This window comes from Hevea brasiliensis, chromosome 1 (assembly GCF_030052815.1).
Source record: "Hevea brasiliensis isolate MT/VB/25A 57/8 chromosome 1, ASM3005281v1, whole genome shotgun sequence".
Lineage (NCBI taxonomy): Eukaryota > Viridiplantae > Streptophyta > Magnoliopsida > Malpighiales > Euphorbiaceae > Hevea > Hevea brasiliensis.
Window position 1 is genome coordinate 110,742,928 of NC_079493.1, and position 72,089 is coordinate 110,815,016.

The 72,089-nt window shown below is 33.4% G+C and overlaps 4 protein-coding genes across 11 annotated transcripts; 3 read left to right on the forward strand and 1 right to left on the reverse strand.

The window, feature by feature from the left end:
- The first annotated feature begins 31,368 nt into the window (after nucleotides 1-31,368).
- LOC110653452 (glucose-1-phosphate adenylyltransferase large subunit 1) lies at nucleotides 31,369-37,929 on the forward strand. 3 transcript variants are annotated; one of them, XM_021809101.2, is made up of 15 exons: nucleotides 31,371-31,678; nucleotides 31,939-32,285; nucleotides 32,418-32,540; nucleotides 32,870-33,040; nucleotides 33,561-33,653; nucleotides 33,792-33,875; nucleotides 33,964-34,019; nucleotides 34,130-34,223; nucleotides 35,749-35,934; nucleotides 36,205-36,285; nucleotides 36,649-36,735; nucleotides 36,849-36,953; nucleotides 37,041-37,147; nucleotides 37,324-37,384; nucleotides 37,472-37,929. In XM_021809101.2, the coding sequence occupies exons 2-15, from the start codon at nucleotides 32,052-32,054 to the stop codon at nucleotides 37,571-37,573; spliced, it is 1,584 nt and encodes a 527-aa protein (XP_021664793.2). In that variant the 5' UTR covers nucleotides 31,371-31,678; nucleotides 31,939-32,051; the 3' UTR covers nucleotides 37,574-37,929. The 3 variants fall into 3 exon arrangements, with proteins under 3 accessions (XP_021664794.2, XP_021664793.2, XP_021664792.2); XM_021809100.2 differs by having other exon boundaries at nucleotides 31,990-32,285; XM_021809102.2 differs by lacking the exon at nucleotides 36,205-36,285 and having other exon boundaries at nucleotides 31,369-31,678; nucleotides 31,990-32,285.
- Nucleotides 37,930-38,377: 448 nt separating this feature from the next.
- LOC110653455 (SNF1-related protein kinase regulatory subunit gamma-1-like) lies at nucleotides 38,378-40,755 on the forward strand. 2 transcript variants are annotated; one of them, XM_058147234.1, is made up of 7 exons: nucleotides 38,378-38,729; nucleotides 38,815-38,990; nucleotides 39,078-39,185; nucleotides 39,281-39,463; nucleotides 39,763-39,845; nucleotides 39,954-40,145; nucleotides 40,231-40,755. In XM_058147234.1, exons 1-7 carry the CDS (start codon nucleotides 38,471-38,473, stop codon nucleotides 40,598-40,600), a joined length of 1,371 nt encoding a protein of 456 aa, XP_058003217.1. In that variant the 5' UTR covers nucleotides 38,378-38,470; the 3' UTR covers nucleotides 40,601-40,755. The 2 variants fall into 2 exon arrangements, with proteins under 2 accessions (XP_058003217.1, XP_021664796.2); XM_021809104.2 differs by having other exon boundaries at nucleotides 38,459-38,729; nucleotides 39,302-39,463.
- Nucleotides 40,153-47,132, reverse strand: LOC110653453 (uncharacterized). 2 transcript variants are annotated; one of them, XR_002494568.2, is made up of 5 exons: nucleotides 46,758-47,132; nucleotides 44,316-45,746; nucleotides 44,094-44,119; nucleotides 41,724-42,679; nucleotides 40,153-40,358 (listed from the first exon to the last, which is right to left on the reverse strand). XR_002494568.2 is itself a non-coding variant. In XM_021809103.2 (4 exons), exons 2-4 carry the CDS (start codon nucleotides 45,646-45,648, stop codon nucleotides 41,900-41,902), a joined length of 2,139 nt encoding a protein of 712 aa, XP_021664795.2. In that variant the 5' UTR covers nucleotides 45,649-45,746; nucleotides 46,758-47,132; the 3' UTR covers nucleotides 41,506-41,899. The 2 variants fall into 2 exon arrangements, 1 of the variants encoding a protein (XP_021664795.2); XM_021809103.2 differs by lacking the exon at nucleotides 40,153-40,358 and having other exon boundaries at nucleotides 41,506-42,679.
- Nucleotides 47,133-54,990: 7,858 nt separating this feature from the next.
- LOC110653456 (protein RER1A) lies at nucleotides 54,991-59,177 on the forward strand. Of its 4 annotated transcripts, none has more exons than XM_021809106.2 (5): nucleotides 54,991-55,312; nucleotides 55,428-55,559; nucleotides 55,959-56,336; nucleotides 58,573-58,753; nucleotides 58,912-59,177. In XM_021809106.2, exons 3-5 carry the CDS (start codon nucleotides 55,987-55,989, stop codon nucleotides 58,963-58,965), a joined length of 585 nt encoding a protein of 194 aa, XP_021664798.1. In that variant the 5' UTR covers nucleotides 54,991-55,312; nucleotides 55,428-55,559; nucleotides 55,959-55,986; the 3' UTR covers nucleotides 58,966-59,177. The 4 variants fall into 4 exon arrangements, with proteins under 4 accessions (XP_021664798.1, XP_058003233.1, XP_021664797.1 ...); XM_058147250.1 differs by having other exon boundaries at nucleotides 54,991-55,221; XM_021809105.2 differs by lacking the exon at nucleotides 55,428-55,559.
- The last annotated feature ends 12,912 nt before the right edge of the window (nucleotides 59,178-72,089 follow it).

The window sequence follows — 72,089 nt, forward strand, 5'->3', positions numbered from 1 at the left end:
ATTTGGTTCTGGCAGTTTTTGGTCACCAAATTGGGGTGGCCAAATGACTTGGTTTCTGGCAGAATTTGGGTTTGTGTTCTTCAAGAAAGTTTTAGGTCTATATCTCATCTAACCACTGGTAAAATTTCAGGTCATTTGGACTTGCCTAGCTCGAGTTATGACCAAATGAACAAACACTGTTCATTTGGTCAGTTTGTGCAGAGGCAGCCTGCGATTTTCCGACTTCGGCCACTTTGTTCACTAGGTTTTAGTCACTTTTTGGGCAGGCTTCCTCAATGAGAATTGTGTCATTTAGTGCCTATTTTCATTCCCAATTGGTCCCATACCAATTGGACTTGTAAAATTCTATTTTTGGTCCCTCAAAGTTGACTTTTGGTCATGGTGCATACCCAATCCGAATTTGACTTTGATTCAAACACTTCTAACACACTTTATTAGGTCACAAATGACCATTTCTTTCCTTAAACTATGTCAAAGACATCATTTAGCACTTCTTCACATTTTTTGTCTCTAAACCCTAAGTATCCAAACCCTAACCACACTAAATTGTTGCATTTGATTGATTCCATGCATACATACATGTTTCTTCATCTCAAACAAGCTCACATATGTATTTAAATCTATCAAACCATGCAAATATACCCCTATACACATGCTGGCCGAATTTCACTCATGGTCCCTCACAAATTTTTCTTTTATTTAAAATTTATTTACAAGTTCAATAAGTTAAAAATGTAGAAATCAAACTAAAATCATCAAGTTTGCTTACTAACCTTTTTTTGTTGAATTTCTCCCTCTTCAAAACTCCTTCCTTTCTTTTTCTTTTTGTTGTCAAGCTCCTTATCTAGGTCTAACTACAATATTTAATGTTGGAGAGTAAGGTTTTTATGGTGGAATTGAAGGTTTATGAAGCTTGACTTAAGAGCTCTAATGGAGTTTGAGAGAGAGAGAAAACGTCTTGGAAGGGAAGAAGAAGACAATGAAAATTTTTTTTTCCTTTCTTTTATTTATTTTGTCTTATGGAAGACCCCAAAAATTCATTTAATTAATTTATTAATTATATGACTTATGGCATCATGCATGATATCATGCATGATGCCATCTTCCTACACCTTTTGAACTTTTTCATTTTCTCTTCTTTTTTTTCTATTAGTTCTTTAATTTAATTCTCGATCTCGAAGTTTTCTTTTCTCCTATTTTATTTAACAGTTAGGTCAGGAGTCAGCTTTCGGGGTCAATTGACCAAATTGCCCTTCGCCGGTTCAACCCGGTTTGCAAATAATTCCATATTTCTTCCGGCTCCCCAACCTAATTATTTGACTGACTTAACAGTTCTTTTTCATGATTTTCTCTTTTCCACTGTGTTTATAAGGGTCCTAAGGGCAGCGGCGTCACATTTTACGGTTCGAAATTTGAGTTTAAAATAACTTCGCAGTCATTCCCGAGAAGGTCATCCATCGCTGTGACTCTCGGCTCGTTTAACTTCTTATGTTCTGTTTTTCTTGTTTATACTTAACTAATTGGACATTACTAATTATTTGTGTTTATGGCTTCTCTAGTTGTCTTAAGTATGGTTCTAATCCCCTTAATTGTCCGGACCGACACCGGTCACCGGAATAATGAAATATACCAGGCTATACAAATGGGGTGTTACATCGCCGCCCTAACATCAGTATATTACTTTCCAAGCTTAACTGCATTCTGACCTGGTTCCCGTCGCTTCGACTCAATTGTATTCCGACCTGGTTCCTGTTACTCCAAAGTAAGCATTAGTCTTTCGGCCGACAGCTTTCAGCTTTGCAATACTTGAGGATTCTGGAGTCATTCCATCCGTCTCCTTAACTCCCCTCAGGTAAGCATCTAAATTATCATTTTGTCGAATACCCTTGTTTATTTTCTCTAGCTTTCTTTTAAAATTTCTTCTATGTCCAGTTGCATTAAAATCTCAAAATAGATTGTCCATTCAAACTGTTATTTTCTATGTCTTCGTTTATTTTTCATTTCCTTCAAGAGTAGACATTCAATTCATAGGCAGCTTGTAAATACCCAAAAGAACGTAAGCAGGAATGTTTCGATGTGAGAATTTTCAATCAAATAAAAATGACAAAAAGGATAGGTGTAAAAATAGGTCGAATAGTACATCAAACAAATAAGTAATGAGTTCGGGCTATGAAATGAGCCCAGGAGATAACATAACAGAGTGGAAACCAAGACAAGATCAGGCCCCGAACTAATAACCAAAAGAGATCGGATATTGCCAACCAAAGAGTTCTGATAAGGCGATCACATAGGAGATCGGTGAGAAGTTTGGTTTTGTATTCAACCTCTAGTTATAAGGCTCTGTGGGTTAGGAGAAGCTTTGCACCAGTTTCTTGCGCCCCAGCTTGGCCAGAATCTTTAGTTCAAAGTCCTTACGATATGCGATCCTAACGAATATTTCAAGAGATCGGGGGAGAATTCTTACCCGATTCTCAATCCAAATTTAAATGTATAGAGATTGGAGGAGAGTTCTTGTCTGAGATCCTTTACTTAAAACTTCAAACCGAATACTTTAAGAGATCGAAGGAGAGTTCTTACCTGATTCTCAACTAAAATTTTCAACAAAATGTGTGGAGATTGGAGGAGAGTTCTTATTCAAGATCCTCCACTTAAAACTTCAAACTGAATACTTTAAGAGATCGGGGGAGAGTCCTTACCCAATTCTTAGTCAAAAATTTTAATAGGCAGAGATCGAAGGAGAGTTCTTATCCAAAATTTTCCACTTAAACTTTAAATCAAATACTCTAAGAGATCGCAGGAGAGTTCTTACCTGATTCTCAACCAAAATTTTTAACAAAATATGTGGAGATCGGAGGAGAGTTCTTATCCGATTCTCAGCCAAATTTTAATAAAATGTGTAGAGATTGGGAGAAAGTCCTTACCCGAATTCTCTTAACTAAAGCCCGAATTAAGATATCATAATATACAAAGTAACCCCCAAACAAAGATCCGCTACCTGATGCCTACTCACTAAAGGTCATCTCATGCACTCATGTTCTTGAGCAGCCCTGAATAGTGAAATATCAAACATTCCTTTTATCCATACAAAGGATTAACATTGTCATCTCGACCCCCTAATTATCAATTTTAATTTATAAAGAGCATAATATTAAATCTGCTTACCCTCATTAAGGGACGAGGTGGGGTGCCTAACACCTTCCCCAACCGTATACGGACCCCGAACTTAGAATCTCTGTTTTCGAAGTGGTTTCCTTTTTAAATTTTATTACAAATGGTTTTCTTTAATTTCCCTCAAAATTAAAGTGGCGACTCCTCACTTTTCCCACTTCGGTGAGTATTCGTTCAGGCGACCGCAAAAACCCTTGCGACAGTCGTGTCTAAGTGGGTACCAACACATAGCATGCATTAAGAACACGGAATATTAAATCAAAGAACAAAACTCAAATCCAATAAGTAAAACTCAATATTGATCCATAATAACGATTACAAGCACTACTCTTCTAATTCCAGAATAAAGGAATTACTCACTCATGGTGAGTTTAACAAATATAATGAAAATAAAATGAAAGAACATAAAAAGTCAGCTTAAAGAAATAGAACAAAAGAACCGAAGAGGATTTTTTGCAGCTTTGGACTTTTGGAACTTCGGCTGAGGATTTCCCTTTTGTGCTGATGCTCTCTTTTTCAAGATGGCTGTGAAGAGTATGTATGTGAAAAAGATGAAAGAATCTCCCTTTTATATTTTCTACTGCTCCTATTTATATTGAACGATCTAGGATTAGGTTTTTAGAGTCTCTAGGGCATCAGGAGTCTCTTCTCTCTACAAAAACTAGAGCTGGAACCCTAATCAGGAAACTAGTTATCGGTTGATACATGCCCGTGTGTCACTACACGGCCCAAGGCCATGTAAATTATTTGAGCTTGAATGGTTGCATCTTGTGTCGGGGCAAGAGTTTACACAGGCTTCAGGTAGTTACACGGGTCCAATTACATGGTCCGTGTACTGTTACTCTTTTAGGAACTCTTCGAGCTTTGCCAGGCAGAATCTTACACGAGTCTCGGGGAGTTACACGGGTCGTGTTACATGGCCCGTGTACTATGTTTCTTCTCTGACTTCTTTGGTTTTCTCCTGGTAGAAGGTTACATGGGTCTGCGATTGTGGTTTCATGACCTGTGTACTTTGTATCAGCAACAATCTTCTTTTCTTAAGTCTTTCCAAGTTTCCTTCTTTACTCCTATGCCTTGGAACTTCTTCAAAACACCTGAAAACATGCAAAAACATAGAATTTAGTGTAGGGTGATGAATTTTGCAAATGTTGATGAATTTAGAGATTATGCATGAAATTATCTATCTAAATGCTATAAAAAATTGTACAAATGTGCTTAACAACATCTATATAATACAAGTGTATCAAGTATGTATCCCCATGGCAGATCTCCACATGCTTGCTAGCTCTAGTTCACATCACCATGTACTCGACAAAAACTGAGACACTGAACTAAGGCACTCTTACACTACTCAAGGAATAACGTAGAATTTAGAAATAAGGAATTACAGAAGAAGATAAAATAGGATCCTATACTCTGCCTGTGACAACTTTAGGTATACACTTTCCCATGTATCTAGAGCCTAAGCTTTAATATCAACTTTGTCATGATCCGATCCCACGTGCTAGACAGGCACAGGACCTGGGCCAGCATAAAGCCCCTGAGGCCTGTAGTAAGTCTTACTGTTTCCAAATTCATAACCAAGGGTAAAAACTGAGGCCCAACATGCAAATAAAATAAAATAATATATTTTTATTTGAGCCAACCTAACCCGATAACCATTAGAAACTAAAGCTAGGGGAGCCCAGCTCAACCCTGATGCCATCATTTACTAACTATTTAAATATCTTAAACATTTTTCATTTATTAATAACAAAAACTTAAATTAACTCAGTCCCTGACAATATTAATGCTACTGCTAGCACCTGCAGAGTTCTAAATTACAAATTAAGAAAATAATAATACAAATAAGTAGCCACTAATAAACTTGCAAGAAAAGGGAGCAGGTTATTCTGAAAAAGAAATTCTCCTGTAACCTGAAAAAATAGGGTGAACATGCATCTCTAAGGATGAAATGCAACATATTCCAACATATTCAATCAAATTCAAATAATATTTGCACAAAGAATAATTTGGAGCACTTACACACCCATATGTCACATCAATATATGAATCTGTATGGGAGCTGATCCCCTATACAGCTCTCTTAATCTAATGCCTGCCAGTAAGATCAACTTGAGTTGAACTTTCTTTTAATAATCCAAATGTGGGGGTCGACGAGATCAACTCAAAGCCGTATTCACCCTGACTTATTACAAAAAGGACCAGGCCCCAAGTGAAACTAACTCAAGCCGATCTGCCTGTCCTACCCATATCCAGTACCATACCCCACACATGCCAATACACACACACAACTCCAAATTACCCTAAAGCAAAACTCACATCAATTTCATCAAATAATAATGCAACACAAAGTGTGTCTGTAATAGCTATATACGTATAATTATAAGTGAATACATGATAAGCATGTCTTGTATGTATAATAATATTAAAATTATAAATAAAACTCACAGATCACCGGAGACTACTGTGGCGGTTAGGCGGAGGAAGATGGCTGACTCTGATTACCTAAACAATTATATTATGAATTTATTAGTGCTAACTCAAATCAAGAATTTAAAGAGGCAAAGATACCCTAATTTATGCCGGAAATTCAGCAGAGTTTTTCCCATACCTAGGACCTACTCAACCTGCAAAGTGGCTCAAATAACACTTCTAATATCACAAGCCTCAAGTCCACATTTTAATAAAACCACATGGCCCCTCCTGGGCCCTCCAAACCAGACCAAACTTAAGCATTCAGATAATTCAGCTATAATATTTAAAACTAACATTCTGCAAAAATCATTCAAATTATCTCTAAAAATTCTAAAATTATGTCACGCGGTCCTTAACAATATTATAAGGCTATTGCAAAATCGAGTTGTCAGCAAAACAAAACCTTTCTTCCTTGTGACATAATTTTAATGAACCAAACCTGAATAAGTCAAAACTCGATTCAGCTCTGTTCAGTTATATCCCTAGGTGTGGAAGGCATTTTAATAAAAATTACTTTTTACTGTGGGTAAATAACATTTAAGGTAATTTTTTAATGTATGCCATTATTAAAGCTTCTTTTATAAATGAATAATATAATTTTTTTAGCTTAAAAAAATATAATATATATTTTAAAAATATATATAATTTATTTTTTGATACATTTATCATTTTTTTAATTATTTATAAAAAATAAAGTTTCTTTATTAACTATACTTTAATTAATATAAAGGTAATTTTTATTTTATTAATTTAATAAAAAATATTTTTTTCTTTTATATTACTTGTAGATTTTATTTGTTATAAGCATATTAGCCATTATCTATTTAATTTAAAAGAAATATATATATATATTAAAAAATATAAAAAAATTATCTAAAACTGAGTTACATAAATAAAAATATAATTATAAAATACTTATAAATTTAATAAATAAATCAAATCAAAATAAGAAAAACCCTTGTGAAAATTGGCGGCAAGTCGCAGATAATCATGCCGGTAAAGCGTCTACAACGGGGCTGGCCTCGTAAATGTCTTCCACTCGTATGAAAGCCCTAAAAGTTTTTTATAAGAAAATCCCACCTCTCTAGGTGGCCCTATACACTCTGTTTGGAAAGGGGGAAAGGGGAGAGGAAAGAAAATAAGCAGGAGAAAATAGTTTTGATATGACCCTTTCTCTTGTTTGGATAAAGGTGAGAAAATAATAGAGGGAAGGAAAGTTGAGGTTATTTTCCTCTGTGTTTTTTCTCTCCAAATCGGAGAGAAAATAAGCATTCAGAGGAGAAAGTGAGTGTCTGCATATTAAATTACTTAACTACCATTCCATTTCTATATCTTCTTTTTCTGCCTGACAATGGCAAATGAAAACCTCTACCAAAAATTCCTTTTCATCTACCACTGAAAAATGATTGAAGATATTTCCTTCAGTATCGATTTGCCTTCGTTATAAATTGTTCCTCCAGCAAAAAAGTGAAGATTCTAAACATTGGAGAAAAATTAGTGTCTCTGCTTTTTTGTTCTTTTTCTTCTTTCTTGATGAGTGGCTATCTACCAAATCAAAAACCCTAGGTACATTTGATTATCTGCTTCTCTAGATCTTCAACCGATTCTCAATTCTTGAGTTAACTCTCTAATCTAATAAATCACCGTATGACAAGTTGCAGCAATAAGCATTTTGAAGTACTGGAGTACTGTGGTTGAGTCGAGGTTCAATGTTGGGCTTCTTTAACGACTTTCAAGCGATCGAGAGCTGGGCCTTCCAATACGGTACGCTTCATATTTAATTTTTTTTTCCCTGGTTATTAGGAAAGTGAGCGATTTGAGAGGAAAATTTTTGGATCTTATGCTCTGTGTGTGTGTTTTAGTATACGGAGACTAACTGAAATGGTTTTCTGGTTTTTATGAGGATAGAATAATATTTGAATTTCGTTATTTTGATTTATTTACCTTTCATGCATTATGTTCATTGGCGAGGCTTGAGTTTTTTTTTTTTTTTTAAATTGGATAGGAGAGACTAAAATACGTATTATTGCTTTGTTTCCTTTTCTGTTTGGATGGCGCAAAATCATGCAGAAAATTGAGAAAAGTAAATTTGTTTTTAGAGTTCTATTGTCCAGCGTAAATTGATTGAGATAAAATTATCTGTTCATGTGAAGGTTTACATATTTATCTATTATTTTTGAAATTCAATTTATGATTATGAGAACTTTCACTTCCCATACATTCTCAGCTTAACAAAAAAATCTACCTATGACCTGATGGTGTTGTTCCTATTTTATATATTATAGTTAATAATTTCAAATTGGTCACAATCATAAAAAGTTGAATATATTGTTGTATGCATAATTTGATGGACAAAAAGTATACAATTTCAATTTTTCTTTGTTGTCCATTAAGTTGTATGCTTCTATATCCATAAAAGAGGGAAAAAGGAGAAAGATGAATGCATTATGTAATATTCAAGCTTAAGGCATTTGATAAGTCTCAAGAGGGAAAACCAGTTCTCTTAATGGAATGGCTATTGAACATCACCTGTCAGCTTTATTGATGTATAAATGATTTTTTTCTTTTGATAGCTCCTACTATGTTTGTGCTATTTATTTAAAGAAATTGCCTAGGAAATATGCTGCAATGATATAATCACACTTATTTCCTTGATGTTGTATATTTTTCAAGTCTGATTTTTTGTACCTGTTTCTTGACTCTCTTAGATGTTGTGAGATTATTTTTATTACTAGACACTTCTAACTGTGGCATATGTTTTGGCACCTTAATTTAAACATACTTGGGTCTATTTGTTTTTTTATGTTCAATAATTGTTGAGAAAATGGACTATGAAACAATGCACCATCAAAGGAAACACCTTCCAGTAAAATTAATTAATTGTTGATTTGTTGTTTGACCTAGCTAACGGCTGGTTCTAGGCCTTAGAACTAAGGGTTTGAGATTGACTGCCGGTCGGGGGGGGGGGGGGTTGTGAGAAATTTGATCCAATCTAAATGTTGATTTTCCTTTTTAAAGAAAAAAAAATGCCAGTTTGAAGTTTATACCACCATGGATCAGTCTGGTTGAAATGAGAGGGAAAACCAGTTCCTATCTAGTTTGGGCCTATGGAGATCACATTCTTGAACTAGATCGTGGCTGGGTGTAATTGTTGTTAATATTATGGAATTATGTTCATGAGGGTGGAACTTTGTTAGAAACAAATAATAATCTTTTACAATATACATATATATAATGAAAGAAATAAACTAGGTTCTATTGGACTGGTAGAAGGCCATAAGCATGCTAACTGGTTGAGGGACAAAAAATAGAGGAACATTTGCAAAGAAAATCTGAAGTGCTCAACCACAACTTAACAAAGAGTTAGATTAAGATTAATTAATTTCTCTTATCTTCATTTATTTTATATGCGTGTGTTTATATATATATATATATATATATATATATATATATATATATATATATATATTTATATTTATTTATTTATTTATTTATTTATTTATTTATTTATTTATTTATGACTTTGTACTATTTTTTGTAATTTAGAAATTTGCTACACTTGCATGCTTTCTTTAGACATTTGCGGATTCTTCCTGAAGTGTTGATTAGTGCATTTGGAAATCTAATACCAGTGCCAACCGTGTTGAAGTCTATCAATTCTTGAATCACATATTGAATTTGAGGTACACAATTTCTACTTTATAATGCTTTTAAATTCATGCTACTCATTAGATATGGTATTACTTTCATTATGTTGGCTTAAATTTCATATTTAAGGTTGCCTTAAGAAATCATTAAACAAAGCAATTACGTAAAACTAAACCTTTATAAAATCTAACACAAAAAAGTATAAGTACATATAGATGTGTTTGCAATTAAATAGTTTACTTTATCTTATTATGCCATATTTTGATGCATTTATTTTTTATTATTTAGGAGTAGTATATTAACAATTTAATTTGTAGATGGATAGGGAACATAGTGGAGAAAATTGCCTAGAAGATAATGTAGATGATGGAAGTGATGACATGTCAATATCCAATACAAATGATGGTTTAGAGTTTGAAAATATGCGGAAACATGTTATGGACACTTGGCAACGACAACGAGTGGAGGCTATAGTTCAGTTATTATGTTATATCGTTAATCTCTTATGGTTATTGAACATCCAAGCAATGATTATTGCTAAACCCTTAAGCAGTATAAATGCGGAAAGAGATGCATTACGACATAAGTTAATGCGTGAGCTCATTGCAAATGAAGTCATTTGTCGTGATATTCTTCGCATGGGTCCAGTCGCATTTGTTGAATTTTGTGGAAAGCTCAGAGCTACTGGTTTACTTAAGGACTTTAGACGTGCTACGGTGGAAGAACAAGTAGCTAAGTTCTTGCAAATTTTAGGCCAGAACTTTAGAAATCGCGCATTGGGATTTTTTTTCCATCGATCAGGTGAGACAATAAGCCGTCATTTTCATAATGTCTTGAGAGCAGTAGTGGCACTTAAAGCCGAGTTCCTTAACCAACCAACTGGAGCTGATGTTCCCCCTCAAATTTTGAATAATAATAGATTCTATCCATACTTCAAGCTAAGCAAAATTCAGGTCAAATGAATATATATTACATATTTTATTTAGTTACTGTAACTTCTAAGAAGATCTAGGTGCATGTACTTGTCTATACAGGATTGTGTTGGTGCATTAGATGGAACATATATTCGAGTTAAAATGCCAAGAGAACTTACCCCTAGATTTCGAGGGAGAAAATAATGGCCTACACAAAATGTGTTAGCAACATGTTCTTTTGATATGAAATTCACTTATGTGTTACCTGGTTGGGAAGGAACTACCTTTGACTCAAGAATCCTAAAAAATGCATTGGATAGAGAGGATAAACTTTTAATTCCACAAGGTAAGTATAATTGAATATGGAAAGCTTTTGCATTTAAGTGTGTTATTGGACAAAAATTCATTAATTTCCCCCTTTGGTAGGAAAATTTTATCTCGTGGATGCTGGATTACCATTGAGGAGTGGATTAATTGCACCAAGTCGAGGTGTTCGTTACCATTTGAACGAATACTCCATACGCGGACCTCAAAATGCTAAAGAAATGTTTAACCATCGTCATGCATCACTCCGTAATGTCATTAAAAGAGCTTTTAGTGTTTTAGAGAAAAGGTTTCCAATTATAGCTAGTGGCACTGAACCCCATTACTCATATGAAACAATGACTGAAATTGTCTTGGCATGTTGTATAATACACAACTTCTTAATGGGTGTTGATCCAGATGAAAATTTAATTGCCGAAGTTGATCATGAGCTTATGCATGCTGAGGCTGATCACCATGTGGGTGTGACACCCCTTACCCGACTACAGTGTAGCCGAGCAAGTTATGCCACTCAGTGTGCCGGAGCACTCTATTTTATCTTAATTCATTTTTATCATTGTTTTGAAAATAATTTGTGAAATATAATTCATTTATTGAAATTGTAATTTATTTGAGGTTCAGAAAATTTTAAAGAAAATCCGTGATCTGGCTAAAAATGGAAAAAGTTCTTGAACTGTGAAAAACACTTCCTATATTCTTATTCATTCATCTCAACTCCATTTATCAAAATCTCAATATTTTTCAGTTCACATTCATTTCTCAATCATTCATTTCATGTGATAATCATATATATATCACAGATAAACATTCACTTTTTCATTTACAAACACAATTCTCATTATTTACATGAGCATCAAATTACATTTCATAAGTTCATTTACACATGAGAAAATAAGATTAATTACAAAATACCAAAATGACACCTAGTGTCCTACCAATGCACTGTAGCCTGTGAGGTGACACGGACACTATGCAGAACTGCAGGATGGACTTACCCAATCTGTGGTCTACTGGCTCTCGATCAGTATCTTCAGTACCTACGCGTTGCAAAAGCGACACGCTAAGCATAAAGCTTAGTGGTGCAAATAATAAAATAGAAAGAAATAATATGCAATAAAAATCATAATTTCTTAGCCATTGTGTTCATAAGAACTGAATAATTACCAACTTAATGTTTAGTCGAGCGCTAATTACGTTTTATGATATTAACTTCTTCATGTATTTTGTTTATTTATTTTCTTCATGATCTTGAGTTTCTTTGTATTCTATCGTAATCATTTCTGATATTTAATTTTCGTATTTTCTTTAACAATCAGTTCAATTACAGTTATACTTTTCCATGCCCAAGTAACCTATACAAATTTATCGGATCGATAAACGGGTAAACTAGCACCGGGTACTGTACCTCGGTCCACACCATCGGTCACAATGTGTCTCGGTGTGCAAGCAGAATGGCTAATAAGCCATATAAGCAATAAGGCATAAAGCCAAGTAAAACATCATAATCGTATAGCCATAGGCTATCACATCCTGAGAATGGCAATGAAGCCATACATCATACGCAGTACTGCTATCAGAACCCTAATGGCATGCCAACCTATCCAAACCAATCACATTAGGCCTACTAGGGCATTTGATACTTTTGAATTCTTCAATTTTTGAATTTCAAGTTTTTATGTCACTATTCACTTCAATAGTCAACAAAAAGTTGACTTTTGCATAGAACATAGGTGCATTGGTTTTAACACTCCCAATGTACCACATTTTGCATTTAAAACTTATTGGTTTTGGTCACTTTCTCAAAGCTTAGGTCATTTTGGCAAAATTGCCAATTTTCGGTTTTGGTGTCACTATTCACCTCATTGGTCAACAAAAATGTTGACTTTTGGATAGAAAATAGGTGTATTGGTTTTAACACCCCAAACATACCACATTTTATATTTAAAACTTGTTGGTATTGGTTGCCAATACCATTTCTAAGCTTAATGCTAATTCAGATTTGGTGCTTCATCTTTATTGTTCCATTTGATATTTCTACAGTGGGAATTTGAGGAAATGGTAAACATGAAAGTTGTTCCTTATTTTGTCTAGTTGAATTTCCTTTTTTGAATCACTCCATTTGGAGTTTTGTAGCTCAAGTTATGGCCAAAATAAGTTTACTGTTCACGTGCTTATTCATCTTTGAGATTTTGGGTCTGGCAGATTTTTGGTCCAACTTTGGTCAGTAATTTGATCAAGTTAAGTTCATAATTTGGTCTAACTTTCTTCATATGAAATGTTCTACTATGCCTTAGGTTTCCATCGGTTCAAGAATCGCCTAAATCCGAGTTTTCTAGAGAGAGTTATAGTCCTCCAAACATTACTGCTCAAATCAAAATCTGCAGAATTGCAGGTTTGAACAGTGACTGTGACTGCCATTTGGGTTAGGTTATGGTCATAATTTGGGGTAGGTTTCTTCATGAAAGTTGTTTGTCTATGTCTTAACTTGTTGCTGTAAAAATTTCAGGTCAATTAACCAAATCTACAGTGAGTTATGGCCAAATGAACAGTTACTATTCATTTGGTCAATTCTGCAGGGGCTGTTGCAGGGTGTCCGGATTGGGGCCAAGTTTTGGTCCTCTTGATTTGGTCTTTTGGGCATGGTTTCTTCAGCAAAAATGTGCCATTATAAGCCTAGTTTCACGTCCAATTGTCCAAACACCAATTGAACCAACACAGCCCAAGTTATGGCAGTGCAAGTGGACTGAATTTTTAGTCACTCTACTGCTGTCCTAGGGCAGCTTACACCTTCACTTTGCCTTACTATTTTTTTGTCCAAATTGTGGTCAACTTACCTATAATGGTCACTAATTGACCATTAAAATGTTGTCTAACAATTTCATAAACCAAGTTTACATTTTGCTCACAAAACCCTAATTCAAATTCATATTTTATACAATTTACCTTAGTTAGCTTTTAATTCATTATTCTTATGTTCATAAACTTCCAACATGATTCTAATTCACTTCAAGCTCATCAAAAACACTCCCTCCTATTCCATAGCTAGGGCAGCCGAAATTCATGTACACATACATATAATTCTTGCTCATTTTAGTTACACTTCTTACTCAATTCAAGTTACAAATCATGAAAATAAGGAGTTTTTAAGTATCTAAGGCACTAACCTTTTTGAAACCAACCTTGAGCTTGTTATTCTTCAATATTTCCCCTAGAATCATAATAATCATAATCAATTATAACTTCACTTTCCTAAATTAAATATCCAATAAAAATTCAACAGCATTTCCCCTTAAATTAGACTAAACTCCTATCATAAATCTTAAATCCACAACCACCCATTAATACCCAATCTGGCAGCTTGTGCATTCAAATTTATATATAATGCTCTAACCGTTAGATAAATCCCAAATTTTAACCATATATTCTAGACATCCCTATACAATATCAGTAAAAATGTTAGCATCAAATAATCTCTATATCATGAGATATCAGAACATTCATTCAACCCTTCAAAATCTGAATTGTTGCAGAAATCAGTCTTACTCAGACAGCTCATGCAAAACAATTTATATCTCATAAACCACAAGTATAAAATTCACCAAATTTTAACCCAGCAGCCTCAACATCCCAAATATCATTTGTACCAAATTTCATAATTTTATAAGCATCCTAACTATTTATTTTTCTCAAATTTCAGTAGCCAAAATTCAGAATTCAACCTACAAACAGCCTGTGTTCAACAATATATTTCTCCAAATCCAACCGTTAAACAATCACCAAATTTTAACCATAACTTCCACACATACATACCTCAAACATATCCAAAAATCAGCCATAGATGTTGAGCCAAACTCACCTGGACGGAAGAGAAACATGCTGCCCTGCTGAACCCCTTTTTCTGCTACTGTTCATCTCCTTCTCCTTCTTCCTTTCTTTCTTTCTTTTCCTTTTCTCTCTCTTTCTCTCTTATTCCAGCCCGTATGAAGAAGGAAACTGCTGGTTTCCTTTGTTTTTTATCTCATTTTAAGTCATTTTTATCTCTTTTTATTGGTTTGTCAAATGGTGATTGGAGGGGGGGCTTTTAAATGACATCACCATATGTCATAATTAAGCATTTTCCTTCATTTTCTTTTCTTCTTTTCTCTACTCATTTTCAATTCAATTTTTAGCAATATTTATTCATATTTTAGATCATTATAATTATTTACTTAACTGGACAAGTCGGCCAAAAATCACCTCTGAAGGCGAAATGACCAAAATGCCCTCCGTTTGGCTTAACGGGCCAAAATTGTCTGTACCGATTGAAAAATTTTTCTAAATATTTTTTTGGCATTTTAATGCCATAGGAATCTCAATGACCCTTCTCTAGAGTCTCAAAAATTATTTTATAATTTTTCCCCCGGGTCTAGGGCTCCTCGTTGCGAGAACCGCAACTTCCCTCTGATTACCCATCGCTTGGGCACCGGCTCACTTGACTTAGTTGTATTTTATTTCTAAAATTTTTACTAAATTTTTCTTATTAATATTTGAGTTAATTATGGTTCCTGACTTTAGTTTAAATATTTTTCCGGACGTTCTAGCTGTCCGGACCGACACCGGTCACCGAAACAGTAGAATGTACGGAGTGCTACCGGGAGGGTGTTACAGTGGGCACTAGTGGTTTAGCAACGGATGCAGATTATAGAATAGGAGTTATGTTAAGGGAACAAATAGCTCGCAAATGTGGAATGACTATTATAATAACTTGTAATCACAATTACTAGCAATGTGTAACTAGTATGTATGATCTCTTAACATTAATAAGTAAATATTTATTGTTAAGATATTTATTGTTATTATATATACATGTGTGGAATACAATTTACATTCCATGTTTAATATCTTATATTCAGCAAAAATATGTTATGTAATTTTCTTGCAAATAAAAAATTCCAAGGAGGAAAAAGATTCCAAACTAGGAAAGTTCAATGCATGGAAGAGACCATGTAGTATGGACAAATGAAATGGACAATGTGTTGATAAATGCTATGTTGGAAGAAGGTCATAAAGGGAATCGACCTGAAGGAACATGGAATACTAGAGCTTTTGACAATATGCTACAAGTGTTAAGGGCAGCATTTCGCCCTGTAATTCAAAAATTAAACATTAAGAATCGAATGAAGACCTTGAAGAGAACCTTTGCTGAGTGTAAGGATTTATTTCATGGTCTTAGTGGCTTTGCTTGGAATCCTGTAACAAAATTGTTTGAAGCTACTTTTGATATTTGGGAGCAATTAATTCAGGTAAAGGTTATAATATTTTTAAGAATATATTGAGTTAAAGTTTAGTAGTGTAATTTATATGCTTTTGCATTAATTTAGATTTGTTTAAGTAATTATTTCCTTAATAAAATGGTTTTTTTTTAATTTAGGAAAAATCGGAAGCACGCAAGTGGATGCATACACCAATTAATAATTATGACAAGCTATATGAGCTTTATGGTAACCAAAGAGCTACAGGTGAATATACAGAAAGTGCAAGAGAAAAGGTTAGATGCTGGCAACGGGAGGGAAGTTCATCTCAAATTGATTTGAATGACACATTTGAAAATGTCATAATGTCTGACAGTGAGTTCAATTGGGCTAATGAGGTCACTGATAACAATATGAATAGTCCTGAACCTTCACTTCATTCTCAGGCCACTTCTTCTAGAGGTTCTAAACGCAAAGTTTCAATGATGGAGATGTTAGAAAAGCAATATGAAAGGTTAAATAGTGGAATTGAAAGGGTATCAGAAGTCTTAGAAAGAGGAAATGCTATTGCAGAAAAGTCTCTTGCAATTCTTGAAAGTGGTCAACCCCATTATTATAAAGAGGAAGAGTTATTTACAGAGTTGGAATTAATAGGGGTCCATCCGGATTTCGTGATGACAGCTTATTGTTACCTTTCAAAAAATCCATCAGCAACAAGGTCATTTTTTGGTGTTCCACGTGCAAGGCGTTTGGAATGGTTGATGAGAGTTGTGAATGACAAGTGATCTAAAGATGAAGGCTAATTGACTGCATGTTGTTTAACTGATGATATTTAGTGTTATGTGAACTTATTTTGTATGTAATATTAGGCATAAATGATAGTATTTTGATTTATATGTATAAATTTTAATGGTTAGTAGGACATACCATCAATATTGGAATTAGATTTTGCTTGAAACAATAGCAGCAATAGGCAATGTCAATTATGGCTATAAGAATGCCAAGCATCTAAGTATTGTAAGAAAATTAATTATATTATGTGATCTATAAAATCTATTATATTATTTTTTATTTAGGAAAGAAATATTATTATATTATTTGTGTTAATCTTATCTCCATCTATATTACATGTAAAAGTAAAAAGGATGAGGGAATTATTATTATTATTTAAATAGTTTAATTATATTATTATTTATGAATTTGCTAGTATATAGTAAAAATATAATTTATAAAAAAGGATAAAATGATAATTTATATTATTTTCTTTTCCCTCAATCTCTTTCTAAATAAGGAAAAATAAATTTACTTTTCTTTCATTTCTCTTTTATTTTTCATTTATTCAAACATGAGAAAGAAAAATAAGAAAAGAAAAATAATTTATTTTCCTTCTCTTATTTTCTTTCTTCCCCTTCAAAATATCCAAACATACTCATAATGTCATGACAGAGGAAATACGTATTGAAATTTGTGCATGCTTTTATATGATTTTCTACGACCCACCACTAATTCTTCACGAGAATAGACTTGAAATGCCGATTACCATGTCACGTGAAATATTTGTCACATATATGTCTGATTTTTTGCTTCTCAGCAGCACCGGAACCCTACAAAACATGCCCATTGTTTTTTGGTCCTCTGATCCTTATCACCAATTCAGATAAGGTTCCCATTGTATAACCTGTCATCTGGCTCCTACTTCCTATACCTTTAAAATATACATATGATCATCACGAATCCCTAAGCCAAAAAAATCCAAAACGCCTGCACACCTTATTCGTATATAAGTAAATTTTGTTGGATTTCAACGTTAAAAAGTCTTAAGAAGTTAAGAGGGAAAATAAACAATAAAGCGTCAAGCTTAATTGGCTTGAGCTATTTTATTGAAAGTAATTTCAAATTTAATAATAAAATTTTTAGTATTTTATGAGTTAGAGTAAATTTTACATGTTAATAGAGTATATTATAATTTGGAATAAAAAAATATGGTGAATAGTATCAATAACAAGTCATATCTAGGTAGATTAATGGGCTAGTAAAAAGAATTAAACCCATAGAGTCAAGTATCAAAAATAAGTGAAGAGCAAACTCTAAATGGATCACTGCATGCAGATTAAGGGACAAGTGGATTTAGAAAAAAAAAAAACCCTTAAATATAGTCTACTTGTACTTGAGAGAGAGTGTTGAAGTCTCACGTTAGGAAGTTACAAGAAGTTAAAATAGAATATAAGCAAGGGACAACTAAGCACAATTGGCATCAAGTCATTTTGGTGGAAGCAATCACAAACTCAACAATAGGGGTGCATGCAAAAATGAACATAGAAAGAGCTAAAATTTAAATATAATTTATGTTCATTATTACATGTAATATATTAAAAAAGAGCATGTCATTTTTTTTTAGGTTACAAATATCATCTAAAAATGAATCTATAGTAGATTTTTTAACTTTTTTTTAATATATATATATATATATAACAAGCAATTAAAGAGAAATTTATTTTCAATAACTAAATATAATTAACAATTAATTTTGATGCGTTCATTTTCTATGAATATCTAAAATTGAACAAAAAAAAAAAGTAATTGTATTGTATAATCATTTAACTTATTGTTCAAGAAATTGAAACTCAAACACAATTTTAAAAATGTTAATTTTGTAATGATGCTAAATTTAAAGAGGTAAAGTGTCATTAAAAAAATTTTAAGTAATAATCAAGAGTTTAAGTGTGCATAAAGATAATTTTAAATTAATTATTATTTTAAAATAATAATTTTTAATTATTATAATAAATAATAACTAAAAATTTTGATTTTATAGAAATAAAACAAAGAGGCACAAGTTTTCATGCTAGTAAAAATTGAATTTTTAGCTTTTTTATTTGATTTATTTTCATGATTTGATGGTAAAATTAATGTTAAAAATTAAATTTGATAAAATTATTATTCTCAAATTTAGAAAAAAATTTTAAAGACATTAATAAAAACTAATAAGGTAAACTTAAAAATTCCATCCTTTTTTATTTATTAATTAAAATATTCAATGCATGATAAGGTGTTTTTGTATTTATTTTCATTTAAAATTTAATAATATTTACATATAAAGTGCATTTGAAATATAAAATTATTTTTAAAACTTTATTTATAAACTCAAATTCTAAGTTGAGAGAAGCCATTAATAATTTGCAATGTCTTAATAATTTGCAATGTCTTACACATAACTATAATGCATTAGACTTATGCCATATTAGTGATTTAAGAGTTTTAACCTATTGCGTATAATTGATAAATTAAAATAATTATAAATTTAGAAGAAAACAAAAAGTTTAGATTTTCTTATCATAAACTTGCAAAGAAAAGGAAATATAAAAGATTTAGAATATAGAAATAGAATGTATAAAACATACAAAATTAATTATGGTAGCAAAAATATAAATGAAAGCAAATTTAATTATTAAACCATAGGGACGTGTGAGGTGAAAAAATTTCAACTATTAAATAATCATGTAAATTAAAAACACCCTTCACCATCTTATTGGTAATTATAATATATGCTCACTCAATTTTATAAGTATTTTTATAAAAATTATTAAATTTTATTTCTTTTCATAAAATTCACTTGATTTCAATTTAATTTTATAAAATCACAGTAACTGAAAATTAAAAGTTTTAATGTTAACCTATTGTCTTATCAATTATTTTATAAATAAAATTACCTAGTAGTTGTTAATAAAAAAAAAATAGAGAAAGAGGAGGAGTTTGACTTGGCCTAAGCAATTTTCGGTTTGAACCAAAAAATAAAATCAAATCGAGCCAATTCGGTTCAATCAATTTGATTTTTTAGTTTAATCGATTTGGTTTGATTGATGAGTTTTGATAATTTTGGTTATTTAATTCGGTTCAGTTATTTTCATAAACAACCACAGAAAAATCGAACCGAACCAAAGTCCTATATTAAATCGTTTTGAGGCCCTATATATATATATATATATATATAATCAGAGATCCACCTTACTTCTTCTTCTCCTTCTTCTATCTTTATGTCTTTGAGTTCCTTTGCCTTCTTTTTCTTCTTCACATGGCACTCCTCCCACTCTCAGATCCACAATTTTTCGGCACCCCTCCTTCTCCTTACTGTTGTAGCTCATCAAGAGCCCTTCCCATCTTGCCTCTCTGTGACTACCGTCACCCATCTCGCCTCCCTTTCTATTTTTTATTGTGGGTTACTAGGTTTTGATTATGGGTTATTAGGTTTTAACTGTGGGTTAATATCTATTATTGTGGGTTAATGATTTTTTTATTGTAATTAAGTAAATAATAGGATTGTGTTCTTTGTTTCAAACCCTCTTAGATTCGTTTGGTTGAGAGGAAAATTGTAACAATCCAAAATTTTTAAATTTATAAATAAAATAATTTTGGACCTAATTGTAAATCTCTAAGAAGTGGAGGGACTAATAGTGTAATTAGAAGTTAAAAAAAAAGAGACCCAAAAACGCTGCGCAAGACCCCCCCCCCCCAGCTCTCCTTCTCTTTCTCCCTAACTCTCTCTCCTCTCTCTCGTTTTTCTCCTTGCCAATGAGAGACCCCCTGTCGGTGACCACCCCTGCGGCTCCAGTGTCGATCAGTCCACTTCTAGCAGCCATGAACGCTGGCCAAAAGAGCAGCAGTAGTGGCAGGGAGCTCGACCAACCACCCAAAGGGGCGCGACGTGGGAGAGCTTCCTGGCCGTTTTTCGATCATTTCCGACCTCGAGAAGCCTGCAAGCGATGGCAGCGTGGCTCAGGAGTCCCTTTGGGACCTCCTTCGCCGATGATAATGGAGCTTTTCTGGCAAGTCGAAGAGAGAGAAAGAGGAGAGAAAAATTTGGACAGTGGCTTTCCGGCCACTTTTCTGGCGATTCGATAGTCGGATCGGAAATCCGAGGCCACCGATGGACTCAAGACGATGAGATCTTCGAGATAGGATTGGCTCCTCTCCGATCGAATACTGTTGGAAAAAAAAAAAGGCGATAATCAGACAGTCCAGATCACTTAGTGAGATTTTCAAACTTTTTCGATTCTCAAAATTTAAAAATAATTTTATGATAATTATTAACAATTTTTAGGCATAATTTAGGTGCAATCAGATCGAAGATAGCTCCCCGACGTTGGAATCGCATTTTCAGCCAGATCTGGCTACCCGGCTGCCCGTCTCAGAACGTGGTCGATATTATAGTCAATCCTAATATTTTCAGACGTTCTGGATGCGTTCCAAGTGTCAGAATTGGCATAGGTAAACCCGAACTCCAAGTTGCTCATTTTCGACTAATACCAATTTAGAATAAAATTCATAAAATATTCGTGGATAATCAGAAAATTATAATTCCTTCTGCAATAGCCTTATAATATTATTAAGGACAGCAGGGCAAAATTTGAAAATTTTTAAAGCTTGTCTGAGTTAATTTTTATGAAATGTCAATTATAGAGATTAAAACATAATTTTTCAAGTTTATGACTATTGACTGTGTTGGAGGGCCCAGGAGGGGCTATATGACGTTGATGAGATGTGATTGTGGAAATTGAGATTTAGAAGTGTTCTTTGAATCTTTTTACAGGTTAGGTAGGTCCTAGGTATAGGGGAAACTCTACCGGATTTTTGGCACGACTTAGGACATCTTTAGTCTTTTCTTAGTTTGTATCGAGTCAAATATATTAAATAATTGCTATTAAATTGTCAGGTGAGCCGGGACAACCTTCCTCCTCCGCCCAGCCACCGCAGTGACTTCGGTTAAGTCTGTGAGTAAAATATTAATTTTAATTGTAATTTCAATATTATTATATGTTCAAGCATGCCCATGCATCACTTATAAATATGTATCTATGTAGTTAAACACTAGGCACATTTTATATTGCATTCATAATTGTTGAAGTGCCATAGATATTGTTTGTGGTAATTTAGAGCAGTGTGTGTGCGTTGGCATGTGTGTGGTGTGGGATATGGACAGGACGGGTAGACACGGCTTGAGAGACACTCACTGGAACCTGGTCCTTCATGGTAAACACGGCTTGAGAGACACTTGCTGGGACCCCGCATTTGGAGTCTGGCTTGAGAGACACTCGCTGGCAGAGGTTGGATAGGGGATCAACTCCCATATATGTATTGTTTGATAGTGTTGATTGTGTGAGTGCTCCAAATTGCCTTTTTATTGATTGTGATATGAATTGTATGAAAATTTTATGAGGATGTTGCATATCACTCTACAGGATGTATTAGCTCTAGATAGCTATAGAAATTATGGTTGAAATTGGTATTTTACTCTCTGAGTCGAACGCTCATTCCTGTTCACCCTATTTTTCTAGGCTACAGGTGTCGACACCATATTTTGGCCGACCTTCGAAGTCAAGGGACTTTTTAATCGACTTTTTAAGCCGCTCTCAGGCGATGTATTTTGATCACAAACGACTTTTCCGAACTCATCGATTGCTCGACCACAGAATGAATCGATCCCACACTTAGTTAATTGTTTACCGATCTCTTATCAGATAGGTTCGAACCAATGTCAGGTCTCCGTACCATCCAGTCTTGCCCCCGATCTCTCTTTACAAATATTGTGGAAATTCATTTAGCTAATGCTAGAATCGGGTTCCTCACTTGTATGTCCTAGATATTTCTTAAAATAAAGTTAAAGTTTCTGTCCGGTCTACTGACAATCTCGATCTTAAGAATTCAAATCAAGTCTTTCCAATGTTCTAAAGATTTACCCGGTGTTTGGTCATGGCTAAGTCCAGTCTTAGGCTTATAATGTTTTCTAATCTCTTATACTTAGGTTAATAATGGCTTTCAAGTTTGATGTCTAATACGTTCAAACAATTAAGTACTCATATGATTTGGATGCTTTTCGATCTCATCAAGAATTTGAACAGAAAAAGGACTTCAATTCATTTTAAAATAAAATTTACAAGTCATTTGGCTGGAGGGTCTCCCCCAACCTGCTCTCTAGGTACATCATCATTTCTCTCATTTTCTCTCTCTCTCTGTGGCTCCTCGTCACTCTCATCTTCGGCCTCTTGGGCGAGCTCATTCATCCAGGAGAAGTCCTCTTTAGGATACTGCTTCCTCAGCTTGGCCAAAAGGTCATTATGTGCGTTCACATAAGCCCCGGCCTCCTTTGTGGTGCTCTCATCTTCCTTAGCTTAGAGCTCCTCATCCTTGGCTCGGAGCTCTTCCTCCTTCGCTCGAAGGTCCTCAGCATAACGAGCGAGATCGACAAACCAACCAGCTCAGGAGTCTTCAAGTTCTCGCTCCACCTCCACTATCCTCTCCTTATAATGATTCATCCGATCTTCCATTCTAGCGATGTAGTCGTTAGCAGAGAAGAGCTGAGCTTGTGCAGCTGAGGCATCTTGGACCGCCTTAAGGATCTCCTTCTTTAAGGCGTGGGCTTTCCCTCTGAGTACGTGCTGGTTTGCAATGGCCTCTAAGCTTAAGCTCATTGTCTGAGCTAAGATATCATCCATGCTCTCCTCTGCCAACTGGTTTCGATCTTCTTGGAAGCAAATGGAAGCTCCCATAACTTTGGCCAGGCCTGGATTCCCTCTTATAGAGCGGTTCCTTTCTAGCGACTAGATCAGAAGTTGAGCGCCCCGAGAAAGTGTCCTAACCGTAGGACCCGAGGATTCCCCTTCCACTTTGGAAGAGATCAAAGGAGGCAGGGGAGGAGGAAGCTCGATTTGCTGAGGAGCAGAAGCAACGACTTCTACCTCAGGGATCGGTTGCTCCTGAGATTGGGGAGGAGAGCTCGACACCTCTACTAATTCACGACGAGGGGTTTGAGCATCAGTAATGGTGGCCCCCTTCATCACCCGCACTTTTCTAGAGACCTCCCTCTTTCGCTTGCGGCTCTCCTTGGAAGCATCGCCGCCCGCCATACCTGCACAAAGAAGAAGTCAATGAGTTCGCTAAGATTCAGAAACCAGAGATATGGGTAGTACCAAGGCCAAAGTCAGAGAGCTGAAACTCGTATTCTTCGTTAGTGATCAGCCGCATCATCCAATATTTTAATTCGGCCATAATTGCATCAAAGCACGAGAATTTCTGGGTAAACGCTTGAGATTTTAACTCTTTCGCCATGGCGTCTTCATCCTTATTTAAGGCGATCTTCTTCGGGATCGATGCCACCAAGTGTTGCCAACTCCGTGGGATACCCTCAAAGCCATTCGGAATCTTACTCCTCAATATGAAAAAGCGGTCCTTCTAATTCTTCAATGAAGAAGGGAGATCAGTAAAGAGGGAGCAGTTCGGCTTAGCTTGAAAGAAACAGAACTCATCATCTTTCCTTCGGGCAAGCCTATGTAGCTCAGCAAAGACTTTAGCCGTGGATTCCAGTCCCTTAGCTCGGAAGAGGCCCCAGAAAGCTATTAGAGTCCGCCAGGAGTTCGGATGCACTTGAGCTACCGAGACTTGGTGGAACTTTAGGATGGCCTTGTAAAATTCATCCAAAGGAAAACGGAGCCCGGCCTTCAGCTGCTCTTCGTATACTATGATGAGATCGACCTCATCAAAGAAGTGATCGGTCTGATGGTCTCCATGGCACTTGATCAGTTCAAAGGAGTCGATCCGCAGGTTGTACTCTTGGCTTATAGATTGAAGATCAGTTTCTCTCAGGACCGAAGGCAACTCATCCACTGGTAGGTTTTCTCTTCTGGAAGATGCTCCTCGCTTCGATGTGGCAGCTGGACCAGTAACCGAAACGATGGTCGTGCTGGTTCGACCACCTGATCTAATTACATCGCCCTCTTTCGAGGTCCACAAAACATGGACGGAAGGCGGGCTCGCAGCCCTCTGACCCTCAGCGCCACTCATTTTCAAGGAAACAAAAGAAGTTTAACTAAGAAAAGAATCAAAATCCTTACCGGAATGTGATCAGTGCCGGAAAAACTTGAAGAAACGAGAGAATGCTGAGATTGTTAGCAAAGTTCTGAAAATGACATAAGGGAGCAACTGACCGACCCTCCCCCTATTTATACCCGTTTGAGTATTTAATGCTCACAAAGTCCTAAGCGGCGCATCGGTTAACGGAATCGGCTCGCTTTCCTGACACGTCGGGGGAAGATTCTAGAAACACAATAATAAGACCAAATTAAAGAGATCGATTAGCTAGGGTTTTCGGATTGAGCAAACTTTCAAAGCCACAAATCGGCTAATGATGATTTAGTTAGAGATCAGATCGGATATGCACATCAGAGATCGAAAAAATAACTAATGCAATAATTAAATAATAACCTTCAAATAAAATTTCATTTCATTTCCAAAAGGTCGAATTACATCATTTGGGCGATCTCAAGAAATCGGATTGCATCATTAAGGGAATCTTTAAAGATCATACTACATCATTTGGGCGATCTCTAAAGATCAGTACTACATCTTATCCAGTAAGGGCCTATGTCAAAGCCTAGTCTTATGGCTGAATCAAAAGATGTGTTTAATCAGAAAGCCAGCCACAAGTATTAGATAGATGTGCAACTCAGATAGGGCGACTATAACTCTCATGATGGTGAGCGGAGTCATCATCGATGTCATCAACCAGAACCGAGCTGTAGTTGGGACCCCCGATGCAGTGAGGAGCCAAATGAACTTCAAGAGGCGGTCACCAACATTAAGATTGAAATTAGCAGTCCTCTTGCTCGAGATCGGTCCACTGATTATACCGGTAGACCGATTCGAGATCGGCACAATTATCACTTTCGATCTTGTTCGGTAAATTAGTCTAGTTCCCTCACTGTCATTAGATGTTGTCCTTATGGTTTTTTGATTGCTGGGATCGTAAATTCTCAGGCGAAGGGCAAAGAAAACAGACAGAAAAAGATCAAAAGCAGTCACCATAATCAAAAATATTACCGAAAAAACTAGAATTGGAGAAATGGAGAAACTGAAGGAGGAAAAGTGAATTGTGGAGGGGATTTCCCTATTGGTACATATATATAGGGGCTGGACATTTATTGCATGTAAAAACCGAAGCGGATGCATCAGTAATAGAAGAATTAATGGCGTTGACCAAGGCAAGTAAATAAGGAAGAAAGATCTAGAATGGGAGAGATCGAGGAATGAGAAGGGACCTGATACTAGAGGGATCGGAAAAGGAGAGGGTCATAATAAGGAGATCGGAAGAAATAGAGATCGAAAAGTACGAAGGGATTAAAATAACTTTCAATCAACTCTTTTCATAATCAGAGCCGAGTTAGTTAAAGCGTTGCAGGCGGATCAAATCTTCACCGCACGCTTCAGTCGCAGAAACGCCTACCTAGTTGACAGACGCCAAAACAGTTATGGCAATTTGGTACACCTCGATCTCCACTGTTGATCATACTTGTAAGGACAAACCCGGAGCCCTTGGATCAAAAAGTAGACGACAGGATCAGCGCTTTTTATTCCCAACCTTCGGATCCAACTTGTAAGGCAAGACCCTGAGCCGTTGGATTAAAAGAAGAAAGGACGGATGTTCAGAATGAAATCTCAACCCTCCATTTTGATTCTCTTTAATTTTCAGACGTCGGATTGTGTCATTTTGAATCTAAACCCTCCGTCTCCCTTGATGAGATCCTGACCCTTCATAAGGAGCACCCGTTCCTAATAAATACCTGCATGCAATACTATAGAAGGGACAGACAAAAAAGGTGGTGGTGATTATAGTGGAAAGGCTTTGAAATTTGATTCAGTCTTGCTACTTTGCCATTCTAAGCTTTCATAGAATCGAGAAACTTCAGAAACCAGTTTTCTTAAGTATCTCCATTGAAGGAGTTTTGGACCCTGAAATTCTTCATTTTCAGTGTCGGTTCATTACTCTGCGAGACCATTTTTTTGTTCAGTTTTGTCTTCATCGCCCTAACATCAGCATATTATTCTCCAAGCTTTACTTCATTCCGACCCAGTTACCATCGCTTCGACTCAACTGCATTCGAACCTGGTTCTCGTTACTTCGAAGTAAGCATTAGTCCTTCGACCATCAGCTTTGAACTCTACAATATTTGTGGTTCCAGAGTTAATTCAATAGCCTCAACCTCCCACAGGTAAGTGTCTAAACTGTCATTTTGCCGAATGCTCGCGTTTTATTTTATCTGTTCTTGTTCTTGAAAATTCTATTATGTTCAGTCGCACTAAAATCCCAACGTAGATTATTCAGGCTGATAGTTATTTCCTGAGTTTATTTCTTCTATTCATTCGTAAGCTTTATTTATTTCTTCTTAGTTTTCATTTCTTTCAAAAATAGGTGTTCTGGTTGTGGGCAAATTGTAGGTAACTTAAAAAATATTGGTAGAAGTATCTTAACGTGAAAGTTTTCCAACAAATAAAAATAACAAAAGGCCGAATAGTAGATCAGAGGAACAAGTTATGAGGTTAGGCTACGAAACGAGCCCAGAAGATAACATAATAGAGCGGGAATCGAGATGAGATTGGGTCCCGGACTAGTAACCAAAAGAGATCGGATATCGCTAGTCAAAGAGCTCTGATGAGGCGATCACATAGGAGATCGGCGAGAAGTTCGGTCTTGTATCCACCCTCTAGTTATAAGGCATCAGTGGGTTAAGAGAAGCTTTGCGCGGGTTTCTAGCGCCTTCAGGCGCTAGAATTCTTAGTTCAAGGTCCTTACGACATGCGATCCTAACAAATACTCTAAGATATCGAGGGAGAGTTCTTACCTGATTCTCATTTAAATAAAACACGGAGATCAGAGGAGTGTTCTTATCCAAGATCCTCCACTTAAAAAAAAAACTGTAAACCAAATACTTTAAGAGATCGAGGGAGAATTCTTACCTGATTCTCATTTAAATAAAACACGGAGATCAGAGGAGAGTTCTTATCCGAGATCCTCCACTAAAAAAAAAAAACTCTAAACCAAATACTTTAAGAGATCAGGGGAGAGTTCTTACCTGATTCTCATTTAAATAAAACACGGAGATCGGAGGAGAGTTCTTATCCGAGATCTTCCACTTAAAACACTTTAGACTGAATACTTTAAGAGAGCGGGGGAGAGTTCTTACCCGATTCTCAGTTAAAACTTTAATAAAATATGTGGAGATCGGAGGAGAGTCCTTATCCGAAATCTCCCGCTTAAAACTCTTAATAAAACATATCTAGAGATCGGGAGAAGCTTCTCACCTGAGCTCTCTTAACAAAAACCCAAATTAAAATAACACAATACACAAGATAACTCTACACAGCACCTATTCACTAAAGGGTCATCTCATGAACTTGTGTTCTTGGGGCAACCTAAAATAAGTGAAATATCAAGTATTCCTTTATTTTGCACGAAAGATTAACATCATCACTATCCCAACTCTCTAATTATCTTTTTAAATTCATAAAAGGGCATAATGTTAAATCTGCTTACCCTCGTTGAAGGACGAGGTGGGGTGCCTGACACTTTTCCCACCCGTATACGGACCCCGAACCTAGAATCTCTATTTTTGAAGTGGTTGTTTTTTTAATTTACCTTCACAAATAGTTTTCTTTAATTTCCCTCAAAATTAAAGTGGCGACTCCTCACTTTTCCCACTTTAGTGAAGAGCCTCGTCCAGGCGATCGCAAATTATCTTGCGACAATAGGATGAGACCTTTTTCAGAATAACTTGCTTCTTTTCTCGCAGGTTATCAATAATTATTTAATTGTATTATTATTCTCTAAATTTGAAATTTAGAACTCCGCATGTACTAGTAGTAGTATTAATCCTGTCAGGGACTGCATGAATTTAAGTTTTTGTATTAACAAATGAAAAATTTTTATGAGTTTTAAATAGTTTGTAAATGATGTAATAGGATTGAGCTGGGCTCCCCTAATTTAGATTCGGATAATTATTGGATTAAGTTGGCCCGAAATAAAATTATAATAGTTTAATTTAAATTATTTTATATGCATATTGGGCCTAAATTGTGAGTCTGGTCATGGGTTTGGGAACAATAAGGTTTATTATGGGCATCGGGGGCTTTAGGCTGGCCCAGATCCTAGTGCCGGTCCGGTCCATAGGTTAAGTCGTGACAAAAATCATCTAGCTTGTGTTGACTTGAAATCCAAGAATGAATTTGTCATTATTTATATGTAATTTAAGCAAATCAAGCAGTCATTTATTGGTTTGATCGGTTTGGTTCGGTTTGATTATTCTTAGAATAACGATTCAGTCTGGTTTACATATTTTGACAATTTGGTTTTCAATTTTTCTTTTCCAAATTGAACTAATCAAATGCTCTCCCCTAAGTTTGACGGTAATGGGGATAGCTGAATGCATTTTATACATTATCTTTTTTAAGAAACTAATAAAATAAAGTAATTTTATTTTTAAAATAATTGTCAAGTCAGCAGATTAATTAGAAACTATTAATTTCTTATCACAGTGATATTTATGAGATGAAATTAAAATTTAATAAATTTTATGAAAATACTTATAAAATTAAATAATTAAGTATGATATTTACCCCATTCTATACTTGATTTTCATGTCAAGCTAAATATCATGATTTGAAATGATAATGATGATGATGACGACGGCAATGACGATGACGCTCTATGAATATATATACTTCTTCTTTTCATCCATTTTTATTTATTATTGATAAAAAGTTTTACATAATAATTAAAGAAATAATTAAATTATTTAAGTTATAATGAAATATTTTTTAATTTAATTAATTTATTTTTTCTCATTTAATTAGAAAGAGAAAGAAATTTTAAAAAATTATATAAATAATTATTATATTTAATAAAATAAAATTAAAAAAATTAATATTTTTATTTTTTTAAAATGATAAATAATTATAAATAAAATAATTTTAAAAAATTATAAATAAAAATAAATGGAGGTAACACGTAACACGTTGGTATATTATGAGTTTTTGGTCAATGTAATCACAGCCGTCCCTTGGCAGGTAGGCCATAGGAGTATTGAGCGTCCAAAGTCTTGTTGTAAGTAGTCCAAGTACGATTGTGAAGTGCACTTGGTTACATGGTTCCCAATAATTATTGTTAAAATCTGATATTTTTTACTAATATTTCATAATTAATAAAAGAAAACTCTAAAAAAAATCTCTTTTTTTATTATTCTATTTGGTATTTATTATAGGCTTTTAATTTTCAATTAATTTTTTTTTTAAAAAATAATATAATATTAAAATTCTAAATAAGGTTATGATATTATGTTATAAACTTAAATACAACCTTAAAAAGTAGGCTAAAAAAATTTATTAATAAAAATAAGGTAAAATAATTATTATATTTAAATCCTTATAATAATAATAATAATAATAATAATAATAATAATAATAATAATAATATAATTGGGGGAAATATTTAATGAAACTGTCAAATAAGAGATTTTAGCAGCTTGAAATTGCACAGAGGCAATGCAAAATAAACTAATATATTATATAATATTTAGCTATCAATTACTTGTTTTATATCGTAATTTTATTTCTTTTAAAATTTTTAAAATATAAAAAAATTATTAAATAACTTGCTAATTATAACCTAAAGAAAATTTAATTAATTATATCAAATATATTCCAAATAAGATCATATAAATATCACCTTGCCAATTGCTTAGTCTCATGATATAATATGCTCGAGTAAATAAAAAATATAAAATTAAAATAATTATAATGTTAGTATTAATCGTACATAATAACAATATCTTTCTCTGGTTTTTCATCTGGTTTCTTTTTGATTCTCCTGGTTTTCAATCTCCTTTTGGAGTTAAAATACTCCTCTCTTAAATGGGGATTTAGTGTTCTTTCAGTTGGGTTAGTGAAAAGCTCTGCACGTGGCAGTCAGCTCCCCATGCTATGTGGTGTGTAACTGTTCAGAGCTTGGTAAATTGGCAGTCACTGAGGTGGATGTCGTTCTGTGCCTCCTTGCCTAGTTCTATCCCAATTTGTCTGGCGTGGTCTTTGTCTTTGGATCCTCTCTGATTTTGTTGCTTTCCTTCGTTCTCATTGAGGAAGGAAAATTTTGTACTGTTCAAGTGCTTTATCACTTGATCTAATGTTGAAGTTCTTTCTCTGCATGTTGTTTTTCAAATTAACTCGAAGATTCCTTGTTTCAAAATCGGTGAAAGTTGAGGGCCGATAAAATTTAATAGTAAAGATTAAAGAGAAGTCGGTATAAGTGGCTAAAGTATATAGTTTATGGGTCATACCCAATAGCTTAGGAATTTTTTTTTTTTTTTTTTACCTTATCTAAATTGTTAATTTATATAAATTTTACATATATTAAATAATAAGATGTATATAAATTAGGTAAATTATAATATGCATTCCGTATATATGTATTTTTATTAATAAAATAATATATTATATTTTTTTATTTTTATTATATAATTATTTTTATGTGAATGCATAATATATTAATTAATACACTAAGAATATTCTATAATTTACCTATAAATTAACATACCACTAAAGTACATAACATCAAATTGTCTGATTTAGTGTAATAATTGGAGTTATATTTCTCGTATGGGACTCGAATGCTTACTTCAGTCTCTGAAAAAATAAATAAATAAATAAATTTCATATGAAAGTAGATTTGGCCCTTGATAAGGCGATGTTTGTTTTATAATGGCTTCTGTATATGCGAGAGATGAGCCTAGAAACCTGAACTGATCAAAGCAGTGGACACTTGGAAACACACAGAAGCTTGGAGTGGCAATTATAGAGAGAGAGAGAGAAGGGTCACATTCAATATTTTTATAGTATAAAACCCAAAAATGCTGGATTTCCCGTGAGTGCTGACAGGCCAATAAAGCCATAAACACCGCTATCTTCAACGTTGTTTCACGCATTTCCCTCTTCATTTCCACTTCCATATTCATCCATCTAAAAGCTTACTTCATCACTTTCCCCAACTCCTACGGAATTTTTTCATATCTGGTGATTTAATCTTCAAGCCACCTTTTGGTATGTGTTTTCTGCTTTGATCTTTTTATATTTTTAGTCAAAAGTTTGGCTCTTGAGCTTCTGGGTACTTAGATTCTTGATTATTAAGAACTTTTCTAGTCTTGGTACTCGGCAGATTTTAACTTTTACGAATTTTAACATTATTCTTGAGTGAGTGAGTTAGAGCATGTGACACAACTGTCATTCATTTTATATGTATATTCATTTCAATTTTAATGCATTAATCTTTATGTGATCTGTGCTTTATTTGATTACTTAAGTTTTGGAACTCTTCTTCATTGGGATTTGTAACTGCTATTTTGGGACTGAAGCATTTTTGAAGTGTGATCCATCATCATCGTCATCATCTTGTGGTTCTTGTGAGACTATTGCAATGGATTGTTGCAGTGTGGCTTTAAAAGCCAATACCCATGTGGCGAAAGCTAGCAAAGATGGTTTCAAGAGTGGAGATAAGGAGTTTTGGGGTGAAAGGATGAGGGGGAGTCTAAATAACAGTGTTTGGTCCAATCAGACGACAAGAAGCTTAAGAGCTAGAAGGAATGTTAGTAAGGTTAAACCTGGTGTTGCTTATGCTGTTTTAACATCAAATAATCACAAGGATGTTGTGGTAAGTTGTAATTTGCAATCTGTTTTTGTAGTTCTGACTGAACATGATCCATTTTTTGGATTTTAATGAATTGAAATTTGTATAATTTATGCTTTTGTTAAATATGATCTCATTCATAAGTTTTGACCTTAGACCTTACAACCACCAAGTTCTGAGAGACGAAAAGTGGACCCAAAAAATGTAGCATCCATCATATTGGGAGGAGGTGCAGGGACTCAATTGTTTCCTCTTACAAGAAGGGCAGCAACACCAGCTGTATGAAATTGTTCCCAATCTTCTTAAGGCTATTGTGCAATGAATAATGAATTTACATATGATGTATATAGAAATCTGAAAGCTTGCATATGTATAATCTTAGCAGGTTTGATTAAGGATGAACTGAGGTTTATTAAATTAAAAAAATAAATAAAGAAGACAAAGAAAGAAAATCGGTTTTTAAAGAATGAAATTCTCATGTAGTTCAACCTGAATAAGCCATCCAATCAAATTGTTGACCAGTCTATTTTTTTATTGAACTATGCAATTTTTTTTTTATGAAATTTGAGGTTTCATACTTTCATTATGCAATTCATGCTTTACTACAGGTACCAGTGGGAGGATGCTATAAGCTAATAGACATCCCAATGAGCAACTGCATCAACAGTGGCATTAACAAGATATTTGTACTGACCCAATTCAACTCTGCTTCCCTTAATCGACACCTTGCACGCACATACTTTGGAAATGGTATCAACTTTGGAGACGGATTTGTGGAGGTATGGTTGCTTTCAAGGACAATGAAGTTTTCACAATCAGATTCAGCGCATCATTTTTGTACTTTTTTCCTATTATATAGGAGTTTAATTCAACAATACGCAAACATGTGATTACAAATGGAAAATCAGACTTGTTGGAAATTAATTTTTCCCTTGTGATTTACTAAATAAATAAACTCAGCCTTAAGGAAATTAACAATCAAATGCCATTTTTAAAATCACTGAATAAGAAACTTTACTAAGATCAAAGGATGCAAACTTGTCAATGATAGAAGAGAAGAACTTAGCTTTTGATGAAGTTCATTCTCATGGTGATATAAGAAAAAACGGATTACCTGTTTTATTTTCTTTTCAAGTTTTACAGTTTCACTTGGTATAAGGGTCCCGTTAACAATAAACTATCCAGATTGAACTTGATGTGTAATAGACTTAAACTGCTTGAAATCATTTGTGTTCTATTTGTAATACTTGATGATTCCTTCATCATGAGGTAATAAATAGCATCTCACCTGCCAAACAGGTACTAGCAGCGACTCAAACACCTGGAGAAGCAGGAAAGCAGTGGTTCCAAGGAACAGCAGATGCTGTGAGGCAATTTATTTGGGTTTTTGAGGTGAATATGAAACCTTTGGTCTGCAATCATTGAATTATATTAAGCTTGCATGGATACAACTAATTGTACTCTAGATAGTAATTCAGCTCCTCTCTGAACTTGTGTTGGGAGTGTGATTAAATCTGCTGGTCCTTGTAGGATGCCAAGAACAGGAATGTTGAGAATATACTGATCTTGTCTGGAGATCAACTTTACCGAATGGATTATATGGACTTTGTGCAGGTGTGCTATTATTCCCCCAATATCATCGACACATATTTTATTTGAAATTTTTTAACATCTGGCTTACCCATTTGCTATGGATCAACAGCATCATGTTGACAGCAATGCTGATATCACAATTTCATGTGCTGCAGTCAGTGAGAGGTTTTTTTAGTCTTTATCTGTGCTTCAAATCATATTTTTCATATTTTGTTTATTTCACTGAGTTGTAAGTCTCTGATATTTCATCTAAGCTTGGAGTGTATACGTTGCAGCCGTGCATCTGATTATGGTTTGGTGAAGATAGACAACAGGGGACGAATTGTCCATTTTGCTGAAAAACCAAGTGGTGCTGAACTGAGATCAATGGTAAGGACTAGGGCTTAGCTCGAAACCCCAGAACCGAACCTTGTTTCTTTTTTTTTCCTCAAAACTAGAGCCAAAGATACTTAGAACCGAACCAAATCTCAGTTCTCTATACAGTTTGGTGCTCCAGTTCTTTTTCCGGTTTGGGCCTCAGTTCTTGATGACTACATTACAGGGTTTTAGGTTGTGTTAAGTTGACAAATCTCATAGCTAAGTAGTTTTGATCTATCCATTTAGTTTAAGTTTTGAAATTAAAATAGAATTTATTTTCTTAATATAAATACAATTTAAAATTTTAATATAATGTAATTTAATCATTAACTTAAAATATTTTAATATTTCTTTCACTAAATACAATTAATACAATTACATAGTACATTATATTATTTATAATAAATATATATTTACATAATTAATAATATCATATTTTTCATTAAATTATAATAAATTTATGTAACACTTTCATTCGATTTGTAGTTCTATTCATTACTAGTTTACTTCATTTTATCACATAATAGATTTGATCACTTAACTAATTTTAATAAAACATTTAATTATGTAATTTAACATGTGTTCAAGATTTGCAATAATTGTTTCATAATATTAGGTATCTAAATATGATATAATAATTAGAATAGTTAACTATGAATAAAGTCTAACTAAATTAATTGATTTAATACTTCTGTAATTATAGAATTATTAAGAAAAATTAAAAAGAACAAGAAATGGTATAAGGTCTAAATAAATTTATTATAAATTATCTACCAATATGAGTGTAATTGTATAGATTTTTGACATATACATATTAGATGTTTAATTTCATATAAGCATACATAATTAATTACATTGAAATTATATAATGGATCTAAAAGATATTTAAAAACACATGGAAAATCAGTTTGGTATGGTTCTCAGTTCAGTTATGGTAAAGAACTAGAACAATACCAAAATAATAAAAAAAGTTAAGTTCAATTTGGTTCGGTTCCTATAGTATTGGTTCTTTTCCTGTTTTGATTCTTTTCGGTTTGGAAGAACGGGAACCATGCACACTTCTAAGATGAGGAGTGCACAACTCTTATGCTTGGATATGTCTTCATCATAGTTTCCTTTGAATTAACACCTGTGAGTCTCTAATTTTATCAAAGATATGTAATTCAAGTACCTGAATCCTGAAATACCACAATGAAGTGATTCTTTACAAAGAACAAAGAGTACTGGCATCTGCATTCTGGCTCAAAGTGATGATTTATAAGTTTTGCCTTGTCAATCATTTGTTCTAATTAAGCATTAAACTGTGACTGTTTGCTTCTTTTTCTCAAATTCCTCAAATCTATAGATATCAGAACAGTCTAAATCCATAGAGTTTCCTCTTATCCCATGTTAAACATCATTGTAATAAGACCTTACATTCTGATTATCCCATTTCCCTATGTCATTACCTTACAATCAAGTGATAAAAGTAATAAAGAAACCTAAAATAACAAATGACATGAATTTAACTAGAATGTCCATGTTTAATTCCATGCAGCAAGCAGATACCACTCATCTAGGATTGTCTCCGCAAGATGCCCTGAAATTCCCCTATATTGCATCAATGGGAGTCTATGTGTTTAGGACTGAGATTCTGCTGAAGCTTTTAAGGTGGAGATATCCTACATCGAACGACTTTGGATCTGAAATCATTCCTGCAGCAGTTATGGAGCACAATGTCCAAGTAAGAATAGTCTAAAATGTTGAAATATATAGTCTTTAATCTGTTTTCTCATCATTTCTGTTAGGATGATGGACTTTCAGTCTAGAATAGAACAATTCCTCCCCCTTTTCCTTTTCTTGTTCTCCCTCTTTTGACCATGGTGCATAGAATACATAGCTATTTCATGAAGTAATATAAATTTGAGCACCTTGCTCGTTAAGATTTATGTTGTTCTACTCCTGTACTATGTATATGTGTGTAATGCCATAATTTTCTTGTGACTTCTAACAGGCATATATTTTTAGAGACTATTGGGAAGATGTAGGAACAATAAAGACATTCTATGAAGCTAACTTGGCTTTCACTGAAGACGTTGGTATTTTATAATTTTGGTAGTGGATATTTTCAATTCAATATCTCCTTTTGTTATCCACGTTACTCTATTATCTGTATACTAGTGGCATGCCACAAAAGGACATAGACATATGATAGCTCATCCCTGAAGAAAGTATGACACTGTTGCTTTCATTTACCCCACAAAATTTATTGTTCTTTATATATTGTAAATCATAACATGAGAATGTATGTCATTATTTATGCTAGCCAGCACTGATGCATGAACTTGTTTATATCGTGTATTTGCAATGAATCACATGTAAGTATCCATGATCTGGAACTTTCTTCTTTTCATTGTAGCAAGACTAAATGCTGCAAATTACTATATCTCTTTTGCAGCCTCCAGAGTTCGAGTTTTATGACCCAAAGACACCCTTCTACACATCTCCTCAATTCCTACCACCAACCAAAATTGATAAATGCCGGGTATGCTGCCATCCTTTGGGATAAAATTTGCAACATCATTGGGCTATCTTGTTTCTCACTTGTGTGGCCTCATCAAGTTATCTTGCTTCTCATTCTTCTGTTGGGTTTGGCAGATTATAGATGCAATAATATCTCATGGATGCTTCTTGAGAGAATGTACTATCCACCACTCTGTGGTTGGTGAACGCTCACGTTTAGATTATGGTGTCGAGCTAAAGGTTATCTATGATAGTCTCCTCACTTAATTAGATTTTGCTGTGATGACATGGTTGAGTGATTAGTAACTCTCTAATGTCCAAATTTAGGACACTCTGATGTTGGGTGCTGACTACTACCAAACTGAAGCTGAGATCGCATCTCTTCTAGCAGAGGGGAAGGTACCCATTGGTGTTGGAAGGAACACAAAGATCAAGTACTGTACTCGATATTAAATAAGCTACGATATAAAATAAGCTACTCAAATACAATATAGAAATAATGCTTCCCCCCTCCCCACCTTTTTTATCAGTTTGTGCAAACTAAACAAAGATATTGACGTTACAAAGATGATGAGTTTCTGATAATAAGCTTATGAACTCTTCTCTGCAGGAACTGCATAATTGACAAGAACGCGAAGATAGGAAAAAATGTGGTCATTGAAAACAAAGATGTAAGTGATACCTCTGAATTACAGAAAGTGTCTGTTCATAGATCTGTACAGGAAGTGTAAAATGAATCTTGATTTTTTGCTTTGCAGGGCGTGCAAGAAGCAGATAAGCCAGAAGAAGGATTTTACATTCGGTCTGGAATCACAATTATATTGGATAAGGCAACAATAGAGGATGGCACAGTGATATAAATGGACACAGAGCATGTTCAAGGACTGACTAGCTGTACAAGGGTGTTGAGATAGGTACATTGTTGATTGCCTAGTGAAGAAGCTGACTTGATGAGTGATGACAAGGGCAGCATTTTGGTCTCTTAAGAAGAAGCAAGCTGCACCCTTCTTTGTCGTGTAAAATTATCGGCTCCTCGTTGCACATAAAACTAGAGCTTCATTCTAGAGTTATGATCGCAGTAAGAGCCCAAATAAATCTAAAGGAGCCTATCAGTTGGCTACTTAGTTTCTTTATAGAGTACATATCTTTGGAAGACTAGGTAAACTCTGTATCAGTATGAATTTTTAATAATATAATAAGCCATTACTTGTGCTAATTCACTCTTTAACACTCATGATATTACTGTTTAAAAATGTAATCATTCTCCATGTCAATACTGAAGTTAATTGCGAAGCAGGAGAATCCTAATGTTTCTAAGCATTTTCTCATCTATTCATCAGACTGGTAAAATTTCCCAACACATACAGTTATTTATCAGTTTCAAAATGTCACTTTCATTCTGCTTCAAACCTTTTTATTAGTTTGATTAATTTAGACTGAAATTGAAATAAGAGATCTTTTAATTTTGGTAATGATTTTAGGTATAATAATATTGGAATATTTTTAAAATTTTAAATTTTAGCTGCAGTTAAAATTAATTATAAAAAAAATATTGTAAATTGGATATATATGCACGCTCCCTAAGAGGATTGGCACGTAGTACTGAGGCTGGGCAATAACTTCTCTTTCCTTTGCCGTGGCAACTATAGCCTGAAAGCAACAAAGAAACTGACACTTGGAGCTTTCCTGTCACGACACATTTCCAATATGCACAGAGAGATGTGGGTTTTGCCAGGCGAGGAAGGGGGAAGAGGCTTATGGAGATACAGAGAAAACAAGAAACCAAGGCAAAGAGAGAAGAAATTAAACAGAGAAAGCTAACAATGCAACAAGGAAAGAAGATGGATCTCAGGCAAGTTGAAGTTGGAATGAAAGTCCTAGAAGATGGTAGGAGGGTGGTAGAAAACAAGGCGAATGATCACGAACACCAACAACAACTCGACCCTGGCAGTGCTCTTCAAACGTTTCTTGACCGCATTCCTATCAGTTCTATTCCTGGCATCCAAAACTCTCCTGGTACATTCGACAATCTTTTTTCTTTTTTTTTTTTTTTTAATTTGAGAACAAACTGGTGTTGTTTCTATGATCCTGCTTATTTTAGTTGTGGAATTGAAAGCTGGGGATGGTGTAAAAGATGCAATACAATTATTGTACGAGGAGAATGTGTCTGGTGCTCCTATTGCTGATGTTGTAGAATCTGATGCCACAGTTGGAAGAATTTCAGATCACTATATGGGGTTCATAGATTTTGTCAGCTTGTTTCTTTGGTCTCTTGAGGCAAGTCTTTCCCTCCATGGCTTTTTTTTCACTAATATTTATGTAATAATACATTTCGACCAAACTAATAGGTTTTATTTTCACAAGGAATGTGAAAAAGTTGATATCCAAGCCAAGAAAAATGGAGGAGATGAGACTGGCAGAAGTAGCTTCTTTACAATGCTTGAACAAAGTCCTGACATCGGACAGACAAAGGTATTTTGGACACTGGCCTTTGATTGCAATTCAAATGTTTCAACATTGTGTTTTCAAATGTTTTTGGACTCCTCTCGATAAGCTGTTTGGGTTAGTTATGTTTATTGAATGAACAGGTGGGAGAGTTAGCCAAGTCATTCCTTTGGGATCCTTTTTTCCCTGTAAACTTGGACAACACACTGTTTCATGTTCTGATGCTTTTGTCGAAGCATCATCGGCTGCAGGCTGTACCTGTTATTGAGCAATCGGACTTTCAGATCATTGGTTTTGTAACACAGGTAATTAATTAGCAGGCTGCAACTTGTACGTTCTAAATTGTACCAGCATCTTGAAAACTGGTAAGTTTAGTAGTGCCTTCCTCAAGCAGTTTTCTCATTGAAACATGTTTTGAAATCATATATATCGCATCACCTCGTCAAAATGTTGCAAGAATGTATTTGATTATTTGTCGCTCTCCAGTTACTAGGTAGTCACTTGTAATTACTAGAGTTATCTTTCCTGAACAGAAATTACTATGTATATGAGATTTTGAAGTTTCTGTTATGCTTTAACACATAATTGCTGGATCTTTTGGTAGAATGCAGTGATCCAGCTGCTGCTTCAGTCGAGTGGACTAGAGTGGTTTGATGGTATTGCAGACAAGGCATTGTCCGAGTTTCGGTACACCAAACCAGAACAAAATTCACAATGAATATTCAAGCCATTGATTTATTTCAAGAGCTATGAAATATTAAGCTACTTGTTTACCCATCTTTCTTTCCTACACAGCTTTGATAGTGAAGGGCGAGTCATTCTTGTCTATGAAGACCACAGCTTAGCAGAAGCTATTCACATCTTGTGGGAAAGCCGAATAGGTTCAGTTGCAGTTGTGAATCGAGAAACTAAAAAGCTCATCGGTTGCCTTAGGAACAGTGATGTTTATCTTCTTTTGGAGAATAATGAACTATTTAATGATAGAAGGTAAGTGTGGCATAAGATTTCTTCTACCTCTGGTATCAGCCTACTAATAATATGGACAAAATAATGAGGATTTGCACTGTCACAGAAAACTAACCATGGGGGAATTCATTCACACAGCAACTGCAATAGTTAATGCTGATCCTACCATTGAACCAGACCTGGAGGCACTCCGCCTAAGAAGCAGCTTCCTTCCAAGAATGTACTCTCCAGTCACTGCCAAAAGAAGCAACACACTCAAGCAAGCAATGAACAAATTAGCAGATGCAAAAGGCAGTTTTTGCTTTCTAGTTGATGATTCACACCAGCCAACGGGCATGCTCACATTAAGAGATATAATCATTCAGTTTTCTCCCCCTTGCATTGATTCAGCCATTCATGGAGGTGGTTTTTTTGAATCTGCTCTAGAACAGACAGGTTGTCTGGTCAAAAATGGAACCATGATTTGTCATCATTAACGCTTTTTCAGCGTTGAAATTCAATATCCCAATTTTTGAGAAGCAAGATAATATCCTTGCAAGTCAGATGTTCAAGCCAAAGGAGCTTGATATGTTGCTGGAAAGAGTGAGAAAAGGGAATGATAATGAACCCTGGGAACATTGACTTGCCCTTATTTAATTTGTTATTATACAACTAAAGCTTTCAGCAACCAAATCTCAACATTCATTATTAATTCTCAGATCAGTTTCCTATGCAAGAAAACCAAATTACTGTTTAAGCAAAAAAGCAGTTGATCATCACTCGGAGAAAAAGAGAAATGCATAAATGCAAAGAGCACAACAACGTAATATGGAAACAATAAGTAAATAAATAAATAAATAATGCATTGTAAATAAATAAATAATGCATTACCTTTTTTCGAGAATTCTAAATATGTAGTATAATATCAGAGAAATATGAAAAAAAGTGCTGAATGCAACATTGAAAAGGAAAATTGTTTCACGTGGTTCATTCTTTTCTCATCTACCTAAGTTGGACATCCCTCCATTTACACCATCTACCTAAGTTGGACATCCCCCTTCCTACGGCTTACAGGATAAACAACACATTGCCTGCTTCAAAAATAGCTCATTATTGTTCTCTAATAACGTTCATCATGCATGTGCTTGACCCATTAAAATGGATTATAGTAAAATATAAAGACCAAAGGTCATATTTTTGAAAGTGATGTGGATTTGAGATGAGTTTCACCCTACTTGGTAAGCAATTATTGTCTGACAATGTTTTTTTTGTGTATATGTAGACTGGAAAGACGCATGCAAAACTTTTACGCATCTAGGTCTAAAGAAACGTGCCCCTATATTCTGTATATTTATATTTTCTCTTGATCCCAGGCTTTGCTCAAGCTCCATTGCAGTAAATATGAAGGATAAAAGGGAGTACATTTGCAACATCGCTAACTGCTGTCAAATTTACAATATCAAGAGATAGAGATTGGCATTGGTCCTTTCAACCCCTAAGAAACAAGGCCTCCACCGAATCTTTATCAAATGACCCATTCAAAATACTATTCTGTCCACATGGAGGGGCAAAGAAAGAAAAAGGGCCCAAAAGGGGAACAGATTCAAGCAGGGTGCTTACCAGAGCAACATTCAGGCTATATAAACTTCCACATCCTTTCCACTGATTTTATAGGTGCTTGATAGCCACAGATTTATTCCTTTTGTTGAAATACTATCAAGCATTGATATAACCAATGCCATCCTCAAGACTGCTTGGTCAACTGTTCATTCCCGGCATTAATTGCTCAGAACAACTTATCCCAATCCTCTGGTATTCCAAACTACAAACGACCCTCTTTTCCTGAATTCACATGGACGAAAACTAGTCATGGCCTTCCCCATCAAAGCCATAGCAGCAATGCTTGGAAACTGCTTCTTCTGGAAGTTGTTTACTGTTGCATTTGAACTCTGAGGTTGACAAATCACCACAGCTTCAGGCTTCTTTTTGGATGATGAAGCTGGCTTATGACACCATCTTTGGATCCAAGCATGCGAAAGTGTAATGTCTTGACTTTTCCTCACTGAGTCAGAGGAAGAGGATTCAGCATTCCTCATTGATTCTGCAGTCTGATCTATAACCATCTGTTTTTTACCAGAAGACTTGCCCATCTTTGGATCTGAACTAGTTTTGCTACAGTTAAGTATTTTGCTGAAGAACTTGTTAACTTTTTCATGGGAAGAGGCTTCCCCCATTTTTGAGCTCTTAGTACCATGAGCAAAAGACTCTGAAGCACTTGGTTTGAGACGTTTAACCCATCTGCTATATGGATCCAATCCCAGTGGACTATCAGCACAAGCACTAGATTTTAAATTTGTGGGATGTTCAGCATAGGAAAGAAAGTGTTCCATATCTAAACTCTGGGTTCTGGAGGTGCTTGTCTCTGCATCATCTGCTGAATTTGCCACTCCTGAGACTACAGGAAGTTCCTGGTTAATATCAGGTAACTCTACGTTAGGCAGTCTGCCTTTACTCCCTTCTTTGTCTGAAGCTATTGCGGTATGAGATATTGGTGACTTTTGGGCCACCTCAATGTCCTGCAAAATTCATAACTAATGAATGACTAAGAGCAAGCAGAATATGAGTATATGTAGCTTAAAACAAGTTATAAGACAAATAAAATTGCTAAGACTTTTTTATGTGTGGTTGAATCCAATCCTATTGCTTTTGGTTTGAAAAAAAAAAATCGCTGTTGCACTTGCACACTGTGGATAGGTTGAAAAATAATGATACTTCATATGTGATTAGTTTTTAAAGCACATATTCTGCTGCAAATGGGAATGCTTTGTATTTAGTGCATACATCTCACAGTTGACTGCCTTCTTCAAAGCACCTATATGCGCTTCAGGTTTGCCTCACATTCAGACACACCCATAGGCATACTTCTATTCTATTATGTATTTAAAAACATATACTATGACATTCAAATACCCCCATACATTTCAGCACTGAGTACTAAACTATGTTTGCCTGCATTTACATGCCTGTGTGTTTGTATGTTATAAATTTTCGGTCAAGTTGCTGTTCAGTCTAAAAAACAGAGAACATCATTATCAATGAACACAGAAATATATATCAAACTGTAAAAATATAATAGATGACATAAATAAATAAGAGGAGAACCAATAGAACACAATTAGTTGAGAATTAATAGATGTTGAGACTTTGTTTGTCATCCCCTTCTGAGAATTTGTTTCTCTTACTCTGTTGGTTCTACATCAAATAGTCAACCAAAATACCTAGAGAACTTAAGTGTATATAACAGAATTCTAAACAAGAAAATATTAGTCCAACACTAATTAGGAATGGCAAATCAACAATCAATTCATAAATAATAAAATACTGCCTAAATTATAATAAAATGCAAAACAATATAAATCTCCTAATTAAGGCCCCTTTTCACTTAGTTTTTGACAATGAATTTAATTATTTCCAATGGACTTTTTTTTTGTAGAAATTTTCCAGTTGACTCTAAATGTCATACCAAACAAAAAAAAAATTAATTTATTTTTTAGAAAATATTTTTCACAGAAAATAACAAACGAGCCTAAAAGAAACGTAAATTTACTAATTTCATAATGAAAAATTAAATTAAAATAATTCATAAATATATTCTTCCTATACTACACATCAAGTGCTGCACAGCACAAACATGTTTGAGACTGGTAGTACATTTTTGGCAAAGCTCAACCTAACAACCCACCCATATCCCTTTAATTGCAACTACCAAGGCGTATAAACTCTTTGACCTAAACCAAAGGAAAAACCAAAAATTATGTTAAAATTTTTTACCTAAATAGAAGGAGAATTCATTATCTACTTGTTTTTGAAGAAACTTCCAGAAAACGTTATTTTAATATTTTATACTTTACTCTGTTTTGAGAATGCAACTGATTTTCAGGAAGCACTTGAGGGTACATACTAAAATGATTAAAATATGACAAAATTTACCTTATTTGAGAGGGATGAAGCCACACCTACAATAAGAACAAAAAAAGGGACTTAATAACAAACCAATACAAGCACTAAATTAAGCAAAATACTAGACCTTAACAAGACTATCTATATTTGTTATCATAATTTTCTATCTTGGGTTCCAAAACATGGAAACACATCTATGTCCACGTGACACTATGTCCTCAACATGTGATGTGAGATACAGTAAACACGTACCAAAGAGATGGTTCCCCGGGAGAGTATCCATGTCCATGGTATGAGTTTCAGCTGATGATTCATTCTTTAAATCAACTGCAGAAGTGTGGACATTTTCAATGTTTTCTTTTCCTTCACTATCTGTGGAGCTGTCCAGAGTTTGCAGTTTCACTCCTTGCTTAACATTCAAACCATAATCCGGAGATAAGCTGAGGAACTCACTCGTTGGTTTTCCTTCAATTTTGGTGGATATCATGGATTCTCTGAATGTTTGACCTCCATCAGATAAGTTTACATCAGTCTTTTTAGTGAACAAGAAGTGGTGAGTAGTTTGTGCAAATTTTGAAGGACCTGTGAAGAACTCTTTTACAGAGTCAATAGTGGTACATATTTTCATAGTCTTCACATCATGAACAGAAGAGGGAATTCTTGGTGGTTCATAAGATCCATGAAATAATGTTGCCTCTGGGGGCCTGATCTGGTTAGGGAATAATTTACCATCAGAATTATTTAGCATCTTCTGGAACTGTTCACCATCAAAGTCTCTTAGGCAATTATCATTTGTTGAGGGATTATGCATTAATGGAGCTGCATTGCTATTCATTTCCTTCTCATCAACAAAAAAGGTACCACTTGGTTGATCAATGTATTCTTGCCTGTGGAAAAAGAACTCAGTTGGAGTCCTTCCACTGTTAAATTCAGATGGCATAACTCTAGAAGTTGACCCCATAAATTCATCCTTAAGAGGTGCTGAAAAAGCTATTCCATTATTTTCAAGCAATTTATTGGATTTGACCTGCTGCTCTGGATTTGATGTTGTGCCCCCAGACTCAGAATGAGATCCTGTTGATTGAGTGTCTATTTTGGAAGGAGTCGACTCAAGCATTGAGGGTAAACATGTATCAGTTACACCTAGAGAAAAATCACATCCAGAGGTAGGACCAATTTGTGACCTTATGACTCCATGATGGCTAGAAGAATCAACATTCTTCAGAGATAAAATGCCCCCTCTATTTTGAGAAGATTTGAACATTGGAAAATGCTGGCCTTTGAATGTTTCATGTTTCAATTTAGAGCTCTCATTCATAAAGGAATTATTATGCATTTTTCTAAATTCTTTCACAAATTTAGAGCTGTCTGCATCCATCTCTGGACCACCAGGTAAAGGATGATGCTTAGCTCTGCAACTACCTTCCCCAGATTCATAACGATGTGATAATTGATTATGGATATCATTCACTGACCTGTAACTTGTGTGGGTCCAGTGAGACATCCAAATAGATTTGTGGGGCTGCAAGCACTTTTCAGGAATTTTGTCCTTGTCATTTTCTGATTTTACAACCCGATCAGACATGATAAGGAGGAACTGCTGAATTATGCGTCAAAAGTATTACTATCCCTCAAGCGCTCATCAAAAGTGTTACTTTCCCTCAAGCGCTCACCAAAAGTCACCTGAAGATGCAGTCCAAAAGCAATGTTAAAGCCAAAATTTTGAGGAGCACATGATTGCTCTACCTAGCAAAAAATGGGAATGAAAAGGAGGAAATGACGATATTCAAATTATATTTGGCAATTACCTCAAATTTGCAAATTCTAAGTTTAGCATTGACCTAGCTCATCATATAATCACAGCCTTCTTCCTTTTACCTTAGACGTTCCAATCATAATCACACCCTTCTTTCTTCTTACCAATTTATTGAAACCAAGATATATTACTAATAATAATGAATGAATGAAATTATAAATTATAAATTATAAATTATAGGAAACTAGAAAAAGTATCACCAACTGAGGACAGGATTGTGTAACCACCCTATGGTTTGGAACTAGTTTTGATGCAATTTTCAAAGAATTCCAAACTTTCAAATCCACCCTTCTGTGAAAAGAAATTATTCCGGCAAAGGACTGAATTGGAATTGAAGTGTGAATGCAGTTCCATCAGTGCGGTTGAAATTCTTCGAAATGCGTTAAGCTTTACTATATTTTCAACTTGAAACAAGCTCCAAACTACAGGTAAGTAATTTTTTTACTTGCCATTATTGAAACAAATGTCGAACACAAACTATGAATACTTCCCATGTCATATGCGAAGAACCCAGATGACCAAAAGAAGCAAATGGATTCCTCTACATTCAATTTGGAAAAGAAACCGCAATTTTCAGTAGTATCTCTTCAACAATTGAAGATAATCAAGAAATTAAAAAAAAGAAATTGCAAAACACAAACAACAAAACATGTAATTGCCTCTTCCTCATAGTATAGAATTTTGCAGATGGAACTAAGCCTAACACTGTATACATAACAGATAATGATACGCCTACGTGTATTCATAAAGAAGCAAGAAAACAACGGAAAGAATATTAACATCTAACAGCGGCAGCATCAAGAAGGAAGTAGGAAACAGCAGCAGCCACTTAAAACAATAAAGAACAGACTAAAATTAAAATCGTAAAACGAACTTACGAGTTTTACAAAGAAACGCATCGAAGGGACGACGAAACAGGCTCAGAAGTGGCAGATCCAGACAGAGACTAAAAGGAGGATAAGGAAAGAAAGAGGAGGCGTGTCGGCTTCTTGGTTTCTTTTTTAAGTTAGGAATTCTGAAATTTGTGGGAATTTGTGGAAACGACAAGGAGGTGTGAAGAAAGCAGAGAGACAGGTTGTGAAGAAGAAGAAGAAGAAGAAGAAGAAGAAGAAGAAGAAGAAGAGAGAGCAGAGAGCGAGCAAGCGAGCAAGAATCTACGATCTACCTACCAAGGTCAAGAGCCGAGCTATCTCTGCTCCTCTGGCCTCCTTTCTTTTTTACTATTGTGAATCTCTTCCATTCGATTAAACGCAAACTCGCAAGCCGACGATTTAAGAGAGAGAAGGACCCCACACCCGCACTTTTTCGCAATTGGTGCCTCACTTTTTTAAAAAAAATTAAAAAAATAATGCTAAATGTATCAATTATAATTTAAATTATTATTTATTTTATTTTATTTTAATAATTTAAGTTACATTTTTATAATTCACTTTTAGATATAAGTTGAAAAATTATTAATTTTTAAAATAATAAAATAAAAAACTGGAAAAAATAATCAATATAATTAATTTTAATAAATAATATCATAATAGTCATTGAATCTTCTAAAAAAATTTATTATATTCGTCGAATTATTTTAAAGATGAAAATGATTAATTATTAATAATTGAATTTAAGATGTTTTAAATAATTTGAAATAAATTTAAATATTAAAAGTACTAATAAATTCAAATACAGTGGCTTTGGTGAGTGCCATGGTTGCCACTGAGATACCATTTGTTTTAAAAAATATCTTCATCTTCGCTTCGCCAAGTGGAAAAAATATCTTCCATTGCTCCTCCGTTGGAAGTATTTATAAAAAAAAAATGTAATTCTGAAAACAGAGGCGACAGTACAGCAGCGGCGCAGGGTTTGACATTGAATTTAGAGCATTTAAATTATTTTTTTAATAAAAATTTTATTTTAAATATTATTAAAATAAATAATTAAAAAATATATTTTATTATTTTAATATTTTGGCCTTTTTTGAGAGCAAGCCGCGTGAAAATAATTCTCCATTTTAAGGCCAACCAAGAACCAACCCCAAGTCAATCCTACTTATGACTCGGCTTGTGAGAGTCGAGCCGACCCTAAAATAGTAAAATGCGATTGCCCAAGGGTCTGGGTGGGACGGTGGGTTCCATTGCCACGCACATGCTTTGCTCACCAAGCAATTTTGATTGTGGTTATGGTTTGTCCACGTACCTTGGAACTTCGTGTACAACGTTATATAATTCCGTTTATATGACATCTTTTTAGCTAAATTATATGCTATTTTTTATTTTTAATTTAAGATTTTTTTAAAAAATTTTTTATTATATAATAAAATATTTTATTTATTTAAATTTACTATAATTCATTTTTAATAAGACAGAGTGAAAACTAAAGTCAAAGGAATTATATAAAATAAGAATTAGGAAATTATTTATATTAATGTGTATGATTATTAATAATTTTAATATATAAATGATTTTAATTTATATATTTTTAATTTTAATATATGAAAATAAATAATATTTTATTTTTTATTAATTATTTGATAATTTATTTTTTATATATTTTATTTTTATTAATTAAATATCATTTTATATTTTTATTAATTTTTTATTTTTTAAATTTTTTTAATAAAAAATTATAATAAAAATATAGTTAAAAATATAAAATTATTTAAAATTAATTTAATTATATAATTATTTTTATTATTTTAAATATCAAAATTTTATTATATAATTAAAAAAATAATTAAATAAAAAAATATTATGTGAAAATATCATAAACAATACCATTAAATAATATCATAAAAAAAAATATTATGTAATATATATATACACCACATAATATCTTATGATACTAAAAGAGTTATTTTCCCTTTTCCATTCAGTTGTTAACAGTTGGCAAACTCCAAGCCAAGCGTTTGAAAAGCAAAAGGAAAGGGGGAATGAAGGTAGTGAAGCCCTGTTCTTGCCCTTGCCCTTGACAAGCCATTTTTGGGAAAAATTCTCTCATATTTATATTCATTCTTTTTCTCATACATATAATTCTTTTTCATTCTCTCTCATTTTCTCTTAAAACTTCCCTTTTTTTTTCTTCCCCACCCCCTTCTTCCATCTTCCCAACACCAACAAAACAGATTTTTTTTGAAAAAAAATAATCACATAAATACTTATAATTTTAATAGAGAGTTAAATAAATTTAAAATTAAATTTTGAATTAAATAAGTCTATATATTTTTTAATAAAGTTAAATAAATTCATACTTATTGAAAATTTTTTATTATTTTAATTAAAATAAAATTTTTTAAAAAAATTGAAAAACAAGATGAACAAAAATTATTTGATATTAAAATTATTATTTTTAATATATTATTATTTAAAAAACTAAAAATAATATTATTTCATTATTAAAAAATATTTTATTAGGTATTGACTTATTTTTATTTATTTAAATGACCTATTTTTTTCCTATAAATGGAAAATATCTCGAGTTACTTTTTTATGTACTTTCTTCTCACTCTTTTTTCGTTAAATATTCTAAATTTTTTTTAATTTATTTTATAAAATTTATTATTTCTTTCAAAAATTATTAATTTCTATTCTTAAGTTTTTTAATATTTTTATTAATATTTAATTTTCTATAATATTAAAAAGAATACGTTAAATCTAAATTATAATATTTTGTGCCATAATTATTTTTAAAGATAGTGTTACGATATCTTGAATTAATATTTTATTGTTAATTATTCTATTATTATTTTTAAACAATAAAGCCAAGCATTGAAGAAATTTCGATTGACCGCCGACAACACATGTAAGTTAATTAAATTTAAATATAGTTAATTAATTAATTTATGAATTAATTAATAATTAATAATGAATGCAATATAAAGAGTACAATATAAAAACAATTAAAATTTTTTAAAATGCATGTATATATATATATAACCACATGAAAAAATAATTTTTTAAGAAAAAACATTAATTCAAATAAAATTTAATTACAATTTTTTATCCATATTTAAAGAAAAAGTTTCAAAAAAAAAAAAAGAAAAAATTTTCTAAAAAACGCTTCAAAGAAATAATAGTTAAAAAACATATATCACAAAGTACAACATTTTTAAAAATCTCTTAAAAATCACTTTTTAAATATTTTTTAATAAAAAATTTTCAATAAGGAATTTTTTTAATAAAAAATATAAATTAATAATTATAAACATCATTATTATTAAAATCAGAATAACCAATTAGACGAATGAATCAAATTTTAAAATGATTTATATTTGTAATATTATCGGATTAGGAATAATTTGATGTAATCTAATTTATTTAACGGTAGAATTAATAAAATTTAAATTTTTTTGTGCATAAATTAATTGTATTATATTTTAAATAAAATAATTATAAAAACTATCATTATTTTTTATATAAACAGAATTAATTAATAAGTTATTTTTATTAAAAACACCACAAATTAATTTAAAAATTACTACTAAAACAAAAGAAAAATTAATTATTTTGCTCGTGCGTGGCTTATTTATTTTTTTTAATAATATAATTTAATATTTATTTTTAATATTTTATATTTTAAATCATATTATACAAATTTATTAATGATAAAATTTTTATTTAATTATATTAAATACAATTTAAAATTGAATTAAACTTTTTGAATAATTATATGTCTATCAAAATCAAATTAAGTCTTTATTTCTTAAATAATTACTAATTATTTCCTTGAAATATTCTTCACAGGAATGAAACAATAAAATAAAAAATTATTAAACTCTTTAAATAATTGTATTTAAAAAATACCATATATTATTAAAAAGAATTTCTCCACAATAGTAAATATAATAATAAATATGCTCTGAAAATCTTAAATATGATTTTAATATTCAATAAATAATAATAATAAAATTAAACGTCAACAATTTACTAATTTGTGATATTTATTTTTCTATTCTCTTTTTTTTTTTGTCTTTATCTTATTCTTCTAAATTGAATTTTTTTATATTTTTTAGCAATTATAAATTTTCATTATTTTCCTATATAATATTTTATATTTTTTTAAAACAACATTTATTAACTATATAAATCATAAAAGTTATACGGTTAATATCAAGCCTCTTATTCTAGTTATTTGATTTTCACACTCTACTTCTTTTATAAGAACATTATTTTAAGAATAGTATATAATTATGCATATAAATAAAAAGGATTTGAAAAACATTCTATCATTGTTAATACAAATACAATGGTTTTGAAAAATAGAACATAATAAATAATTAAAAAATATAATTGTGCATCTTTAAAAAAAAGAAAAATTAAATTACCAATATAAACAGGTGAAACTAAAAAAAAAAAAAAGATTTAAATAAGCCCTATATTCAATATTTAAGATAAGTAAGAAATAAATTATTTATAAATACCATTCAATCTAAAATTTTGAAGTTTAATTATTAATAAATCATTTATATATTTTTAAAATTATTTCATGCATACCAATTAAAGGATAAAAAAAAAGTTTACAATATTTAAAAGAAATAAAATGATAAAAAGAAAAAAAAGTAAAAGGAAGATATAAATTTTAAAAATAAAAAAAAATAAATTAAATTTTGAATTAATATTAATATCTAATAATCAAGTGATGTCATTTCACAAATTACTTAAGCCAAAGTGTCCATTACAATCAAATTCATGGTTTGGTAAATTGGAATGTTGATTATGTCTATTCACAGGTGATTTAATGTATGATTTTTAAAGGAGACAAAAAACTTTAATGGCAAGAATAATAATAATGATAACTAAAGAGGGTTACACCATTAATTGAATTCTCTTTCTTTTCTTTTCTTTTTCCCTTTTGTTAGTTCTCCTCTCTCTCTCTCTCTCTCTCTCTCTAAACCAATCAATGCCCCTCTCTCATTGGAGAGAGAAAAAAAAAACCTAAATTAAATTTATTTTAAATTAAATAAAAATCAAAAAAATTATGAATATCCCAAAAAATAATTAAATACCAAAAAATTATTTAAAATATGCCTATCAAACTTAATGTTGCTCAAAATCACAAAATTCCAAAAAAAATGTAAACTATATGCAAAAACACAAATCAAGAGAAAGCAAAAAATAGAAACAAAAATAAATCAACTATAAACAAGTCCACAAATACAGCAAAGCATCCCAATAACAATTTTGAAATAGACAAACTTAGAATCTGAAATTAAAAATATTATAAAATGAACGACCAAGGAAGTGAGCATAGGTTCTCAATACTATAATAGTGGAAGTACGATAGGGATGACATGGCTAGAGGCTTCCAATAACAAAGGAGTCGAAGGAGGGGACCATAGGAGGGAGCTTAACAAATTGAGCATCATTAAGGCCATTTAACACCTAAGAAGCGCTTCTTATCATTAGATTTCGATGAGGTTCGAGCCTTTACACCATTGTTGAGGTTGAGCATTGGGTAGGTGAACAATAGAGAAGGAGGTGGGGATTGGGAGCTACAGTAAAGAAAGGGATAATATAAGGATTAGGGGAGGGTGGATTGCGACAAAAGAAGAGGGTTTTAGTAGAAACAAGCAAAAGGAGGGGATGGTTTGAGTGGCTCTTAAGATAAGCAAATAAGACGTTGGATGAATGGAGACTAAAGAGAGAAGGGATGGAGATTTGGTGCAATGCTGAAGTCTCTGAAAGGGCTTGCAGGAAGGGGTCGAGCAATTGAGGAGGGATGGGGTGGAAACATGGAGCAATATGTGTCAATGTGAGCCATGCTTTTTTTTTTTTTTTTTTTTTGGGGGGATGGGGGGGTGTGTGTGGTGGTGAGAGAGAGGGGAGGAGTGTAGAGAGAAGCGTAAGGGGTGAAAGCATGAAGTGGATGTTTGGGTGATTAATTGGCCATTAACTTTCAAACTTAATACGTATTACTTTTTCAATTTATTCTTAAAAATGTTTTTCATTTATGCATTTTTTTTTTAAGTTAATGAACTCCTTTTATATGTGAGTAAGCTCCAATTAATCAAGAGAAACTCTCTCTTTTTCTTCTAATTTTTCTCGAGAACTTGTCTTGTTCTTCGTTTATTTTATCATCTGTCCCCATCCCTCTGGGCAAGTGATGGCTTCCCTTTCCACCGCCCAGATGGGGTTTATCTCTTCTTACCTCCCAGTAGGGCATTTACATAGTTTTTTAGTGTTTCTGTAGGTGTTATGTTGAAATGGTGAGGGTTATTATTATTGTCCTGCACGAGTTGTCGTCAGCGCAGAGGCATGAGGGGATCTGAGCGTCCTTTTGCTGGTTTGGTGTAAGGTACGGCACAAGTGAGACGACAACGATCTATGTCATCATTGCCCTCTATAATTTGCCAGTGCCTTCTAATTGCTTCTCTTGGCCCCTATAGCTTTTAGTCTTTTCGTGAATCCTATTGTCCTTTGGTTCTAATTTCGATTGTACCCCTAATTCTATTCTAGTGGTTAGGCCTTGTGACTCTTTTGTTTGGCTGAGGATGGTATCTTCTTGCATTGCATGCCGTTAATTTAGAGATTTGCCTTTTTCTTTTCTTGCACAAACACTATTTGCTATTCTACACACATTTTTTTGTATGCTTTCCTATAAAAATGACATCTCAACGACACTGTGAAGATAAGATTTTAAAACCCACCAATGAACTATAGTTCTATTCTTTAATTACAATATCAATAAATAGCTTAGTCAAGAAAAAAAAATAAAAGATAAATAAAATATGGCCTTGGTTATATTTTCATTCTAAAAAAAAAACATAATATTTTATTTTATGAAAAATTATTTCACATGATTAGTTCAATTGTTATGCCTACCATAATTTATGATCATGTTAATATCAATTCAATGCCTCATTTCATTCGGCAAACCCTTTTGCAATGAAATTTAATGGTTAACGATTTTTACAAATTAGTGGGAATGACTGCGCGTGTCAGGTTTTTGTGGATACTCGATTTGATCAAATTTTAATAGGACGAATTTAAATAGTACGTGATCAGGTTTGAGTTTGAAAATAATACTCATGACGAGTTTGGATTAAATTTGAATTTTACATATTGTATGTCCATTACCTGAACTTATTTATATAAATATTTAATTAAATATAAAATATATATTTTTCTATAATTTATATTTTAAAACTTTAATAATTTCATAAAATATTTAAATTTTATTTTATTTAAAAAAATATAAAATTTATAAATATTATTAAAATCTTAAAATATAAATTATTAATAAAAAATAAATTTTTATGTATATTATTAATTAAAATAATAAAATTAAACAGATTTAATTATTTTTCAGGTAATAATAATCGGGTTTAAGCCAGGTTCGGATAGTTGATAATAAATTTTAATTGAATTTGAGACGAATTTAAATTTTAAAAATATTAATTGGGTTTAAATATAGTTTTTCATAGATAACCTACCATTGATATTCCTACAAATTAGTGACTAAAAAATGAAAGTATTAAATAAACTAAACTAAATTAAATGGGTATGTACATCTAAATATAAATTAATATAGACTAAATTAAATAAACTTTAGTTATACAATATTAGAGCATTTTTTAAATTGTGAAATTTTAATTTTGAGCCATAATTGGAGTCAATTGTATAAAAAAAATATTATGGTAAAAAATTAAAATTCAAGAGGCATGACTGTTATAAAGTCGAATTCATATAAAAATAAATTTAATAATCAGTAGATTAAATATTTATATTTAAATTTATATACTCTTTATTTTATATTTGAATTAATTTTATATATTTTTTAATATAAATATTTAATTTAATAATTGATAACTAATACTTATATGAGTTGAAGATTGTATTAAATGCTTTCAATAAATCTAAAATTTTGGTAAGATTTTTAACTCATGGCCACTTCATTTATTTCAATTAATTACATATACCAAGGCCACCAGGTCCTATGGGCTACCAACCCTATTAACTTGTCCAAAAGCCCAACAAGATTTTGCCTAAAGAATCACAAAGAAGGGTAGAATAAAGTACAATTGTTTCATAGTAAGCACAAAGGATATCCCCTTCCTACATTCTCTCTTCAATAAAAGAACTTCCCTTGACTTTCACCTTAGCCGTGTCACAGACAAATCAAATCATTTTCTCACCTAATCTCAAACCGCTGTTCAACCGCGTCATTGTCGGTAAGAAACTAAAATTCCTCTGAAGAAATAAAATACCGAATCTATCCCCAAATGCAAAAGGCCGCCATTACAGATCTGCTCGCATTTCACCTCCAAAATTTCAGTTCGTTCTTTCGCCTTCGCTCCCTCTTTCCTCTATCTCATAGATACTCCTAAGCTGTAAGCTTAAGAATACAAGTCCATTTAAGGTCAGCTTCTTCCATCTTCAGAAATTTTCTTTTCTGGTCAAAATTTCCCTTCGTGGCAGGTTACTGTTAGCAATTACGATTTTGATTTCAGGTTATTCTTTGATTCTATCTTTTGCATCTCTATAACTTGTATATAAGTTTATTGTCGTATTTGAAATCAGTTTCGAAATATAGGGTTTGTGATTTTTATGGTTTGTTTGTTCCAGATCTGCTTCTGGTATTGGAACCCCAGCCTCTTTATTGGTTTGGATCTTCTGTTTTTCTTGGGTTTTTAATTGACGGTATATAGCTGCTTTAAAGGAAGCTTGTTAGCTGCATTTGGGTCCTGAAAAAACTGGGTAGTCGTTTATTTTATGCTTTATTTTGGATTTTTTTTTTTCCACATTTGATAGGCATGGAGTTACATTGGGCTTGTGTTTTTATAGATTTTTAGTTCATGTAAATGGTGGTACCGTAGGCATTATGCTGGTGGTGTTTCTTACAGTGGTAGGTTCTTAATATGATTAGAAAATCAAACGTTTTATGTCAAGATTGTGAAACTACAATTGAATGAATACTAGCACATTTAAGCTTTTATTATTAATGCTGCAAGGTCAATTGTTCATGATTAGTGCTTGTTGACCATTGATTCTGTTTATGCCAACTTGCTAAGCATGAATATTTTGTTTTATATTTTGCTTCTGTGAATCAATGAATTTGCAGCTTTGTTTGATTGGTTTTATTTACAAATTCTGCAGGACTGTGATACTTATTTACTTATATCCAATGGAGGGAGTAGGGGGTGAGGGTGCCTTAGCAGCATCACCTGCAGCCCAATGGGGACATGATGCTTGGAGGATGTATCAGTATTATCTGGATAAGACTACACCTCATACAATCTATAGGTGGATAGGGAGTCTTGTTGTAGCGGCTATTTACTGTTTGCGGGTTTATTATGTTCAAGGGTTTTACATTGTTTCCTACGGGCTTGGAATATATCTACTGAATTTGCTTATTGGGTTTTTGTCACCTTTGGTTGATCCTGAACTTGAACCTTCGGATGGGCCTTTGTTGCCAACAAAGGGTTCTGATGAATTCAAGCCATTCATTCGACGACTTCCAGAGTTCAAATTCTGGTATGGACGTTTCTTTTAAATATTTTTATGTCTTATAATCTTAGTCAACATTTCATTGCAAGGTATGAGGTTTTTATTTCTGGTGTGAAATCATTTTACAGCTAATATGTGTCCTTTTTTTTTTTTTAAATTTTCTTCATTGCCAATGCCTGCTCTCTCAATGTAATTAGAGTTTTGTAATTTCACTTTCCACTTGTTTTTTTTTATCTTCTGCTTGTTCAGTGAAACGTTCTTTCTTGGTGTGGGTTAACTATGGAGAAAAATGGGAAATTTTGATTGGAAAAAATCATCTATATTGGGAAACCATTGTAATAACTTTGGAGTTTGAGTTATATGGAAGTGTACCTATCACATCAATAGTTATAAATTATAGTGAATGCAACATATGATTATTTATTTGCTGCAGATGTTTATAGAGAATCTCTGAAGGTGGTGAGATATTTTTTATTCGTTGTCGCTGTTGTTTCTAGGGAACATGCAAGGTTTGAGATTGCAACCTCATATGACATGTTGTACTGCATGTGTCACTTTTCTGTTAACGAAAACAAGTTTACTTAGATATTCAAGAAAACTGGTCAGTCATTCCTTTTTGTTGCCAATATATTGAAAAATGAATTGTTCTATAAATTTTGGTTTGCAATTGTCTTTAACTGTATTCTTAAATTGCGTAGAAGAAATGATATCCTTTTTAAATACTTGTCTCTGCAATTGAGGTTCAGATTCAGAGTGAATGACATATTATTCTGTAAAAGGTTATGCATTCCTGTAGTGTGGGATCTGCCTGTAATTTATAGGTTATGGATGTTTTGAACTTTCTTTGAAGAGGATTTGTTTTTCTCTTTAAGGATTTTAGAACATGAGGTGAATTCATTTGGTTCTATTTATTAGGAAATTGATGCTTTGATGCTTGTGAAAGTTACTTTTCCACAGGTACAAGTGGAAGCTTCTACTTTTACATATTTGTTAGCAAGGCTTATGTTGTTGGAATTTTGTACATAAATGGAACACATTTGTTATGTTTAGTTCTTTGGCCCTAAATTGTCATGAATGGATTTTGAAATTTTCTCAGATAAAATTTGCATGTAAATGGAAGACCCTGAGGAATTGGACGAGTTCTAGTCATTTTGCAGTACAGTATTGAAAGAATTGTAGTGAAAGAGAATAGTTCATGACAACGTTTGCAAGATTCTTTTTCTCATTGTTAGTGTTGCTTATGCTTCTTGAAGTATAATAATACAACTGTTCCAATGACTTTTTCAGCTCATTGCATAACTTCTTAGATAATTTGGCCAAACTAATCTTACAATCATTGTTTATTTGCATTAAGATGTGTTATTCTGTTCTTTGGGATGGAACTATTTTGAATGCAACAATTTTTATGGCCATTCTTCTCAAATAGATTACAAATTACAAAAGGGGTAAAACATGTGCTGAAATCTTCATCTAGTTGATGCATCTTTGATTCTCTAATATTGTAGCTCATCTTTCAGAAGTCACAGTTTGATGCATTACATGTATGTGTTGAAGGAAATGATTTAATGGTGGTTTTGCCTGTTGGTGGACATCACCAACTGTTTGATTGTCTATTTAGCTGTATGTTTTGGTCTTGTCAACCGTTGTTGACATTGCTCAACTCCTTTCTTATGACTGGTCATATATGCCTTTGAACCAAGTAAAATCTTCCTCAAATTGCTCTTTTATGCATATAGTTTTATAACTGCTTTCAAAATATACCATGCATGGTTTTTAGGAGCTTATATTTCTGTATTTTGTATCCATCTACTTGTTGGAAGTTGAAACATAGGACAAAACTGTCCTCGCATGTGCAGTGGCATTCAGCTTTTTATTCCTCGTATTCTGTTGATGCACTGATGCACACGTTATTTAATTGTTCCGCTGTAGTAATAGAGCCTTTGTTATTTTTACCTTGATGAATGATCTCCAATTGATTTTTGAGAATTCAGTCATGAACAGTTTATCCAACATTGTTTGTTACTAGTAACTTTTATTCATGTGGAATTTCTGTTGTGGAACATGGCGTCGAAACATGACATGCTGGTGTTTGCCACTGTGGCCTGCATATGTTAGTTGGCTTTCAAGAATAATCAGAGAGAAATTTAGTATTTAGCAAATTAAGATAACTTTCTCCCCTTCCCCAACTACACGGGGCTACTTTTGCTGGTCCTTTCTTGATCTCTGCATGGCATTGATCTCCTTTCTGTTGTTATGTTTCCAGGTATTCCTTCACAAAGGCATTCTGCATAGCATTTTTCATGACCTTCTTTTCCATGTTTGATGTTCCTGTGTTTTGGCCAATACTGCTTTGTTACTGGATTGCTCTTTTTGTCCTTACGATGAGGCGCCAAATTGCACATATGATCAAATACAAGTATATTCCTGTCAACATTGGAAAGCAGGTGAGTTTCAAGTGTTTTTTAGCAAATCTATGTCCCTTAGATTGAATTACGTAGGGCCATCATTTTTTACTAATACTGTGCTAGCTGGAAGTACTGAGCAAGCAAAACTTATTGCATGGTTTTTCAGTAGATGACTTTGGTTTTTTGGCTTTTGACAGAAGTATGGCGGTAAGAAATCATATGCTGGTAGCAGTGGTTCTCGTGGGGATTAAACATTGACCTCTTTCATAGGGCATTTAGAAATGGACCGAATGGGAAAATTGTAAACGTGAAGATTCATGATAATTATTTTTTCCCCCTTCCTTTCAAGGGACATGCGTTAATGTTATATGATGGATTTTATGATGGCGTAGTGCTGATGTTGCAAAAGTGAAATTTCATTGCTTATAGTAATATGAAGAAGATTCAGTTATATTTCTGAAAATGGGTCTATGATTAGTTCACTTTCTGGTTTCCTCAATGTTAGACATGTAAATTGTCACTAGAAGTAGGTGAAATTTTCTTGCAAATCAGAAGTTATCACAGCCACTGGAATACAATAGTTCTTTTCTCCAGGTAACAATCAATTATGCCCCAGTTCTCTCTCCTCTTAGCCCCGCCAATGCCTCCTTTTCTTAAAGAACTGTGGTTATCATTTAGAATTGGGTTGATTACATGAAACTTTCCCCTTTTTTTATAATATATGTTTTTGTTAATTATTTAATTGGCAATTGGGGCTCTGATGGAGTAACTAATTTTCATTATTATAAAATTATAATTTTGTATTATATTCGAGTTACTGTTTTAAAATGGATTATAGTTTTTGACTTTTAAAATTTACTTACTGTAATTTTTGAATTGGTCGATGGAAGTACTGAGAGTTGTTAATTGACTTCTGAGACAATGGGGATCAAATTGTAATTAATCCTTGAGGATTAACTTTGAGCCTTTGGCAGAACAGCGTACATTTTCAGTCCTTCAAACGGTTTGGGGACCGACTAGTAAGGGCGTATTTCAGTAGTCAAGACTGATGATCTTTTAATGCTTTAAACTTTCAAATAAGAATTTCCACTCATTTTCAAAACGTTATTATTTGAGATTAAAAACCATGAGAATTTCAATTTTAGGTACATTCTATGGTCGTTTTCACTTTATTTTTCCTATTCATAAGATGTAAATTACTTTTATCAATTAAGAGTGGTTATTGATAAGGTCATTCTTTGGGTTCATTCTCCTTATCCTTGAAGTGGTTGGGTACGTGTATATATCCATCAATTGGTTATGGCAATTTGGGCTTCAATGAGAGTGGTTCTTGTAGGTCTGCCTTTGTTCTGTTTTGGGTCTGTGTATGTTTGTATTGGACATGCAGGATATCTGAGATTGTTGGGGTTAGTCGTGGTGGTCACAGTTCAGGAATTACGAGTTACAATTCTTGAATTATCGATTTAGGTTCAATAAATTTATGAATTTAACTCAAATTATCATGAGAAGATTTGAGAGACGGTTTCTGAACCTTAGTTTTTGTTCAAACCCTAATTTGAAGAAGGACGATTCAAGACAGTTTAAAATGAGGTTTGGGAGCAGTATAGGGGTGATTTAAGGACAGACTAAATAAAAAAGTTAGAGAAAAATTTTATTGTTTTGAAATTAAATTATATTTGTAAAAATATTTTAAGTTTTCTTTGAAATATTTCAATTAAAATAAAATAAGAAAAAGAGAATCAAATTAATTTATCTTTAAGAAAAATGTAATAAGAAAATACTTGACTTACTTAAAATTTAGAGATGAAATTAATTTTTTGTTAAAGAAATTAAAAATAAATTTGTTATGACCCAACCTATGGGCCGGACCGGCACTAGGACCTGGGCTGGTATAAAGCCCCCGAGGCCCGTAGTAAGCCTTACTGTTCTCAAATCCATAACCAAGGCCCAAAAAGTTAGGCCCAATATGTAAATAAAATAAAATAAAATAAAATATTTTTATTCAGGTCAACCCAACCCGATAACCATAAAAAAACTGAAGTAAGGGGAGTCTCGCTCAACCATGTTATCACCACTTATAAATTATTTAAATACCACACAAATCTTCATTTATTAACCTCAAAAATTTAAATTAATACGGTTTCTAAAAAGGTTCACACTATTACTAACACATGCGGAGTTCTAGATTTCAAATTTTGAAAAATAATAAAACAATTAAATAACCGACGTTAAACCTACAAGGAAGAAAGCAGGTTGCTCTGTAAAAGAACTTCTCCTGTAGCTTGGAAAAATAGGTGAACAGGAGTGAGCGTTCGACTCAGAGAGTAAAATATCAATTTTAACCATAATCTCTATAACTATCTAAAGCTAATGCACCCTGTAGAGTGAAATGCAACATCAGCAATTTTTTCACATCATAACAGCAAAAAGGTAATTTGGAGCACTCACACACCCGATAATGTTAAACAATACATATATGGGAGCTGATCTCCTATACAGCTCTCTTATTCCAACCTGTGACAGCGAAGAACTCAACTCGGACTTTCACTTAATAAACCAAATCGGGGTCCCAGCGAAGAACTCAAGCCGTGTCTACCCCGAAGGACCGGGTCCCAGCGAAGATCTCAAGCCGTGTCTACCTGTCCTATCCATAGCCAACACCACATCACACGCACGCCAACGCACGCACACTGCTCCAAATTACCACAATAACATACATGGCACTTTAACAGTTGTGAATGCAACATAAAACGAGCCTAAAGTTTAACTACATATATATATACATATAAGTGATGCATGGGCATGCTTGAACATATAATAATATTGAAATTACAATTAAAATTATTATTTTACTCACAGTACACCGATGACTATTGTGGCTGCTGGATGCAGAAAAATAGCTGACATCGATCACCTAATAATTAAATTATAAATTTATTAATAATAAATTAAGATAAGACTCTAAAGAGGTAACAGATAGCCTATTTCATGCCGAAAATCCGACAGAGTTTCTCCTATACCTCGGACCTACCCAACCTGCAAAAAAATTCAAATAACACTTCTAAATTCTCAATTTCCACAATCACATCTCATCAATATTACATGGCTCCTCCTGGGCCCTTTAAATTAGACAATACTCAAAATCTTAAAAATTATGTTTTAGTCCCTGTAATTGGCATTTTACAAAAATCCACTCAAACAAGCTCTAAAAATTCTAAAATTTTGCCCCGCGGTCCCTAATAATATTATAAGACTATTGCAAAAGGAATTATAATTTTTTGATCATCCACGAATATTTTATGAATTTTAATCTAAATCAATATTAGTAAAAAATGAGCAACTTGGAGTTCGGGTTTACCTATGCCAATTCTGATACCTGGAACGCGTCCAGAACATCTAAAAATGCTAGGATTGACTGTGATATTGATCACGTTCTGAGATGGGCCGTTGGGCAGCCAGATCCGGCTGAAAATACAGTCTCGATGTCGGTGAGCTATCCTCGCTTCGATCGCACCTAAATTAAGTCCAAATTTTATTAATAATTATCATAAAATTATTTTTAAATTTTAGAAATCGAAAAAGTTCGAAAATCTCACCAAGCGATCTGGACCGTCCGATTATCGCCTTTTTCAAACGGTGTCCGATCGGAGAGGGACCAGTCCTATCTCGAAGATCTCGTCGTCCTGAGTCCATCGGTGGCCTCGGATTTTCGATCCGACGGTCGGATCGCCGGAAAAGTGACTGGAAACCGAGAAACTCATATGATTTTCTTCCAACTTTCCCTCGCCAGTTCTCTTTCCTCCGACCACCAAACGGGGTGCCACTGGTCTCATCTGAAAGTTCATCATCTTGGGAGTCCGTGGCACTTGAAATCACCGGAAATGGCGGTCGGAGTCGGCCAGGGCGACGCTGCGAAGTCAGGCCCCCGGTCGCGCTCTCTCCCTCTCTCCTTTCTTTCCTCTCTCCTTCTCTCTCTTTCATTGTCTCTGCTGCGGCAGCACTGGTAGTTGTTCCAAGACGGAAGGTGGCGGTACCTCACAGTAATCTTTGGCCGTGGGACGAAAATGGGAGGGAGAAATTGAGGGGGGAGAGTGGAGTCGGGGAGAGACAAATGGGGGGGGGGGGGGGGGGCTGCTGCGTTTTTATTTTCTGCAGTTTTTTTTTTAACTTCTAATTACACAATTAGTCCCTCAACTTTTTAGGAGTTTTCAACTAGGTCCTAAATTATTTTATTATGTTAAAGTTTAATTTTAGTTTTTAATTAATTAATTAATTTATTGTTATTATTATTTTTAAATTTTTGGGTTGTTACATTCTTCCCTCCTTAAGAGAAATTCGTCCTCGAATTTTTGAATAAACAAGAGATAAGGAAAAGAAGATTATTAGAACAAGCGCAATCATTACTCCTCCAACTATGCAGAGATTGGTAAAATATTTATTCTTCAAACACTTCGTATATTATATATGACATTCTACTGTTTTCTGATTCTACTATAGTGTCCTATTTGTCATCATTTCTTTCTAGAGGGCTCTTATCTCTTGCCTATTCATTGACCATTTTTCTGACATATCAAGTATTCATTATAACTCCACTACTCTCGACTTGATATCTGATAACTTTAATCAACTTTGGCGCTTCCCTCACTTTTATTACGTCCTAACGTGTCTCTTGGTGACTTCAGTCTTTATTCCTTTATTTCGATAATCTCTGTTTCCCCAAAACATGACTTATGTTCCTTAACCTAGAGCATCCTATGAGTAGCTTTCCTGCAACACCTATCATATACATCTCGTTTGAAACATTTACTTATCCTTTGACCTTAACGGTTAGCGCTAATGCATCTTCTCACTTTCATGATACTTCAAATTTCCAATCTATTTATGTCATTACTGAGGTACTTAGACTAACCTCTGTCCATCTTATATAACTAGTCAGGTAGAGTCTCCTCCGTGGGCCAAGTGTATCATTTATCAACATTGAAAAGTGAACTAGGTCTCTCCTTCTAAGTAACAAAAGTGTTTATATTCCCTGACAACTCAATCCATGTAAATTTATCAATTCTCACTCCTCCTTTGGAATGAGAATATTTGGACTTCTTCCTAAAACTTCTTAGTATGTGGCCTACTTCTGACACATTGGCACTTATATCGAGGCTCTACTACTCATTTAATCTATCATTTCATAATAACTTGTTTTAGACATCTCTTGGTGTGTTCCTAGCATACCTATTCCTTCTTATCCTCATTATTATAACTAGCTTCACTGAGCTTTCTTCCTGTCCTTTGGATCTTATCCACTTCCTTTTTCCTATTTCTGGTATTGTTGATATCTTTTCAACCCGCTGTACTTATTCATTAATCTTAGTCCTATTTCACCCTTACTCCTTTTTCCTTCAAGGATGTCCATCCCATCATCAACTTTAACTTTCATTTTATTTCTTAGTCTTATCTTGATTACTAGTTCCATTACTTCGAGAAGTCTAACCTTATGGTTTACTCCTACCAGCACATTCTTCATCTTTTGTAACACTTATAATTAACCATAAAAAAATTCTTTTTGTATACTCTTTCCCAACTTAACTATCAGAACATTATCATTCCCCACCAGCCTCAGTAGAAAATTGCTCATCCTGGATGGATAAAAGCCCTTGAAACTATAAGTTCCATCTGAACTAACACGGCTGTGGGAAAATGTGTGTCATGCCTTAATTCTAAACAAATACTTCATGTGTTCATTTTCGTTAATATAATCACATATACTGCCTATAGCTTTCCAAACTTCAGCCTCAACTTTTCCCATTAGTGACAATTTCATCTATTGAAACTCATCTATAAATACTACTTCCTCTAGCTCATAGTTTAAAACTGTTGCAAGCCTTGGTAGCTAACTCAATTTAACTCCTGTTATTACTCTGATCGTCCTTTCATACTTAACACTAGGTATGCACTTACTGTCATTCTCATATCAGGAAATTGTATATGAATTGGTGCCTATCAAAATCTCAAATAACTAGGTCTCCTTGACTCAGTCTCTGTTCCTTATATAACCCTCTAAAACCAATTGCACAAGCTAAACTTGAAAAGAAAGAAAATATCCTCTTATACTCAACTACGCCCGATTGTCCATATAATAACGTTTAACCTATGTTTCTTGGTATTTCTCTTCAAATTTCATCATCTCCTAGCACAATTGTGCTCTACCTATAAGGTATCATCTGCATGAACCCTTTACCGTACCATTGTCCTTCCTGACATAATATTTCATAATTTATTAACTTTACTTATACTCGACCTATGATTCATATCTATCATCATTTATATTGTGCCCTTAGCTTTTGTTGATTCCTGAAAGATTTCTCTCACTAATAAATTCTTCCAACACTAATTTCACCCTTATCTATGGTCATTAATTTGATCTTTGAACTTTCTAGTGATTTATAACCACCCAGACTTGTCACCTTTCGTTCTACCCCTACTGTTGTCCTGTCGTTATTGCTTCACTGCAAAGTGATTCTGTTGGTCACACTAAAAATGTTTGCCTGACATTCATAATGAACCTCTAACTACCTTCTCACTATCTCAAAAGTCTAACCTAAAGCCTCTGTGTCATCATCTATCATTCTTTTCCTCTCATCATACCTTTTTGATCCCTTAGATTAACTTTTATTCAACTTACTACTTATTAACTTCTTCTTCTCTGCCTAATTAGATAGTCCGCAATATCATCACACACCTTCTAGCTTTTGCTCATTATTATTGTATTCCTCGCCAAATCTTCTTGATACTGTTAACAAGTTAAAAGAATCTTGCCCCATTGCTATCCACTTCACTTTAGGAATAGGGAATAGATAAAGTATGATCCAATCATGTAACTCCAAGCTCTATATTTTAGCCCCTGGCACTACCTCAACTACATCATGCTATGAGTATCACATTACTAGATTCCACACCTCCATCACTATCCTCACTAATGTGGTCCCATTTTGGGTTCTCCATCCTTGTCATTCACCTTGCCAAGAATAACACTTAGCTTTCCCTATATCTAAACTTTGTTCCTTTTATTATGCGCCCTTCAGATTGTCCTTTCATTTATTTCCTTTGTCTTACTCAAAATAGAACTTGACTATTCTATCCCTGGTTCCATTCTTCTTCCTAACATGACAGCTGTACTTGCTAACTATATCTTTCAGAGTCTCTACCACGTTATCATATGTCTGTGCTACTCAGATTTGGTCCTTTGACCACTCTAGCTAGTACTTCCACTGGCATTTAGATTATATTGCATCTGCAATCAATTGTCCAAACCTTCATTCTGCACTTTCTTTATCCATTGGCCTTCTATGATTTATCTTTGCTAATTTATTACTCTTAACACTATTATAATTAGATTATACTATTGTTTTGAACAATATGAAGTTAGAAAAGAACTCAGGAAATTGCAGTCATACCTTTATCGTATGATTTCTATTCTTATCCTTTAGCTTACATAATACCCTTACTACCTCGAGAACTGATTCTGTAGTAATTTTATTTATTTGTTATTATTATTATTTTCCATGTTTACTCAATTAGCCAAAACTTAAGATTTCGGGCACCCAAACCCGTCATCCAATTCAAAGGATTTACATCCATCATGATCTGATTATATAGGATTTCTATAATAGAACTTGTATCCTCTGCAGGGTACCCGAGCCAACTACTCTCTACCACACTCTACAGTCCCATCTGGGACACTATTTCATAAGTCATCATTATCAGCAATAACCTTCGATCCCTTCTGAAAAGATAGGACTATATCCTAACTTGCTGCAACAAAGGTACTACATTTACCACCTTGCCAAAACCATGTCAAGTTAATGACTCTTTTTATCATATCATAGCTCTATAAATCATCAATTCATAGTTTCGACCTTCTCTAGATAGTAGGGTTGTACTTTACACCTTACTGATACACACAAGGTATACTATTCTCACTAAATTCTAAGCAAAACGTCTATCGTACTACAAAAATGATCCAAAATTCCATACTGAAGACTAGATGATTTCACTCTATAAGTGTCACGTTTACTTTGCAACTAATCCGAAACCTTTGGTCTGATGGCAACTCTTGATGTAACTCTAGCTCATGCTAGGGTAACTGAGTCACTGACTCTAGTTATCACCCAACTGTGACCTTTCAATATTCTAACTCTAGACCCCTAACTAGGAGTTCCCAACTCCTCTGCAGATATAGAACTCTGTTCTGGCATAACTGTACCAAAACAGAAGCCATCCACAAACACCCTCATTATGGAGCACCACGGGGATGCACGCAGCTCTACACAATAATCTCATGTCGGTACTATAATTTGCAGCTTACAGAGCAGACATCGAGAACATTGCATAGTTACTACGATACGTCCTAACAGACTAGGTCTCCTAATTTTCTTATCTCTCTTGAATCTTCTATTATCACAAACTTATTCTGACTGGATCATCCACTGATGACTGCCAGCAGTGGTATCCTCATCCTTATCTAGAGCAACTGTACTTTCAAGACTCACCTTTATGTACTCGTGCCTTGCACGAAATGGGCATACCATTTAAACCCATACAGATAGAAACATAGCATTTCTTGGAGTACTTATCCTCATGAGAGACCTCAATATGTCTACTAACTCTATTTCACCTTTCTATGTACTCCACGGAAATCAAGACACTAACTGAGGCACTTTTATATTTCCCAAGGTATAACGCAGAATCTAGAAACAAAGAATTACAGAAAAGACAAAATAGAATCCTATACTCCGCATGTAACATCCTAACAAGACTCCCTTTTACACTCCCAATTATATTCTTTCCCATGAATCTAGAGCCTAAGCTTTGATACCAACTTTGTCACGACCCAACCTATGGGCCGGACCGGCACTAGGACCTGGGCCGGTATAAAGCCCCCGAGGCCCATAGTAAGCCTTACTGTTCTCAAATCCATAACCAAGGCCCAAAAAGTTAGGCCCAACATGTAAATAAAATTAAATAAAATAAAATATTTTTATTCAGGTCAACCCAACCCGATAACCATAAAAAAACTGAAGTAAGGGGAGCCTCGCTCAACCATTTTATCACCACTTATAAATTATTTAAATACCACACAAATCTTCATTTATTAACCTCAAAAATTTAAATTAATATGGTTTCTAAAAAGGTTCACACTATTACTAACACATGCGGAGTTCTAGATTTCAAATTTTGAAAAATAATAAAACAATTAAATAACCGACGTTAAACCTGCAAGGAAGAAAGCAGGTTGCTCTGTAAAAGAACTTCTCCTGTAGCCTGGAAAAATAGGTGAACAGGAGTGAGCATTCGACTCAGAGAGTAAAATATCAATTTTAACCATAATCTCTATAACTATCTAAAGCTAATGCACCCTGTAGAGTGAAATGCAACATCAGCAATATTTTCACATCATAACAGTAAAAAGGTAATTTGGAGCACTCACACACCCGATAATGTCAAACAATACATATATGGGAGCTGATCCTCTATACAGCTCTCTTATTCCAACCTGTGACAGCGAAGAACTCAGCTCGGACTTCCACTTAATAAACCAAATCGGGGTCCCAGCGAAGAACTCAAGCCGTGTCTACCCCGAAGGACCGGGTCCCAGCGAAGATCTCAAGCCGTGTCTACCTGTCCTATCCATAGCCAACACCACATCACACGCACGCCAACGCACGCACACTGCTCCAAATTACCACAATAACATACATGGCACTTTAACAGTTGTGAATGCAACATAAAACGTGCCTAGAGTTTAACTACATATATATATACATATAAGTGATGCATGGGCATGCTTAAACATATAATAATATTGAAATTACAATTAAAATTAATATTTTACTCACAGTACACCGATGACTATTGTGGCTACTGGATGCAGGAAAATAGCTGACATCGATCACCTAATAATTAAATTATAAATTTATTAGTACTAAGTTAAGATAAAACTCTAAAGAGGTAACAGATAGCCTATTTCATGTAGGAAATCCGGCAGAGTTTCTCCTATACCTGGGACCTACCCAGCCTGCAAAAAGATTCAAATAACACTTCTAAATTCTCAATTTCCACAATCACATCTCATCAATATCACATGGCCCCTCCTGGGCCCTCCAAATAAGACAATACTCAAAATCTTAAAAATTATATTTTAGTCCTTGTAATTGGCATTTTGCAAAAATCCACTCAAACAAGCTCTAAAAATTCTAAAATTTTGCCCCGCGGTCCCTAATAATATTATAAGACTACTGCAAAAGGAATTATAATTTTTTGATCATCCACGAATATTTTATGAATTTTATTCTAAATCAATATAGTCAAAAAATGAGCAACTTGGAGTTCGGGTTTACCAATGCCAATTCTGACACCTGGAACGCGTCCAGAACGTCTGAAAATGCTAGGATTAACTGTAATATTGACCATGTTCTGAGATGGGCCATTGGGCAGCTGGATCCGACTGAAAATGCAGTCCCGACGCCGGTGAGCTATCCTCGCTCCGATCGCACCTAAGTTAAGTCCAAATTTTGTGTATAATTATGATAAAATTATTTTTAAATTTTAGAATCGAAAAAGTTTGAAAATCTCACCAAGCGATCTGGACCGTCTGATTATTGCCTTTTTCAAACGGTGTCCGATCGGAGCGGGACCAGTCCTATCTCGAAGATCTCGTCGTCCTGAGTCCATCGGTGGCCTCGGATTTCCGATCCGACGGTCGGATTGCCGGAAAAGTGATCGGAAACCGAGAAACCCATATGATTTTCTTTCAACTTTCCCTCGCCGGTTCTCTTTCCTCCAGCCACCAAACGGGGTGCCACTGGTCTCATCTGAAAGTTCATCATCTTGGGAGTCCGTGGCACTTGAAATCACCAGAAATGGCCGCCGGAGTCGGTCGGGGCGACTCTGCGAAGTCGGGCCCCTGGTCGCACGCTCTCCTTCTCTCCTCTCTTTCCTCTCTCCTTCTCTCTCTTTCTGTTGTCACCTGCTCGCTGCTGCCGCCGCTTGGTAGTTGTTTTGGCACGGGGGAAGGCCGGCGGTACCTCATCGGCACTGATGCTAGCCGGTCGGACGAAAATGGGAGGGAGAAAGTGAGGGGGGAGAGTGGAGTCGGGGAGAGAGAAATTGGGGGGGGGGGGCTGTTGCGTTTTTATTTTCTACAGTTTTTTTTTTTACTTCTAATTACACAATTAGTCCCTCAACTTCTCAGGAGTTTTCAACTAGGTCCTAAATTATTTTATTATGTTAAAATTTAATTTTAATTTTTAATTAATTAATTAATTAATTAATTTATTGTTATTATTATTTTTAAATTTTTGGTTGTTACAAAATTCTCAAAGAAATTAAAAAAAAAAAGCACGAACTTAATTTTGCCTATGTATTTTCTTAGAATTTAGAGGAACTAGAATTTCTAGTTCTAATGCTTGCTCTTTTTCTAAGAATTGCATGATAAAATTTGATAATTAAAAAAAAATATACAAGAGAAAAAAAATTAAAATAGAGTCTTGAAAATTTTATTAAGAGTATAAAAAAATAATAGAGTACTTGAGATAGTATTAAAAAATTCAATGAGTGTATTAAATAATAAAATAGAAAAACTAAGAAAATATTGAGAATTAAAAAGATTATAAAAAAATAATAATCAAGAGAAATTAGAGAGTACACACCCATATATATATATATATATATATATATATATATATATATATATATATATATATATATATATATATGAAAGCTGATCTTTCAAAATGGCTTTATGGCAAAGCCTCCTTTTTTTAATTGTTTTTATTTTTATATGAAAATTATCTTATTATATTAAATATCAACTTCTTATTTAAATGTATTTAAATTTTAATTATTAAAATTATATCTTACAAAAAATAATAATTATTATCTAATTTTCTTATTTTATCATTTAAGAATTTTAAAATTTTAAGGGTACAATATCAAATATTATAAAATTATATTTATCATATTGATTATATATATTTTAAAAAAATTACTTCTTAAATAAATTTTCAGTTAAATTTAAAAAACTGGTGCATTATTTAAAAAAAAAAAATATATATATATATATATATATATATATATATATATATATATATATATATATATATATATATATATATATATTAATATATATAAAAATAATTATTCACTAGAAAATTATTTATAAAATTTATTTATATATATATATATATATAAAGTATTTAATGAAAAATTATCCATAAAATTTTAAAAAATAATTTTAAAAACATTTCTCATAATTAAAGTTTTGAAATTTTAATAATAATATTTCAAAAATCTTCATGGCGTAAATTCTTTTCCTACATTATTTATCATTTTATTAATATATGACTATGTTAATTAATTTTAAAAATAATAAGTTATTTACTTATTAACACTTTAAATAAAATTATAATTAATTAAAAAATTTTATCATAACAAATTTTTGTAATATAATTATGAAAATAAAAATATAAAAAATACATAATAAATTAATTTTAAAAAATAAAATAATAAATAATCGGCCTATCGCGTTAGCAAAATAACTAGTTAAGAATTAAAAAGAGTGTAAAAAATAATTGTTTAGTAAATTTGAGATTACATAAATAAATTAGGTGTAAAGTGAGATATTTATTAAGCTCTTTTTTATTTAAAATGTTGGTTGATCTAAGTCGGAACTGCTAATTCAATTCAGTTCAAAATCGTTGGTTTATGATTTTCCAAAAAATATAAATCTAAACCAAAGCATGGAAGGGTGTTTTGGTTCGATTTTCGCTGAGTCGATTCTAATTAAGTTTCGATTCAAGACCAGACCGTGACTACCCCAAGTTGGTGTGAAATGCTTCTCATTGAGGATTTGGTTGATTGACTCTCTTATTCGCTAGTTCTATGCTTATGTTGTTTGGGCGAGGAGAAAAGTTTGTTTGATGGCGATATTCTTTGGGGTCATTTACTAACTTAGCCACTAAAGTCTTGTTTGGCATTGAGTTTCATAGCCTAAAATTATATTTCTGAATAAAAGCACCATTTTAGATACTGTTGAGAAAAATAATTTGGAAAAAGCTGTTTTGTTATTTTAGTGTTCTTATTACTAAAACTGATCAAATTTAATTTTTAATTATTTTTTAACACTCTTTAACTAGTATATTTAAAAAAGTGATTTTCTCAACAACAGTTTCAATAATAATGCCAAATAAGCCCTAAGGTGACTCGTAAAGCATGTGTTTGCTACGGAGCTTTGCCCCATCACCCCTTGGCACTACAACAAATGGTTTGGTTCTTGTCCTACAATAGTTCCTTGACCCTATATTTTTTCATGCCTTTTTCCTTT

Coding starts and splice junctions, on each gene's coding strand:
- LOC110653452 (XM_021809101.2), top strand. CDS start 32,052: ATGGATTGTTGCAGTGTGGCTTTAAAAGCCAATACCCATGTGGCGAAA. Junction 33,041..33,560: donor TTGGAGACGGATTTGTGGAG/GTATGGTTGCTT, acceptor CCTGCCAAACAG/GTACTAGCAGCGACTCAAAC. Junction 34,020..34,129: donor TGTGCTGCAGTCAGTGAGAG/GTTTTTTTAGTC, acceptor TATACGTTGCAG/CCGTGCATCTGATTATGGTT.
- LOC110653453 (XM_021809103.2), bottom strand. CDS start 45,648: ATGTCTGATCGGGTTGTAAAATCAGAAAATGACAAGGACAAAATTCCT. Junction 44,120..44,315: donor CCCGGGGAACCATCTCTTTG/GTACGTGTTTAC, acceptor TTCTTATTGTAG/GTGTGGCTTCATCCCTCTCA. Junction 42,680..44,093: donor CTTCATCCCTCTCAAATAAG/GTAAATTTTGTC, acceptor TGAATTTTGCAG/GACATTGAGGTGGCCCAAAA.
- LOC110653456 (XM_021809106.2), top strand. CDS start 55,987: ATGGAGGGAGTAGGGGGTGAGGGTGCCTTAGCAGCATCACCTGCAGCC. Junction 56,337..58,572: donor CTTCCAGAGTTCAAATTCTG/GTATGGACGTTT, acceptor TTATGTTTCCAG/GTATTCCTTCACAAAGGCAT. Junction 58,754..58,911: donor CTGTCAACATTGGAAAGCAG/GTGAGTTTCAAG, acceptor GGCTTTTGACAG/AAGTATGGCGGTAAGAAATC.
- LOC110653455 (XM_058147234.1), top strand. CDS start 38,471: ATGGAGATACAGAGAAAACAAGAAACCAAGGCAAAGAGAGAAGAAATT. Junction 39,186..39,280: donor CTGACATCGGACAGACAAAG/GTATTTTGGACA, acceptor TGTTTGGGTTAG/TTATGTTTATTGAATGAACA. Junction 39,846..39,953: donor AAGGCATTGTCCGAGTTTCG/GTACACCAAACC, acceptor TTTCCTACACAG/CTTTGATAGTGAAGGGCGAG.